Consider the following 72,089-nt stretch of genomic DNA (forward strand, 5'->3'; position numbering starts at 1 on the left):
TTGACCCTGATTCTCTTCTCACCTAGGTTAGCTTTGCTGTAGTGTCAGTTTCATTGAAGTTACCACCCAGTAGCGTAAGTGACAGGCAAATGAAACCCATGAGCTTAATGGGACTAATGGTGAGAAGGATTGGCATACGCCCCCAAATGTTGGATTAATTAGCCTGCCTATCTCTAGAAAGGAGCCATCACAGTTGAAAATTCCAGCAGCACTATATTTTTAAGGAGATTTTGTACCAACACACACACGACCAGATTTTGTTCTCATGGAAATTAATAGGGGTGCGTGGGTGTAATTGAGAGTGTAATTTGGCCCATACATCTATCAGTTATTTGTGCATTGCTTTCTCAGTTCATGTTTATTAGTGGTAGCCATAACTATACATTCACTTATTTTCTTAGAGTTGATATAGCAATTCAGCTATAAAGCCTGGGAAAATATAGTCTTTATGAAACCAAAGTGTTAAGTGAAGACATAAAGATAACTCTAATTGGACTTGTTCCTTTCTACTTGTGTTCTGTTTCTATTCTCCATTACATCACAATCTGCTTCCGCTCCAGCTACACCAAAAAGTGAGAGAGGGAGCACTCACCCCCTCACTAATAAAACAGAATGGAGACAATATAAATGACTAGAACTTGGGTTATAAAGCTCTTTGAAGAGCAGTTTCCTCTTTCTTCTGACTTTCCATTGTATCCCCTCCTCTCCTGTCTATAATGTTTGTTGGCTGTTGTTCCCTTTATAACTTAGATTGTAACACTCGCTGAAGTGAGGACCTTGGGTCCAAAACATTTTTGCTCTGTAGCCCCTTTGTCCTGGCTTTTCCTAGTCATGATAAAACCTAGTATCTACTGAGTCTCCGGAGGTAAAGTTAAGGCCCTCTGGATCCCCTTTTCTCTCTCCAGGCTCTATAGACCAGTTTGCAGAGTGGATAAAAATAGATTGTGCCCATCCTCCACAGCAGTTGCTTAAAAGAAGAAATTTCAAGTGCCTGAAATAAAAAAAACTACCTTGTTACTGCTGTGGTTATTGGACAAGAAAGTTTGGCCTTCTTTAAAAAGAGAAGTTGCTCTAATTTAACTTAAATAACTTTAAAAACGAGCTTAATTAAACTGGAGCAAACCCCTACATGGACATTCTTGTGGATCTTTATGTTTTTAATTGGCTTATACTGTACCAAGCTCCACTGTTATAAGCCAGTATTAAACCAATACAGGAGTGTCTATACAGAGATTTAAAGTGGGAAGTGTCAACACACAGTTGCCTCAGTTTAACAAAATAGGTTTAAAACTGTAGTTAACTTATAGATAAATTGGTGCAAGCAGGCATGTAAACAAATCCTTTATCTGTCCACCTATGGTATTTAAATTGTGCTATTCACCATAATATTTAGAGAGCTTATTCTGACATGAAAAGGGACCATAATACAATAGGAAAGAATGGATATGAAGCGTCTTCCATAGCACTGAAAAGTTCCCCAGTTCAGACTTTGAAGTTAACACCACACTGAGGTGAACTGGGTCAGCTACATCCCTTTGTTACTAGTGTTTGGTTGGAGATAGGTTTCTAAAAGGCAGGCAGAACCCTGTCTATTGTATAGTGTGACTGGGGTTCCAGGGGAGCCAACTGAGGTCACTCAATTAGGGTGAACTGCAAAGAATGGGGCAGGCAATCCCCAAAGCTGGTGGTTATTCCAATACTTAGATTTACCAGGCCAGCACAATACAGCTTCTATAATACCTCACTGGTTACCCAAAAGCCAACAACAGTGTTCCCTTGAAGTAACCCAGCCTTAGGCGTCCACCCAGATACCCAAGTCAACTATGATGAAGATTAGTGAAAATCTTATTCATCATGTAAAAAAGTTCTACCAATCCCAAAGGATTGGACACATTGCCTCCCAGGTTAATGAATATTCCAGATCTTGCCCAAATACACACTTATAGCCAATTCTTATGAACTAAACTTAAAATTTATTTAAAAACAAAAGATAGAGAGCGTTGGTTAAAAGATCAGTATACATACAGACAAGTACAATTCTTGAGATTCAGATTCATAGCAGAGATGGTGAGCTTTGCAGTTGGAAAGAGTTCTTTCAGAAATACTTCATAGGTTACAGTTCAATGTTTATATTCAGGGTGGTCCAGTTAGGACTGGGATCTCAGTCCTTACGTCTTAGGCTTCCCCTGCATGAAGCCTCAAGCAGATCTGAGATAAAAAAATGATTGGGACCCTTTTATACTGTTTCAGGCTCTCTTGTGACAGCTCAGAGTCCTTCAGCGAACAATAGGCACTCATGGGGACTTTGAAGTGGATCCATTTCCTACGCATAACCAGTAGTTATCCACACAGATTAACATAAGGCAATTACCTGTTTTTCTGCCATTCACAGATGATTTGCTATACATTTTAAAGAGCTATGAATTCAGCGATATCCTATGTGTACAGTTCATCTAAATGTTAAGATGTCCTTTTGATCTCTGAATTAATAGTTATAGTGACAGACAGGAACTGTTTGTTTGCATGGCTAATCATTAAACAAGATATAAGTAAATCATACAATTAGTATCACTTTTAATTTCTAACAATATAGGTTTGCATTTCAAAGTTCTAGCCTGTCTCCAAAGGTTGACTGTGGGTCAACTAGCCTACAAGCTGCTTAACCCTTTCTGGTCAGGCATCATATATGGGTTGGGACTAGCCTTTCATTGTAAAATAAGTTTTAGATACTATTTTAAGATCCAACTTCTGGGTGAACTTGTCACATTTGCTCCCCTACTAGGGGAGTATTTAAGGAAGAGGTTTGGGGGATAACTGATCAAGGTGTCTTGAGGACAAGAGGTGGCGTTGTTTTTTTTTAAAAGAATGGTATTCTACTTTTGCAAAAGTCTAACTGAAATGTGTAGATGAAGAGATTTCTCAGATTAGTTTTATTCATTTGACCTCACTGAACACCATTTCCTTCATGAATTTGGTGGGACTGTAGATGGCTTTTGAACCTATGAGAGCTCTGTTACTAGCAGATGGAGTTCAAAAACATTGTCCTCTCAACTCCAGGCAAATTTAAAAGGTGCTTGGCTTTCTGCAGGGGGTGACTTTCACACATACACAGAGGTGCCTATTATTTAATCCACCCACTTCCTGACCTGGTACAGGGAGCTCACTGCAAAATTTAAACATTATTTTGGACTGAGGATTGCAATCTGTCTTCTGACTCCTCAGTCTCCTATTGCCTGCTCTGCCATGGACTTGTCAACCAACTTCTGTGCCTTGCTTTCCTGGTCTGTACAACTGGGATAATTACTTGCTTTGTAAAGTGCTTTGAGCCCCTTGGAAGAAAGGTGCTACATAAAGGCATTATTTTCTCCATGCAGAGCCCTACACAGGAACCCCTTCACTTCCAGGTGTAGGTGTACAATATAAACCATACGAATGTTAATGGTCTCAGAAAGGCAGAAGACTCCTTAAGAGGAAGGAAGGTCTTGTGGTTAAGGCACAGGAGATTGGAATTGAATTCCTGGCTCTGCTACAACTTCCTGTGTGTTGGTCTCAGTCAAAGCCAAGCCCTCCTGCCTCAGCTGACCATCTGTAAAAAGGGGACAATGCTTCCTTTCTCCATCTGGTCTGTTTAGATTGTGAGCTCTCTCAGGTAGGAGCTGTGTCTTACTGTGTCTATACATTACCTAGCACAATGGAGGCCTAATCTTGGCTGTGGCCTTCAAGTTCTATTGTAATATAAACCATGATCACTGAGGCAAATGTATCTGAGCCCAAGTTTCAGACATTGAAACCTAACGACTTGACCTTGCAAACATTACTGAGGAGAGCGCTTACTATTGTTTTTACCATGGTGGAAAGCACTTTTCATACTGTTTGCCAGACCAGGCTCAATCAGGCTGCTAATCTTCCTTTACATGTTCCTTGGAAGTAGTTTTGAAAGCTAAGGCCTGCCAACTCTGTAGACTTTAATCTTTATTTACACACAGGTCAGGTACTGCACATAGCCATTGGCAGACTGGTACTAAAAATATGAACATCTAGGGCAATATTTTAGATAAAATTTCTGTGTTTCTTTCCAAACAAGGGACAAAGTCACCTATTGTTCAACAGAAGATTAGAATGAGACACACAGAACAAACCCTTCAACAACGAGGGACTTTTCTTAGGGGCCACTTTAAAATGGTATCTACTGGTAAGTTTGACATGGTTATTACTGTGTAAATTATTAGTAAAAACATGTATTGGTGTTTAACTGTTTAATTATGTGTTAACTTTAATGGATGAAATATTTTGTTCAGTTAGTGTGGTGTGTGATGCAAAAATTTTGTGAATGTTTCACTTAAAAAAAAAAATCATTTGGGCCTCATTCTCCACCCTTCTATTTTTGCCTTCCAGCAAACATCTAAATAACCACACTTTAATAGTAAACATTTTTTGCCAAAAACAGACTTCAAAATCATGCCTGCAACTACCTGTGGAAACAGAAATTTAAATAAACACATGCAGGTACTTATGCCAGCTGTGCTTATATTCCAGTAGCACACTCATCCACTCGTGATACAGAAACAATACTATGACCTATTTGTCATATCACAATTAAGCAACACAGGTTGAATTTTGAATAAAACTGGAGTCAGACAGTAAAACATTCGGAAAAGATATTCGTTAAATACATGTGAGGAAATCCCAATTGGGTCATGCATATTCTGTGAGCAGGAAGAAATGGCTAGCTTTACAGAAGAATCCAATGAAATGTAACAAAGATGAAGTCAATAAGGTTCTGTAGTAAATCCTCTTAAGGCTATATAATGTGACTGAATACAAAGGATATTCTTTGTTTTTCTGTTGTACAAGGACAGAAAGCAATAACAATTACAGTGGAATAAGGAAAAAACACAAAGCTAAGTTCAATAGAAAGCGTACATGGTATAAAACAGTGTGGTACATTTATGCCCTCTTTATCTGGCAAGACTACTCAGCAGAGATACATTCCTGAATTAAATATTATTGGATGGTTCAAAATAATCTATAGAAAACTTATTTTCCATTTAATTCTATAGAACTTTCCCTCAAGGTAAGTTCATCAAAAAATAATTCATAATGAATCATTTTGCTCAGTTTATGTTAATGTAGAATAGTCTGGTGAGAAAGTAATAAGACAAATGCCTTATTCAATCAGTATCCAAAACATTTATTTTTTAATAAGTGTTTGCTTTGGATACATGTCAGATTTGACCACCGCACAGCAAAGCAGTTCAATGAATCAGTCATTTTTCAGGCGGATGCCCACAATTATATATATGTTAGAACCCTTATGGTTGAGAGGACAACCTTTTACATGTGAAGGTGTAAACCAATGCAGTGCTGTCTTCCAGACTTTGCAGACAACCTGAAATAATAGCTTTGGGGGAAGTGTAAACTGACTATCTTTGCCTCAGCAACATCAACACTAACTCTACACTGCTGATCGGAGCAAGCAAGAACAAAGAAGGAAGATCATATTAGGAAAATCTGAGTGGAGTCTCACTTTGGCATTTTCAAGGGGATCAAGCCATATCTGTGCTCAAAATCTGGGAGAACACCACCACTCCCTCTCCACTCCATTCTAGCCTCTTGTTTGGAAAAGGTATTAATAATCAATAATTTCATATCTGTAAAAATCTTTTATTTGTATTCACTATTGCAAATAACGTATAACTCACAAGACATCAGTAAGTAATCTACCTCCAAATAGGATTGTTGTGTTTTCTGATATAAGAATGAAGCTGTTCTGTTTCCTGGCTTGCTTAATCAAAATATTCACCAGAACATAGAAGCAATTGCTCTCAGTGGAAAGTTGACAGTTCAAGGGGAAGAGACTTCGGGAAGCCAAGTTCTTGTATCTGTGATATATCCACTGGCTTCCCCTACCTCACCGTCAGTGGTTTGGAGTTGCTGCTGCAGAGCTGCAAACAAAAATCTGAGATTGAGTTGAGCTGAGCACAGGCTTGTGTTGAATGGCTCTGTGACTTTCTGGGGAATCTATGTGCAATTGATGAGTTCTGGTTGATATTATGAATTCTCTGTGTTTAGGCCCTTACGATTATTTTTACTGTATTCTTATTGCATACTCCTTGTGACAGGCATTAAGGACTATCAATAAGTGAAAGAGCCATGCCTGAACAGAACAATGGGGTGGCTGAAGGTAGGAAAACCAGATCTCCAGAGGAGAAGGTGTGGAATTTCCCAGAAAGGGGATATGTTTCTGGAGTGAAGGGGAACCTTTCTGACCGTCAGACCAGCCAGAACCTGAAGCACACTAACTGCAGAAGTAAGGTGGGGAGTCTCAATGTTCTGGAGGAAAAGCCATGTGCAGGAGAAAAGCTGGAGAGGAAGGACACTGTTAGAATGCTTTGACCAGCTCCCAATGAATACTTAAGTGTAGTGAAGAAACAGGCAGGCAATGATATAAAGGTGTCTCTTTGTTTTGCCTACATCTGTATCTCTCTTGTTTTGTGAAAGTGAAGAGTAATGGTGTTAGAATCCCAAAGCAAAATCAGTGTCTATTTGCTTCAACTATCACATGTTCCTGTGATACCAGAGAAATCCCCAGACTCCATTTTGTATTCCTGGCCTCCATTTTGAATAAACCAGAGTCACGCCATCACTAGATGGAAGCTGCAGGTCACATAGCACTTCAAAGTAGGGGTAAAGTCAGCTAAATTACCAAAGTAGGGGAAAGTACAGATAAGGTAATCATAACTCTGAGGTAAACAACGGCAGTGAGCATGCGTGGAATGTTGACATGCATTCAAGAATGAGGTAATGTGTGGAAAGTTGGTACTGAGCACATGCGAGCATGTGCAGTAAAGATCTGATGGTGTCATGTCTAAAAATAGAATTGAAAAAACAGTATAAAAGGCAGTGTGCCTATGGGCAGCAGAGAGAGAGAGTTCGAGGGGCAGAAGGACGAGAGAGGCTATTGGGAATGGACGGATAGCAAAGGAGGAGCAAGCAGATAGCTGACCTGACTCGGGGGAGCCAATGTGATGTTGAGCTGTGGAGCAGATCAGAGCAAAGCAGATGGTAGAAGAAAGCATGAAGAAGCAGCCGCTGCAGAAATCAGGAGACAGAATAAGCCTGTCAGTTACGATTGTAGTATGGTGCTAGGGTTAGCTTGTGTGTGGATTAATAAAGATGTGTATGCATATTATGTTAATTGTACAGGGAATCTATATATGTAACACTTAACGATTGTTACCGGTAGCTGTCAGTGACCTGTGATGATGATACTGTATCAGGGATTGTTATTTGCACCAAAAAAGGATGCTTTGTTTTGGACAGAATACTGCTTGTGTCAATTATTTATTGGAAGACTGTATCCATGTCCTCCGGAGGTAACAGATTCAAGCTGTTCTAGGGAGTTTCTAAAACAGGGAACCTCTGGCAAGCCCAAGATATTCCTTAGCTATTCTGAAGACCCATACCCAATGAGAACAGCTTGATTATAACAGGAGAACACATGGGCTGTTTTGAGGGAATCCTTGGTAAGCCCAGAAAGGGACAGTAGGTGGGCTATTCTGAGGATACTCTGAATCTGTTTTTGGGGTAACACCTGAAGGGACAAACTTTACCAGAGTACCCACAATGTTGGAGCTCTGGGAATGGTGTGCTTATGGTATTGCGGAGTCTGGGGGAGCCAGCATAGTCTCAGGGCCTATGCAGCTGGACTGTAAGGTCCCGCTCTGAGAAGGGAGGGATAGATGGAGATTTGTACACTGAGAGTCTGCCTAGAGACCTAAAACCATAGACTATGCCTTGGCTCTGCTCAGACTCTGCAAGTGAAAAGCACACAAGTCCAGTGTTGGGATCCAAACACAGCAGCCTGATGAGTGCCCAGCCCGGGAGCTTGACCAGAGCTGTGACAGAAAGAAAAGGAGTACTTGTGGCACCTTAGAGTCTAATAAATTGGTTAGTCTCTAAGGTGCCACAAGTACTCCTTTTCTTTTTGCGAATACAGACTAACACGGCTGTTACTCTGAAACCTGTCATTATGCAAGGCACTGCATTTAGCCGTATGGAGTGGAAATCTATATGCTCAAATAAATTGGTTAGTCTCTAAGGTGCCACAAGTACTCCTTTTCTTTTTGCGAATACAGACTAACACGGCTGTTACTCTGAAAGCTGTGACAGAATCCACTAACTTGATAGGCATTCAGGGGGTAGAAGATTTTCTGCAGAGATGGGCCGAGGAGATGGTGCCTGGATCTGGATCTTGATTAGGTTTAGACCAGGTTTGGGTTTGTTGACAGAATCAAGGGATTTGTGTTCAATGCTATCAAAGTCTTGCAACCTGTCCGTTGAGATTTTGGCTCTAAAATGCAGACCTTTGACTTTACTGTCCGTAAAGTTTCCACCATCTTGGAAATGGATCTGGAAAATGGGCCCTTTCCAGCTTTGGATTCAACCAAAGTCCTGGTGCTTTAATTTGGATTCAGTATTTCAAATTCACATAACCCCTTTCCTGTCCAAACCCAGGAAAATCAAAGGGATTTAGATTCAAGTTTCTAGATTAAATTTTACAGACACTTTATTGATCAGTGAAGATACCTTAACTGACATCATTCTGTCACCTCACCAGATTGCTTGGATTGTAATGAGAGCTGAAGCATTTCTGACGTGACATACTGATACATTATGAGATATTGTCAGTGATCCAGCAAATACTAAGAGGATTTCACAAAGATCAGAATGGGGGAAAAAGAATTTTAAAATTTTGTAGTGCTGCTGAATGCCTGCCCACAGGTTGATTAGTGGGCCCCTGCAGCTCAGAAGCCAATTTTCATTTTTGCCTTGCAGTTCACTTGGAAAAAGGGAAGGAACTAAACATTTTATATAATTTTCTGTGTCTAAATATATTGCCAGAAAGTCTGATTCTCTTTCATCTGCGTTCCCCTGGTAATTTGTCTGTGAAACTTTGTGTCTCTCTCTTCCCTCCCCACGCCCCCATCCCTACTTTGCTTTCCTTTTCCTTAGGATATTTTACTTTAGGCCAGAAGAAGTTTGCCAATCTTTAGGCCAGAAGAAGTTTGCCAAAGTTTGCCAATCTGAGTATTGCACTGGTTACCTACCAGGAGTCTGGGGGTGGATCCTAATTTGTATAACAGGGAGCAGGTTGCAGCTGGTCTCATAGTTAATAGGAAGTACAGCATGCAGAGACTTAACAGACTTACCTTGTTAGGCTCTGTGCTCCAGTGGGACCTTATGCTGCATTCTGAGTGATTTACAGCTTCCATTCACAGAAGCTATTGTGTTTTTTCACTTGATGCTGCTCTCACTAGCACATGATTATTTTTGAGGGAACAGGATTATTAGGAAACTTATATCTAAAAATGGAAATTCCAGAGGTTAGTCATTACTGTACAACGGGAATTATTTTTCAATGGAATGTTGATTCTTTTTGGTGCTGGAGCCTCCACAGGTGACCCTCCTCCCTCTGTCAGTACTGACAGAGTGCCTTAGCATGAAATTTGGGAGTCCTGGGTTTATGAATGTGCAGTCTGTTGCATGCGATGCACGACCAATTCTCTGACAACTTGTGGGGCATTAAATGGTCTCATAGCACCTTTTCCAATGCACACTGTGTCTTATCCATCCCCTGCACTATTGCAATGCATAGTAGTGTGGATATCTGTCTCACAGTTAACAGCATTGACCTCACCCACTGTATTGTCTCATTTTCTGTGTGTAAAATTATAAGTAGAGCTGAGCAGAAGCTTAACTAAATAGTTTTTCATTGGAAAATGCTGTTTGGTAGAAATCAAATTTTTTCCCTGAATCATATAATTTTTCACTAAACTTTCTAAAGGCCAATATATGAGTAAGAGTGAGAGAAAGAGAGACAGATCCCCAGACCCAGCTTGGAATAGCCAGTAGCCCAGTAAGTAGGGCTTTTACTTGGGATGTCAGAGACACAGTTTTAAGTCACTGCTCTTCCTGATTCAAAGGAGGGACTTGACCCTTGTTCTAACAACTAGGGTACTGAGTATTCTAGGGTGGGATCTCTCTTTGTGGATTTTTTCCCCCAAAACTGAAAGGTCCTGGTTTTGTGCTGCCTTGGGCTGGAAACAAATGATCTCTTCATTGTTGGAAATGGAATTCTTGTTTTCCTGACAGCCCTATACATAAGTGCTTGGCTCTTATGGGTAGATGATCCCGATCGTCTCTTCTGCCCTTAAAGTCTGAGTCTAAATATAATCTGGATCGTACAAATTATCCCTATAACATTTTATTCGTATGGAAAATATACTCCTAACACTTGTAAATAGAACGGTTGTGCCATTTCTAGGTACAGAAATGAAACATGCAATCGTTTATAAGCATGTACATTATTTGCTGGCTGTATCCAAAGCAGGAAAATTCAGACTTATTCCCCACCATTTAGCTCCAATGGTGACAGTAGAAGTGGTGACTGTATTTCAGAGATAACTTAAGCATTTTCATCACCCTCTTGCCTAAAACTACGCAGTGTCGAGTAATATGACACCATGATAAAGGGGTCTGAGTCTTGTCTAAACGATAACTTCCATGGGTGGAGCTGCACTAGTGATTGAATTATGGGGTTTAATGTTTCCTAAATAAGTTCACTCACAGCAAGTGCAATTGGAGAGATGCTGGTGGGGCTGACGTTAGTTTGTAACCTACATAGGCAACCTTTAAGTCACCTAATATTTAGGAGTAGCTCCTGCCCAGGTGTTCCTTTAAGCATTCCCACACCACTGGCTGACAGTGGCCTAGGGCACTAAAGTGTCTAGTGCTGCCTGGTTCTGTTTGTATGCTGTGGCAATAGGGTGTGTTGCAAGCATTGCTGATGCTCTCAATGGTAGAATTCTATGCTATGGGGAATTCTCTCTCATGTCCTAGTCAAATTCCAGTCCTGCTCATTACGTTCCAGTTACCTGAATTCCCCCTGGTTTCAGAGGGGTAGCCATGTTAGTTTGTATCAGCAAAAATAACGAGGAGTCCTTGTGGCACCTTAGACTAACAAATTTATCTGGGCATAAGCTTTCATGGGCTATAACACACTTCATCAGGTGCATGGAGTGAAAGATACAGTAGGCAGCTATAAATATACAACACATGAAAAGATGGGAGTTGCCTTCCCAAGTGTGTGTGTGTGGGGGGGGGGTCAGTGCTAACGAGACCAATTCAATCAGGGTGGATGTGGCCCATTCCCAACTATTGACAAGAAGGCGTGAGTATGAACAGAGGGAAAATTACTTTTTGTAGTGACCCAGCCACTCCCAGTCTTTATTCAGGCCTAATTTGATGGTATCAAGTTTGCAGATTAATTCCAGTTCTGCAGTTGCTCACTGAAGTCTGTTTTTGAAGTTTTTTGTTGTTGAAGATTCTCCACTTTTATTGAGTGTCCAGGAAGATTGAAGTGTTCTCCAACTAGTTTTTGAATGTCACAGTTCTTGATGTCTGATTTGTGTCCATTTATTCCTTTGTGCAGAGATTGTCTCGTTTGGCCGATGTACATGGCAGAGGGGCATTGCTGGCACATGATGGCATATATCACATTGGTGGATGTGCAGGTGAACGAGCCCTTGATGGTGTGGCTGATGTGATTAGGTCCTATGGTGGTGTCCCTTAAATGGATATGCAGACAGAGTTGGCAACAGGGTTTGTTGCAGGGATTGGTTCCTGTGTTAGTGCTTCTGTTGTGTGGTGTGTAGTTACTGGTGAGTATTTGGGAAGGCAACTCCCATCTTTTCATGTGCTGTATATTTATAGCTACCTACTGTATTTTTCACTCCATGCACCTGATGAAGTGGGTTATAGCCCATGAAAGCTTATGCCCAGATAAATTTGTTTGTCTCTAAGGTGCCACAAGGACTCTTTGTTGTTTTTGCTGAATTCCTCCTGTATCTTCAATTAGATACAGCATCTAAAACGATCGTGTAGTGTTGCTTAGCACTGTTAAACATTTACCACGCTTTTGCTCTAGCAGTGGCTGCTTTCCCCTGGTGGGTGAAGTGATTCCTTATATATATGTAATGTTTATAAAATAGTTTTGGATCAGACTGACTGAAAATCACAACAGCTGTGACAGTCCCATCATGTCTGTATCAAACTCTATAACAAATAATGGGACTTATATAACCAAGGAGAGGGAAAATGGCAAAAGCAAGGCACATGAAATCATAGCTTTTTACAAGTAATTGACAAAGACAAGTTTTGAAAAAAGAGGCTCTTTGACACAGCATTTTAAAGATTTATTAAATGGGAAGTCCTCCCTCCTCCTCATGTTACAGTCTCGCGGCAGGCACACTAGTTTACCGTTCTGAGCCTTTGCTGGAAGGCTGCTATGGTAGTAGGCAGAACTGCTGCAATCCATGATCGCTTCACTCCTTATTATCCTTTTAACAACACAATAACAGCGGAGACTGTGGGTCCTGGTTAATACCCAAGGTCACGGTGCTCCCTGCCTCTCAAAGAGAGGTAGGCGAGTGTGAGGGAGAGAGATGGGGTTTGGTGGGTTGATAGATACTCTGTGAGACCCTGCACATCCTAAACGTGCGGCCAGAGCTCTGCTCTTGCTCCAGCTGTCTGATTCCGCACTGGGAAGGGCTCCAGAGTTGCATGGGTGCTGAACGGCGGCAGCACGAGGTGCTGAAGCCTGGTACTGAGCTGGGATGGTCTCTCCCCAACATGCAGCCGTTTGGCAGCAGACGCCAACAGCTCTCTTTAAAAGGCAGCTTCCAGCCTTAAAGGGCAGGGCTGACTCGCGCTGTGACAATTACAATGAGGGAGATTTAAAAAAAAATTAAGCGAGAGTGTGATTTTTTTTTTTTTGGCCCATGCCTCTCGCATCCCAGGAGGGGCGTGCTGGGGGGAATAATACTTTCGCCCTTCCCGGGGCCGGGGGGCTGCAGCCAGGGAAGTGGCGGAGGGGAGAAGGCAGCCAGCCAGCAGAGCAGCACCTGCGAACGTGGCTGGTGGTGACTCTGCCGCACTTTGGAGCTCGTTCTCCGCTGCCTTGGGCTTATCACCCTCCTCTCCGCCCCTGCCTCTCACAGCGTCCCTCCTGCGCCCGGAGAGCCCCCCGGGGCGGCTGGCGGGGAGCAGCTCGGGCTGCGGCTGGATCGGCTCCTTCCCCAAGTCTTCTTGCCAAGTGCCGCCTGCGTTGTCAGCCCCTTGCTTGTGTGTGTGTGTGTGTGTGTGTGTGGTGGGGGGTTAACATGAACAAATCCATCTCGCGGCGCGGCGCCCGTGGCTGCTGCGGGAGGGTTTCATTCACAGAAGGCGAGCCGGTGTAGCGGGGGGCGGGGAGAAGGACTCCAGAGACGGGGGAGTGAGGGGGCAGGCAGGAGACAGAAGCGGGAGAGACGGGAAAGCGGGAGGGAAGGGGCGAGCGAGCGCCCCACTGACAACCCAGCCCCGGAACGGGTTAAGCACATGCCCGCTGGGCCGGTTGACATGTAAATACAGAGCAGCTGCTCTTCTCCGGCTCCGGCTCTTCCCAGCTTCTGATTGGCTGCCAATGACATCACCCCCTGCCCCCCTGTGTTATACCACAACGGACTCAAAGCTACGTCGGATAAACTATCCCCAAGCGGCGGGGAGCCCAGCCCCCGGCTCCTCCCACTCCCCCATCTCCAGTCATTGGCCCCCCGGCGCTCGGAGCCCGCCCGCTTGCAGGGAAGAGCCCCCATTGGGCGTGGGCGCCGTCCGTCCCCGCCCGCTCCGCCCCTTTCGAACCTTACATTTACAGTGTAGCAAAAGAGAAAGTAAGTCTGTTGCAGCGGGAGATCAATGAAGCCCAGTGAATGGGGGTTTAACGTGTAACTCCGTAGCCGCAGACGAGCGCCGGATGCTGAAGGGATCTACTTATTTATGAAGTAAGTGGAAGGCTCTGATCATAATGTTAGGGGAGGGCAGCGTTTATATAGTTACACAGAGGTACAGAACCTAAAACATACATAGTATGAGAGAAGGGCATAGTTTCATCTGTATGCAATGCTACTTTTGGAGGGGTGGTGTAGAAAGCTCGGCCAACAGTGTTGGGCTTGTACTGCCTCTGATTACTGACCTCTGCTCTTTCTAGTGAGTGTTGGTGGGATGGGAGAAGCGGCTTTTCTTGTTTGGGATTGCTGCAGTGTGGTTGGTGGGTGGGTGAGAGACTAGAGTGCTCGCAGGGCTCTCCTTGCATCTTCTCCCTTGGCTTTATCTTCCCCACCCCAGACGCACACAAGAGAGGGTGGTGGTTCGTGGTGCTAAATAGGGCTGCGTTAGCTCGGTTCCCTGACTTCGTGGTTTTGCTGGAAATATACGACCCTCTGCTGCAGAGATGCAGCTCCTCCAAAACTGCATATATATCCTTGGGAAAACAACCCTCTGTACCTGGGATCAAATCCTGTGAAGTGTTTTTGTAATCTTACTGATTTTTATGTATACTTTGAAATAAAATTAGTTGCAATTTATTTTTAATTGTGCTGCTGTTTTTTTCCTCTTTACTAGCTGGAGGAGATTGCTTTTTAGTTTTCCCTTATGTTTGACTGTCAGGCTCTTTTTTTTTTTTTTTTTTTTTTTTTTTTTAAGAGGAAAGGAGGAGGGATAGGCTAGACAATCTACTGGGGTCGTTTTGTAAAGGTTGATGATTGGTCTCTACCCTGAGATTTCATTTTCTGTCATGTTAGAGCTGATATTCATCTGTAAATGATAAATATTTTCCCCGTTGTAAAAATGTTTTCAAATTCATCTCACAAAGAGATTTTTAGAGAAAAGAAGGAAGTGGAGGGACTTGTTATCCCAAGGCAGGCCAGAGAATACAACTCATTGATATAAAAAGGGGATGTTATAAGTATTGGAGACATGGACAGTATAATGTTGGAAGCGTGAGGGGAAACTGATATTAGAAGTGCTCAGTCACTTTATTTTGTTAGATTTATTTAATTTGTTAGCTGGTTGATGGAATGAATGTATTTCAAGGAGGGGAGTACCAGATGCTCTGAAAGTTGGTGGATATCTTTTGGGTGTGTGTGTGTGTAAATAACTTTCTGGTGTCTCTTAGTAGATGAGACAATAAAGCTTGTAAAGATCATGACCTAGGGGCTGCAGAGGGACCCTTATTCCTGGAGTCTCTAAAACTGTTCTGTAGGGTGAGGGTGCTTCTGCCTCTAGGATTGCTCGAGGTGCTAGACTTTCCAGGCTGATACATTTTTATTAGAATTGTACTCGGATCTAAAAAGGGGAGATGGAATGCAGGCTTGTCCCTTTCAATTACATAATAATCTCTGGCATCTTCTTGTTATGCCTTTGTTTCTGTATGGGTTCAAGCTTTCAAATGGCTTTCTCAAGAGTTTATTCCAAAGCTAGTTTTATTCAAGCTTGTTAGAAAAGTTGCACATCTGCCTCTGATGTATTTAGCTGCTGTGCATTCCAGTGAGTTGTCAAGCCACGCCAGTAGTTCTGTCCCTTGCTGTGAGCAGAGGAAATGAGAGAACATGCCTTTTTATTATCTTTCTCAGTTGCATGCTTTGCAGCCTTAAGGCTTCAGGGTAGCTCAGCATCTGCATGTAAATGAATGTCGACTAGTTGCATGGTAGGCCAATTGCACGTTCTGCATTCTCTTTGGGTAAAGAGTTGAAGTTTTTGCTGCAGGAGTGGGAGAGGTTCCTTCATTAACTGCGCTGAGCTGATCACTCTTAGTCAGGGATGAGTATCAGAAACCGCTTTTAGAAATCTCTGACCCTGTATGTTTCATGTGATCCTTTTTCTTTTTCCCTTTGCAGACAGATCTTGAGTTCTTCTTGACTTGCCAATTCTCAGCCTCCTCATGCCTCCATCTCCTTTAGACGACAGGGTAGTAGTGGCACTTTCAAGGCCAGTAAGACCTCAGGATCTCAACCTTTGTTTAGACTCTAGCTACCTTGAATCTGCTTCTTCTGCCAGTGAGAGTCACACAAGTCTCCTTGGCACAGCTGTTGTGTCCCTAAAGGCTGCTAATCTCACGTATATGCCCTCATCCAACAGCTCGGCACGCTCTCTGAGTTGTGGATGCAGCAGCGCCAGTTGCTGCACTGTGGCAACTTACGACAAGGACAATCAGGCCCAAACTCAAGCAAGCACCAGCAGCACTACCAACGTAGGAACCTCTACCACCTGCCCTGCTAACCAAATGGTCAACAACAATGAGAACACGGGCGCATTGAGTCCATCGGGTGGAGTGGGGAGCCCGGCCTCAGGCACAACCAAGCAACTAGCTAGCATAAAAGTAATCTACCCTAATGACCTGGCTAAAAAGATGACCAAATGCAACAAGAGCCACCAACAGAACCAAGGGCCTGTCATCATTGACTGCAGGCCATTCATGGAGTACAATAAGAGTCACATTCAAGGGGCTGTTCACATTAACTGTTCTGACAAGATCAGCAGGAGAAGGCTCCAGCAGGGCAAGATCACAGTCTTGGACTTGATCTCCTGCCGGGAAGGCAAGGACTCCTTCAAGAGGATCTTTTCCAAAGAAATTATAGTTTATGATGAGAATACCAATGAGCCAAGCCGAGTAATGCCTTCCCAGCCACTCCACATAGTGCTGGAGTCACTCAAGCGAGAAGGCAAGGAACCTCTAGTTCTGAAAGGTACTTCTACCCACTACCCCCAAAATAATCTGCTGGTTTCTTGTGTCTTTTCTCCATAAATATCCAGGTTTTTTTGCTTGGTTGAAAGATGTACACTTAAAATCTATTTGGGAATCCTATATGTATAGAGTCATCAATAGCAAAAGGAACAGTCAGTGACATTACTATAACCAGGGTGCACAGCTGTTGAAGGACCATCTTCAGAGTAGTTCTCAATGGTTTGCTATCAAACTTGGTGGGGGAGGGAGGGATGTAGCTGGTGGGATCCCACAGGGGTTGTCCTGGGTCTGGTACTAGTCCAATGTTTTCATTAATGACTTGGATAATGGATCTGGAGAGCGTTCTTATAAAATTTACAGATGACATCAAGTTGGGAAGGGTTGCAAGCAGTATGGAGAACAGGATTAGAATTAAAATCAACCTTGAAAAATTGGAAAACTTGTCTGAAATCAACATTATGAAATTCAATAAAGACAATAAAGTGCAAAGTACTAGACTTAAGAAAGAAAAATTAAATGCACAGTTGCAAAAAGTGGGGAATAAGTGGCTAGGCAGTAATACTGGTGAAAAGTACCTGGAGGGTACAGTGGATCAGAAACCAAATGAGGTAACAACATGATGCAGCTGCTAAAAAGTCTAGTATCGTTCTGGGTTTTTTTAACAGGAGTATCGTATGTAAGACATGGGAGGTAATTGTCCTGCTCTACTTGGCACTGATGAGGCCTCAGCTGGAGTGCTGTCTCTAGTGTTGGACGCCACTCTTCAGAAAGATGTAGACAAACTGGAGAGAATCCAGAGGAGAGCAACAGAAATGATAAAAGGATTAGACAACCTGACCTATGAGGAAAGGCTTTAAAAAAAACTAAACAAACCTGGGCATGTTTAGTCTTGAGAGAAGAGGACTCGGGGAACCTGAACACATTTAAAGACTCTTTAAATGTGCTCTTATTGAAAGGATGGTGATCAATTGTTTTCCATGTCCACTGAAGGTAGGGCAAGAAGCCATGGGCTCAATCTGCAGCAAGGGAGATTTAGGTTAGATATTTGGAAAATATTTCTACCTATAAGGGTAGTTAAGCTCTGGAATAGGCTTCTAAAGAAGGTTGTGGAATCCCCATAAATGGAGGTTTTTAAAAACAGGTTGTTAGACATAACACCTGTCAGGGATTGTCTAGGTATACTTAGCCCCATAGGGGGCTGTAGGAGATGACCTCTGAAAGTCCCTCCAGCTCTCCATTTATTATGAGTCTATGATTAAGAGAGGGGAGGAAGATCTTAGCATGTGTCTTATATATAAAGCATGGAGCTGATAGACCTTGGTGTTTAGGTTTTTTGTTTTTTGTTTGTTTGTTTTTTAAATGAGTATTGCTGTCTGAGGGTGAAGATAAGTGGGAAGAGAGGGAGGAAACAGACTTCCTAGATTCCTAATGTCTGTGCAGAATTTTAATTTTTCCTAACTATAAGCATTTGGACTAGAAATACTTATAGTAAAGGGCAAAGACCCAAGAAGATGCAATACTCTACCCAAATATTTTAGATCAAATTGATTTTTGGGGACCTTGTATTTCTAGTAGTCTTGCTGTCTGTTATTTTAGTCTTCATAAAACTTAGCTCATAGAAGTTGGAGATGGGCAATAGGCGTTGGGTAAAAGAAGAGGAAGAGGTATTAACCTAACTAGTCTGAGTTCTCAGATTAGTCTGTGGACTACCATGGTATACTACCTGTTCTGGTGGCTGATCATTTGGATCTCAATATATTTTACACTGTCCAGGGCTGGAATGTTGAGAGGGCCCAGAAAACAATTTCTCTGCTCTGAAGTTGTCTGCAGGAAAACACTTTTTTTGAAGAACTACTATTTTAATGCTTTGTCCAGTCTAATTTTCAGTGTTTCAAGTGATGTCGTCCACCACTTTGAAAAGCTTTCCACAGTCTAATACTGTCTGAAGATATTTACCTTTTTCTTCATTTCATTCTGGTACTTCTGTTGCCATCCAAATTGTCTTCCCTTTCCTTGTTATTTAGACCCTTCAAATACTTGGTTGACAGTTTGACCCTTCCCTCTCCCTTTAGCCATGGTTTACCCAAACTGTACATATTGAACTCCCTTAATCTTCCTCAGAGGTAATTTCTTGTAGCCTTGCAATCATATCCCAAAGAATATGGCAGTTAAACTTGCTGTTCTGAGAGTTGCTAGAGGACTCTGTGGAAGTAGATGGGTCAAAGAATGGAGCTGAGTTAAAGGTTTTGTGGCAGGCTTCACAATTTTGTTTAAACCTTAAAATCATGTTTTGGCTTTCTTGTGCATTAACTGCAACTCACAGTGACACTGATTTGATTTTGATAGTTGCAACTGATTCCCAATAGACTTTCACTGAAATCATTAGGCCATCATGATTCTTATGCATGCAAAAGGAACAGAGAGACACATTGTGCAGTGAAGCTTCCTTTTAAATTCAATGCTACTATTGACCATAATTCTGTCTTAACAAAGCTTTCCTTCCCCCCTCCCTGTCTTGACGTTCATACCTTTTTCAGCAAAGAAAATGTTTATAGAAAAAAATCTTTTTCTGTATTTCTTTGTAAGAAAGATATGGGTAAATGACATCGCATTATGACAATTCCAGGATCTTGATATACTGTGTAGTAGCTATGGTTTATCTGCATAGATATTTGGTATCAGTGAGATGTTCAGCAATTGTAACAGTAGCGAGCAAGTCCACCCAGGTGTCATGCTTGAAACATGGCTTTTATACCCTCCTTTACTGATGCTAACTGCTGGGTGCTCTGCTGAGATTTCGTAAAATGCTTGCAAAATCACCCAGTACACACTACTTTGGTCCTGCTCTGAAGCAGACCATTTTAAAATTGGTGAGAAGCATTTAGTGGTTGGCTCAGAAGATTCTCTTAATAGAGTTTGGATCTCTTTCTCCCCCTCCCTCTCCACTCCCCTCGGCAATCAGATGTTCCCTCTGAACTATTTTTGCCAAGGTGGGGGGGGGGGAAGGGGGAGGATGAAACAGGTAAAGGACAAGGGAAGAAAAACCTCTGTTAACTGTGGTTTAAAGAGAATGGAACTAGCTTGGGAAAGCGCATCAAGCAGAGGAGGGCCAAGAGCTCTCCCATTTTAAACCGGTTACCTTGCATTTTTAAACCTTCTTCTTCCCCCCCACCCCCCCCCCCCGAATTTGAAATGGGGTCTGAGTAGGGGCCTCTTGGAGTTGGGATTATTATAGAGTAACTAATAAGGCTCTGCTTAGGCTTCCATGCCTGGAAAGTAGCAGTAGAAGTGCTTGTTGTTTAGTTCCAGTTGTCAGATAGGATTTTTCCATCATGCTTCAACTGCGTGTGTGTGTGTGTGTGTGTGTGTTCAGGAATTGAACTAAAATTGAAGAGAGGATATAAAGCCTCATTGCTTTTTATTTTAGAAGATTTCTCTTGCTCACCGCAATCCAGTCATAATTTATTGCTGGCCCATCTGATCCTCTGTTTTATGTTTGTAAACATTGGTTGCTAACCTTGCCGTCCAAATTTATGTCCCCCTGATCTGGTGCCATGTTCTCCATGTATGGTGCTGCCTGTCAACCAAGCAGCCTTGTTGCCGTTTTAGTGTTGCAGTGTCACATTGAGGAGAAATTGATCAGAGAACCTCCGGGCCCTTGGCCTTGGGGATTAAATTACTGCTTTAATTTACAATTCTTCTGGTTGGTGACTTCAGTCCAAGATGTATCTTGTTCTAGATGTCTGAATCTTTATTTAATTTTTTAAAGCAGTGAGGGACGTATTGTGTGCTTTCCTAAAACCAGACTGATCTATTGGTTAAAATACACTTTAAATTTCTCCATTGGCATGAACACTTAAGCAATAACATTAAAAATAAGTTATTAATTTCAACAGGACCACATGTTGTACTGGGGCTGCGACAAGAAGACACATCTGGGCAGTGTTGAATGTGATTGGGCTTGCCTTTGTTTTATGGAGGGATTTTTAATCTCTCTAATGTTCCTCCCCCTCCCACCTGCCTTGTCTGCACTATTTCTTTGCCACTTCCTCTACTTTTGGGGTACACTTTTTTTTCTTTAAAAATTAAGGTAAGATTTGCATTTGATTTAATCACTTCAAAAGCCAAGTTTGAAATGCTGCTATTCCTTTTGAATAACAAATACAAGAACTTCTATATCTACAGAAGTATATATCAGATTATATTTTTAGCATTATTGTCAAATTGTGTAAAAACTTAAACTGCTTTTTATTTTATCCTGACGAAATCCAAAGCTTTGGTTTGGTTGCATACAGTATGTCAAGTAGCTTTCTCCCCTCACTCCCTCCTCCCAACTTCCCCTTTTTTCTTCCCTTTAACAGCAGATGCTAGTGTCGAGTAGTTATCAGAAACTAAAGGCACTTTCTTTAGTGGCTGGATTTCTTTGCATATCATCATCTTTCTCTTAGTGTACCACATACGGAACTGATCGCAGTGGTGTCTTTCACCAGTTCTGCTAAATGGCAGAGGCACTTACACAATTTGCTTTGCCTTTCATTGTTCTTGGGGGGGAGGGAGTCAATTTTCCCCAAAGTCAGTGGGTGGGTAAAGTCAGTAATGTGGGCCTACTTCTGCTCTTCTGGAAGCTGATGGAAAAATAGTCACTGCATTCAGTGGAAGTAGACTTGGGAGCCCTGATGACTTGGTCCTTAGCCTCATCGACCCATGGAACAGGGTGAGAGGGAGAGACCTGGGGTGAAATCCTGGCCCCATTGAAGTTAATAGCAACACTTCCAGGACTTCACCCATGGTGTGGAGCGGCCTCAGTGCCTTATAGGGGAAATTCTTCTCCTATTAGTGACTAATCCACAGGTGAAGCAGTATTGCTAACCCTTGCAGTTTTATCACAAGTCTTGTGGTACTTGGTGTTTGCTTTTTATGTTTTTGTTTTTCCTTTTAAATCCCCAGCTCTTGGAGTCAGGTAATTACATAAATATCTCTGCTTTAATTATAAATGAAGTGGTGTTGGTTTTGTTTTCCCCCCCTCTGGGATTGAAGGGAAAAATCTGGGGCAGGAAATGAATTGTCCAGGCTCAGAAACCAGAAGATACGTTGCGGGGTGAAGGGAGATCATTTAAAACAAAACATGATTTTTCAAGCTAATCACTTTTTTGTTTTTTGATTTTTAAAGGGGACAGGTTGATTTGAGATTTTGAATGCATGGGATTGGCAGATTGTCAAGCGGGGGCTTCTTTCTAAAGAAAGTCTTGATGCTTTTCACAGTATTGTGCACAATTGGGTTATATGAACCCAAAGAAGTGTGGCTAAAGCTCAGTTAGTTCCTTGTAACTCCTTTTGTTTTCCTCTTGGTGTGAGGAGCGTATTTCTGTTCTAGTGTTCTATCTTTGCACCGTTCATCTAACGGGGGAATAAATGAAGTGAAGTGTTTTAGGTCTTGTTGTAGTGATGAGTGTAAAACCTGCCACCAAGCTGTTTGGTGTTTTATTGTCATGATCTAAGAATAATTTCCAGACTCCTAACTTACACCGGTATCAAGAAAGTTAAAATAATTCCTAAAGAATGCAGAGCTTTGTAGATTTTAAATAAATGTCCATCTAATGTCATACACTAAGCTCACTGTGAAATACACTTATCTGCTTGCTTCTCTGTACCTGATGTTAGTTTTCTTTTCAGAAATAAACATGGTTATGTTTTGTTGTAATTCTAGAGTAACTCTGTTGATGTCAGAGTTACTCTAAATTTGCAGATGTGTAATTTATGGATCAAATTCTGCTCTGAGTGACTGACCAAAACTACTGGCCAATAGAATATATGAAAACTTAGCATGTATTTCTGCCAGGGATCTCAACGCACTGAAGTCAATTAGACCAGTGGCTCTCAACCTTTCCCGACTACTGTACCTCTTTCAGGGGTCTGATTTTTCTTCCATGCCCTCCAAGTTTCACCTCACTTAAAAACTATTTTCTTAAAAAATGAGACCTAAAAATATAAAAGTGACAGAGCACACTAGTACTGAAAAATTGCTTACTTTCTCATTTTTACCATGTAATTATATTCCAATCAATTTATTTTATAAATATTGTACTTAAATTTCAGTGTATATATAGAGCAGTAAAAACAAGTCCTAGTCTATATGAAATTTTAGTTTGTATTGACTTCATGAGTGCTTTTTAGGTAGCCTGTTGTCAAAGTAGGCAAATATCTGGATGAGTTGAGGTACCCCCTGGGAGATCTCTGTGTACCCCCAATGAATAAGACCATAACTACACTTGGAAAAAGTTGTAATTTTAAATGTTAACTAACATGTGAAAATCCCAGTGTGATTCAAAATAAAACTTGCCTTGTAAAATTCTGGCCCCACTGAGATCAATGACCACTCCCCATGACTTTGCTAGGACCAAGATTTCACCCTAAGATTTTAATATATACTACCTAATGTGTTAAAACTACCCCTTTTTTTTTTTTCTGTGGTTGACAACACTAAGGCCTTGTCTACATTCTCTCTCCACTCCAGTTATGTACATGGGTTTATACAAGGTAAACTGAAGCACAAATATTATTGAAAAATTTAACATTCTCAATCCCTTAAACCGCATTAAAGGGACATTGCTGCATAAGAAACTGAAAACTACTTCCTCTTTGCAGCTACATGACATGCTGTCCTTGCCTCCAAAATAAATGGTATCTATTGTGTGGTGTCCCAGCATGCACTATGCTGCTGGTTAAGTCACACTCAGCCTTGAAGAAAGCAGGAGACTACCTCTGTGTAGGGGTAAGAAGTCCTGTTTTCCTTCCAGTGTTGCATTTTTCTCTTTCAAGGGTTTTCCTTGGGGATCCTTCCTTATACCTTGGGGATCCACAATAAGAATATTAAAAAGCAAACTATTTTAAAGAACCATCCCTGCAATATTTGGGAGGAACAATCTGGATTTACCATCCCTTTTTTGGAGGCTGGCTCCGTCTCTGTAATGCTGGGTGTGACATCACCTGTAATGTAAATGGCAGGTTTAGCACTAGATAAGAGCTGGCATTTGGTTGAAGGGGATTAGCAGTGCATAGATCTGCAAAAGACTATGGAGTTGGGTTTTGGCTACCTAAATTTACTGATACGGCCATTCATTCTCTTCACCTTGTTTGGTAAGGGACATTCAGTACCTACTACTAAAGTTCCATTGTTCTTGGTAATATTGCATATTTAAAATCTCCCTTCAGTGTAAGTTTAATGCTGTTAAGTACTGGATTGACAGCCCTGGCAGCAATCCCTGCTGAACTACAGAACCAGGTACAGCACTGGCCTTGTCTTCACTGCTAAAAAAAGGTGTGTTCTTCTTAACTTGGGGTAACTAACCTGCGTGAACTGTCCAGAGGTAAAAACACAGTGTAGTTAAAGCACTTCAATTTTACTTCAAGTACATTTACCCAGGTGAGCTTCTGGAAGGGGTATAGGGCTGTTTAGTTTTACCATGAGATAAGCAGCCCTATTCCAGTACCTTATCCTCATGTGTGGTGTTTTTTTTTTTTTTTTTAAACCTTGGGGATAGTTCATGTGTGTTTTTCCTGAGGTAAAGGAAAAAAACAAGCCTTTTTAAGCAATGCACATGAGACACCTTGCACTACTGCTGGTTGTGGCTTTGACACACTGACCCAAAAATGGACCTCAATCCTTGCTTGGAGAAACCTTCCTTAAGGCTGCAAGGCAGATCAGTCTCTTCACCTGTTGGCTCATTGGTCATCACTGAGACTTCCAGCATGAGTGTTACTGTTAGTTGTCATGTGGATGTACAAAGCTAACCTACTGTACAAACAAAACACCAAAACCACATTTATGTTCTAGGCTTGAGTGGTAACCTCGATACTGCTTAATGCAAATATGTCTGCATAATGCCTTTTAAGTTTGCGCACAGGGTGGGTTTTTTCCTTCAAAGTAGCAGCTGATGATGTTACTGTGCTTAATACTCAAAGATTCTTAAGATTACTGTGGGTTTATAATAAATCTGAAATGTGCTGTGGGGGATCAACCACCGGGCTTCAAGCTGTGACTTTTTAACATGTGTTTTTTTGATGGAATAAGTAAGAGAATGTTAAGGTTGCATATTTTAGGACTCAAAAGCCAAGAAATGCCCAAAGTAGGACCACACATGCAACTTTAACTGTGTGTGGGTGTCTGTACGTGGTTTTTATTCTCATGATCTCACACTGTTTCTCGGTAATATAGTGAAGCATTCAACTTTGCTACAATTTTTAGATACAGAAATGTAGCACTTCCTACTGCCACTCTGTGTATGCAGACAACCCCAGGCAGGTTATTTCACATAGACTTGCAGTTGACCACATGTGGGGGGGGGGAGGGGAAATGCATGGCCTTGTATTTAAGGAAGTATGCAATCATGTAGTATAAAAATTGTCATGCATATAGAATCTTAGAAATGTAGGGCTGGAAGGGATCTCAAGGGTCATCTAGTTCATCACTCCCATGCTGAGCCTGTGGTAGTATACCCAGATTATCTGACAAGTGTTCTATGTAGCCTGTTCTTAAAATCCACCAAGATTCCACAATCTTCATAGGTAACTTGTTCCAGTGCTTAACTATGGTTCTAGTGAGATTCCCTTATGCCTCCCTCCCGCCATATCTAAGTCTCCCTTTCTACAAACTAAGCCTATTACTACTTGTCCTACCCTCAGTGGACATGGAGAACAATTGATCATTGTCCTCTTTACAACAATCTTTTAGGTATATATGCACAAGAGAGCAGAGCTAAGATTGAACATACAGCTTGAACTGTGCAACTGTACCGTTCTCTTAACTTTGTTACTGATCCCCACATAGAATCTTCTAGAATGTATTCACAGGCTCCAAAACAATCCTGAGTTTTTGGCTTAAATACCATAAGGTTAAAAAAAAAACCCAACACTTGGAGTTATTTTTATTTGCTGCCTTGTTTCTGAGCCTTTAGGGTGCACTCAGTGATGTGTTCAAGCTTTTGTCTGCAACCATAAGGGCTAGAAACTTTTTTTTTTTAATTTTCATTATTTATTTATTTATTAAATGAAAGCTGATCTGCTCAGTTAGTCCCAGGGTGCCAGCACCTGGGCTCTTAAAAAAAAAAAAAAAAAAAAAGGCCAAATATTGCAAATCTCACGATTGAAATTGCAAGAGTTGGCAATACTGCTGGAGGGAATACTGAAGAAAAGTAAGAGAATAGTTCCTTCCATATCACTGAATTTCTGTTTGGGTTAATGCAATTTGTATGTCTCTTGCAGACCTGTGCCTCACTCGCTGCACACTAAAGTACTGATCCTATGAACGTGCATGCAATAGCTTTACTCATGTGGCTAGTCCCACAAAGTCCCAAAATTACTGTGGACACAATTGTCTGTGGGATCAGGCCAGTTTACCAGCCCCTCCGCTCTCACCGCCCAAATAAATACAAGTAGACCACTATGCAGTTGTACCCTGCCTCTGCTTATAACATTATTGACACATAAAAATTATGTCACGTGTACAATGCTAACTTTCAAAGTCTTGCAGCTTGGCCACTTTTGCCCATGAAACATTCCAGAAGAGTCAGTGAGGGGCACTTCTCTACCACATTGATACTTTCTCCCCAAGATGCTTCATCATTAGAGCTGCTGTATTTTGTTTTGTTAAATCTTTAGAACTGTTTTGTACTGGGGATTATTTTTGTTCAAATTAAAATGCGCCTTCCAACAACAAACCTGGAAAAATCTGTCTGGGAGGGAAAGTTTCAGCATTGATTTCCAACACCCCACCCATAAGCTCTGTTGTTCTCTAGGGAGAACATGTCTTCCTACCCTGCTGCAGATCCTGGGCCTGTAGAATGTCCTCTGTGGGATTTGGGGTGGGGGAGGGAGAGCATAGTGGAGGTAGCATCCTCTTCTGTGGAGACGATGGGAGATCTGCATGTGCAGGGTGTATCTGTGCACCCATGAACTATGCACAATCTGAGAGAATGATTATAACTGTCAAGTCACTGCAATGATAGCTTTAGCCCAGTGTGATTAAACCTACATAATGGACTTGCTGGGAGGCCTTGGGCAAGTCATTTTAATCTGTCTGGGTTTTCTTTTTAATCTCTCCCAACTCCTGATTTATAAAATAGAGCTAATACTTTTGCCTATCGTGGTTAACGTTGTATGTAATTGACCCAGAATTATCAACAATAATTTTCCTATGCTTTAGTACTATGTCATTTGCAGCCTTGCCAAACCCAAGCTTTGAAATATCATGAGTCAGTCTCCCCCCCCCCCATCATAACATTATAAATACGTGATAAACGTTGGGTTCTTATGTACTGTGATTTCTTCCCCCCCACTCCATTTTTCTTTCTGTAACAATGAAGGATATAAACTTTATTTTAAAAATGTGAAAGTTGAGCTTTCCATATAGTGGTCTGTCTTCAGGAACTGGGCCTTAAAGTGAAACGTGCAATTGTCCTGAGTTGGCAAAATGACCTCTGAGCTACCACTGTTCATTGACTGGGAGTAAATGGCAACCTCTGTCCCAGTTACTATTAGTGAGCACTTTGAAGATATAAAACACTGTGTTAGTGCTAATAATAGTAGACTGGTTGGGATCCAAGAAGGAAATAAAATTTTGAGTGATCTCAGCACATTTGTTTCAAATCTGTATTACTACAGTAAAGCTTTTGAAAATCTTTAGAATATTTGAGTTAGCCCCCTTTTGATTCACTGAAAGGGAGGAAAGATGTCTGTTATAAAAAGAAACATGTCATCCCTTGCCCTTGCAAGAATTATGCATATGAATTATTATTTGTAAAAATGCCTTGGGAAATTCATAAAACCAGAGGATTGGGCGTAACTTGCAAGCGTCTGTCACATTAGTTGAATGCGATGGTTTTGTCAGTTTACTATGTTAAAGCCTGAAACTGGCTCTTATATAAGTGACTGGCCAATAATGTTATAAAACAAAAGCTATTGTTAAGCAATTGACCTGTTCTGAGACCATGACAGCTTCTAGCTCCTCTGAAATAATAGAGTACTCTTGGCTTTGGTCTCTGCAAAGATCATGTAAGTGTTTCCTATGCTCTCTACTGAAGCTGTTAAAATTCACTGGCAGTTTTAAGACTAAATATATTTGATATTTTAATTTTCAGCTTTTCATAATCACATCAGTAGCAGAATATATACATACACATTTAAATTCCAAATGGCAATTTTAAAATAAAATGAGCTATGTAGAGTATTGCATTACTCCTCACAACACACTTGTGAGGCATTATGACCTATTTACAAACAGAGAAACTGAGAGCCAGGCTGAGTTTAGACCAAGGCTACTCAGTGAGTCAGCGGCAGATATTAGAATTTTGGGTTTCCTTGTTCTCAGTCCCATGCTCTAATCACTGAATAATGTAGACTCATTTCCTTCCAACCTTACCTGCCAAGGCTTGTGTTCAGGGTTCTGTTTCTACTGGAAGTCCATGACATTGGATGTATTTAAAGCAATGTGACGGATCATGCCTTCTCTTATTGTCTTTCTCCTATTACTTTGCATTTCTCTTTCCCATTTCTCTCCTCCCTCTCTCCTGTGTGTATATCACCTTTATGATTCAGGCCTAGGTAACCAGCTTCACAGGAAGAGTAGCATCACTTTCCCACAGAAAAGCTCTTCCTTCAGCAACAGTCATGACCAATCAAGTAGATAGAAATGATACAGTCAAACTGAAGTTTCCACAAGAGTTGTGTGGAAAACCTCTCCATACAGGAGCATGGGGCTACTTGTTCATTGTGGTTACCTGCTAGCCTCTTGGATGTCAAGTATGGGGAAGAGAAGGCTTTGCCCAGTGTTCAATCATTCTTTAGTTAATGTTTTTTTGTAGACTCCTTAAATATTAGAGGGAAGCATCTTAAAGAGACACACTCTCTCTCTCCCTCCCTCTCTGTACAAATTCTGTTTAGAGGGACTCTTGTATAAAGTTGTAAATGGAGCCAATGTTTCCCAATGTATGTGGAGATCTAAGGTCTGTTACTTAGCTACCGTTAGAATTCTTTTCCTTGTTCCTTTTTGATTACTCTAGGAGACGCAGTGCGGGAGGTGGGAATGAGTGCAGAACTCAGATTAAGTTTGTCTACAACCTTGGTCCTTTGAGATGCTCCGTGATCTAGGGTGGCCTAGTAGCTGTAGTGGCAAAGCACTCCTACTTTCCATCGGGAGCTGGTCGAAAGAACGCACCCATCCTGTCAACCACAGACCTGGCCATGGTGATTGATTGCATTTATGAGCTCCAGGGTGGATTACTGTTGTTTTTTGATGTATAGGAATGACATATACCACATGCCCTAAAAAAGTTCTGGGCAGAAAGAGTTCCAGGGGATGAGGGGAGGAAAGGTGTGACAATGTGGGTTAACACCTTTTGTGTTCTTTCAGTTCTGGGCTGGTGAGGGCCAGTGTGGCTATTGGCATAAGTTAGGCATCTCAGGGAGATGCTCTAAGTGTTGTTTTGTCTGGGTTGCCTGTGGGCAACCCAGTGCTGTGGCTCTACCCTGGGGGATTGGGTGTTGTCTTGAGACTGCGGCAGGCTGACCTATGCACTGCCTTGCACCATGGCAATTCTCCTCTGAACAACTATGGATTGTTATCGCCCTAATGGCGACAGGGAGCCCCCTTCCCTAACTGGTACAAGAGAGTAACCAATCTACTGAGTAACAAGCCAGCGCGAACCCTGTCACTGTGGTGCTCCAGTCTCTCTGCAGTGACTTCCTATCAAATGCAAATTTTGTATAGTAATTGTTCAGCATCCTCCGGGAAAGGATTGGCATGGGCTGCCTGAGGGGTCTTGCTTCCCTCCCGGAGCTCCCACAACGTTTATATCCACTGGCACAATGAAACTGCTGGTCGGTACGGGGAGGCTTGTGAGTGCTGCAGGCAGAACTCTTTGAAGGAGCTGGACCTAGGCTAGGGACATATCTCCCATAAGAGAGAAGCAACTGCTGAACTACCTGCTCTGAGAACTCCATACAAGACTCTTCTCTTTCACTTTGCTTTCCTTCATTAAGTTCTCTGTATACCTGTGCCCTGTGAAGTGAGCTGTAGCTCACGAAAGCTCATGCTCAAATAAATTGGTTAGTCTCTAAGGTGCCACAAGTACTCCTTTTCTTTTTGTGAATACAGATTAACACGGCTGTTACTCTGAAACCTGTCATAAACTAATCTAGTTTTTGTTGAGATGTAAATGGCCATCATCAGGGTCCAGCATTAAAACAATACTTGGAGGGGACAGCTCATGCCTCTGAACCATTGCTCCAGGCTGACTGCTGAATCTGTAAGATAATGCTGCACTAAATCACATTATGAAGGTTTTGTTTACTACCAAAAGTTTTTCTTTACTTCACTTGTGGGGGGTGTGGGGTTTTTTTTTTTAAGTTCTGCAGTAATGAATTGGCTACTAAGGAAGTGCCAGTATGGGTTATCAGTGTGTAATGAGTCAATCTCACACCAGCTGTATGTGGGGCTGATGGAATTGTAGTTCCCTTTGCAACAGCATTTTGGATGAGAAGTGGTCACCCTTGTCCTCTGAAGAAAAAAATTGCAGTATCTCCTATAGAGCTTATGGCAAAGTTTGTCCTTAAGAAAATGTTTCCCTTAAAAGCATAAAATGAATAAGTGGATAAACAAGTTGTGGAAACAGTAGGTTTAGAGAAAGCCACTGTTTAAGCAGAAATGTTTTAATCTTACCCTTCCAGAATGACAATGGTGACTGACTTTTTTTTTTTAAACTTCACCCCCTCCCTCTTCATATATGCTGAGCCAGTACCCTTTTGCATTGCTTTAACGTGCATGTAATCCACCACATGATCACACCAGCTGCTGATTGTGTCAATGTGAAGGCTGCCTTGAAGGGCAAATGGGCATTATTGCTTTAGAGATAAATATGGTGATGGCTAGATGTAGGAGAGAATCCGCAACAGAACCCCAAATGGAGAGGTTTTTTTCATACAACTTTTTTCCTCAGTCCTATTTCACTCACTCTCCTTTCAAGGCTGATACAGCAGGGGGTGAGGGCATAGAGTGTCAATACAAAATTGTTAGTTTTTATGTCTCTTACAACATACATGGCCAAGGATTCTCCTTGGCCATGCTGTTTTGGAATAGAATGAGCACCTTAATCAGCCTTTTCAGTTCAGATTGTTAGATGCTCAAGAAGACAAATGTAAAAGCATGCTGACAGGTAGTCTAGGTCCAAAACTTACGGTTGGGGAAAAATAGTCATAAATCAGACACTGAATATTTTATAGAGTATCATAACTCTGCATTGTACTGTATGGAGACTAAAAAGAAGATAGAATTCCTGAAGGCTTTCTAGTGAAAATTAGACAAGGGGTGGGGTATGAAAGTGTAAGATGTCACTGGGTCTTGGAGCCCATGCACACAATCCAGTGTGCCCATTACAGCTCTTGGGTCCCCTTCAAAACTAGGAGCTATAGTTGCAGGGCATGTGACTAGGATCAAGAGATACCAGGCTTCCTGATTCTTAATCAGGACCAGCAGATAGCAGACCTAAGGAGGGGGAAGCCCTCGTGTGGGAGCATAGTATCCTGGAAGATACTGTATGGGGGAGGATATGTCCTTACCCTTTCCCACTGTCCAAAGTGGGAAAGATCTCCGTTTGCCAAGTATTTTGAGTCTCTTTTGCATCTTTTGGTTTCATCAGTATGCCTGTCCTGAGGAAATGGATGTAGAACTAAACTTGAACATTTGAGCTCTCCTGGCTAGTGAATCTACCCACCAAAGTAGCTTGAATCCTTATCCCCTAAGAAGTGAATTGCATGGTCTGATGCTACCTATCCAGGGAGAGCAAAAGGAGTAGATGGTACAAGTGTGGAAGTTAATGGTGGGAAGAAGAAAGATCTGAAGGAAGGTTGGTGGGCAGAGGGGTGTAGTTTCAGGTGTAGGGAACAGTATAGGAAAAGCCATGAATGAAGAGACAAGACAGGAAGAGTGGTCGGAGAAAAGGGATTGAGGTGGAGGGTGACAAAAAAGGGAGATAAAATACAGGCAGGAGAAGAGCTGTGCAGAGTCTTAGAAGTAAGAATGAAGAGCCTGACCTCAGTGTCAAGGCATGGTGTCAGAGAAAGGACTTGAGACATGAGCGATGTCATGACGAGAGATGGGAAGTGAAGCTTGTTTCAGCAGATGAAGAAGGAAGGCTACGGGGCTTTGTCTACCAACTGTGCCACTGCTGGCAAAATAGTACAAAATCTCTCTAGTGTAGACAGGGTCAAAGAGCTTGGAGAGGAGATTATAGTGGGTCAGAAAGAGAATGTCCTGTGAACTGGAGGTCTGGCAGTGAGGAGTTGGCAGGAGTTAGAAGTGTTAAAAATAATCTAAAATGCGTGTTAATGTACGTCTGAGAATTTTACCCTAGGTCCCTCTTTAGAGACCAAAAAGGACCTCAAAGCAACTGCTGTCGCTCACGAAAGCTTATGCTCAAATAAATTTGTTGGCCTCTAAGGTGCCACAAGTCCTCCTGTTCTTCTTGTCAAGGATGTGCTTGCAAATCTTTAACTTCCTTTAGGGCCAGGGTTTGTTTATAAACTAGCCTCTCTAGGTAGTTCACATGGGGGGGGGGAGACGGACCTCACCTTACCTTACCTTACAGGTTCTCTGGAATGTGAAGAGCTTTTTGCTTTTGTCAGACTTTTTTTGGTTGGTTGATTGTTAGATTTAGGATTTCTTTTTTTAGTGTTGTGAAGCTTTCACCTGGGTAGCTTGATTAGAGGGAGTGACTCGATTAGATTGGGTGTATCAAGGTGGAAGTTTTTTGTAGCCGCCTGTTTAGTTTTACATTTTTTTTTTTTAAGCTTAATCTCTTACGGCAAGGCTGACACTTAGTGCTGTGTGTGTGGAGGGGGCAAAAAACCTGCTGTCAACTGTTTAAAGGTGCTGCAGGCAGACCCTGGCAGGTGAGAAAAGTGCCTGCAGCACTAGAGAGCAAGACTCCTCTAATCTGTTCGTAACCAACATAAGTAGAAAGGTGTAAGTCACTCCTTTTTTTTTTTTTTTTTTTTTTTTTAATTCTCCTTCAAAGACCGGATAGATTTCAGAGGCAAATGTGATCCAGCAAAGTCTACTTGTATTCTGAAACTGAGGTAAACTATTTCACTCTTGAAGAGCACTTGCTACGCAATGGATTTTCTTCTCCCTTCTTTAACAGGGTAAACAGAAATGCTAAAAATTAGCAGAAGTCTTGTTGTATCTGTGTTTCCCATCAACATGGAATATGGTGGGTTCCTCCCACCTGTACACACTGTCAGTTGTGCCCAGTTTATCTCTCTTGGGCAAAACCTGGTGTAACTCCATGGAAAGTAAAGGAGCGACTCTGATTCTCACCAGTGTAAGTGAGATCAGAACTGGTCCCTCTTTCTTTAGCTGAGGAGAATTGCTCCTTTTTCTTCTCTTGTCACGTGCTCCCCATGGCACGAGATAGTTAGTTATATTAATAGTAGTACCACTTTTGGAGACGGACTTCCTGGGGCAGTAGTTACAAGCCCTGACCTAAACTGTGACCCTCAACGACGTTTGTGGTAAGACGAAGAACTTGTATTTGATGGCAGGAAATCCTGCCCTTAATCTGAAGTGTTTTGAATCAGCCTTGTCAGTATGGGATAATTGTGGGAGGCAGAGCTACCTACTGCTTCCCCTGAAGCCTCAGGGACAGCTTTGATGTAAGCCAGAAGCACTCTGAGGAGCTGCTGTCTCATCCTTGCTACAGCTGCTCAGCACCTCCCAGAGTGGCTGCCTGCTGTATTGCCCAGGAGGGTGGAGAGAGTAGCTCTGCCTGGTGCATTGCCTGTTTACTTGCATGGCTGAGAGCCTCAGACAGAGCAGGATAGGTGTTTGCTTGGCTTTGCTGGAACCTAGTGGAGGAACTAACAAAGGATGGCTGCCTTCCCAGCATCACTCCCTAGGACAGCCCAGGAGGGGAGAAGGGAGGAGAACCTGAGGAGAACAACCAGTTTCATGTCCCTGATTCTTTGCCCCAGGGGTTCTCCTTCCCTGTTCTCAACCTACTCCTTGCACAAGGGGCTGTGGTAGGGGAGCAAGGTGGGGAGGCTGACTGCTAGCTCTATGCCTGATGGAGGAATTGAGGGCAGTTTCCACTCTTGCACCACCCAGAGGGCTGTGAAGGGAGTGGAACAGGACCGAGAATAAGCCTCCAAGTATTGATTGTTGCCCCACTGTGAAATGTTTGACCCTCTGACTGAAAAGGGTGGGGTGTCGATGACAGTAGAGCCGTGTTCCCACTATGGCTGAAACTGTGGTAGCAGCAACAATATTTAAACATGGTGGCCAACTATGAGATCAAGGATTGCCAAGTGCAGCTGGGGGGTGAGTAAATTAATGCTACTGCCAAATGCATGAGGACTTAAGGATCACAAGGGTGTAAATAAACCCTCACCACATCCCCCTTTCCAGCAACAGGGATAGGGACTGCTGTCTAGCTGTATGCCACTATAGAATCCCCTATGCTGGGGTAATTGTCTTGTGGCTGCTGATGCTGGCATTGGGTCTGCTTTTGTACCAGCAGCCCAGTGGAAAGGGGCTGCATTGCAGCTCAGGTGTTGCTAGTGTAAGGGGGCCTGTCAAAGTTCCTTCCCCACTCTGAACTCTAGGGTACAAATGTGGGGACCTGCATGAAAGACCCCCTAAGCTTATTCTTACCAGCTTAGGTTTAAAAACTTCCTCAAGGTACAAACTTTGCCTTGTCCTTGAACCCTATGCTGCTGCCACCAAGCGTGATAAACAAAGAACAGGGAAAGAGCCCACTTGGAGACGTCTTCCCCCCCCCCCCCCCGAATATCCCTCAAGCCCTACACCACCTTTCCTGGGGAAGGCTTGATTAAAAATCCTCACCAATTTGCGTAGGTGAACACAGACCCAAACCCTTGGATCTTAAGCACAATGAAAAAGGAATCAGGTTCTTAAAAGGAGAATTTTAATTAAAGAAAAAGTAAAAGAATCACCTCTGTAAAATCAGGATGGTAAATACCTTACAGGGTAATCAGATTCCAAACATAGAGAATCCCTCTAGGCAAAACCTTCAGTTACAAAAAGACACAAAAACAGGAATATAAATTCCATTCAGCACAGCTTATTTACCAGCCATTTAAACAAAAGAAAATCTATTGCATTTCTAGCTAGATTGCTTACTAACTTTTTACAGGAGTTACAGAGCATTCCTGATCTGTTCCCAGCAAAAGCATCACACAGACCGACCCTTGTGGGGAAGGAACCTTGACATGGTGGCAGTGGTGGGATCATTTTGAACCAGAAGCACAGTAGGATTTTAAAAGGACTTTTTTTCCTTTGGGCTGCTTGAAAGCAGGTTTTAAGCTGGAAGTAGTTAGAGTTCTTTTGTCTCTGCCTGGGGGCCAAAGTAGCAAGCATAACAAAGGGATTTGTCTTTTTTGAGCTGGAGTTTTCTCTACCTCAAGGCAGGGTAGTTAACCTCCTGCAGGGAAATTCACAAGTTTTTCACAGACCTGAAGAAGCGTTTTTTGGTTTTGTTTTTGTTCTGTTTTTTTTTTTTTAAGCTAGGAGCGGCTAGAGGATTTTTCTGTAGGCTGAGAATAGCTATCAGAGAACATAGGTATCACATTACAGTACAAAAATTTACAAGCCAGTTTTTTTTTTTCTTTCTAACTCTTGGGTGTAAAGTTAGTTAAAAATAGAGAGGCTAAGATGACAGAATCCAAGGCGGAAAAAGCCAAAGAGGCTGCCCATAGGAGAGCTATGGAGGTAAAAGAAAAAGAATGGAAGTATGCTGAGGAGGAAAGGGAGGCTGCCCACTGGAGGCAGCGAAAGAGGCAGAAAAAACCCAAGAGGCTGCCCACAGGAGAGCAGCTATGGAGGCAGAGAAAACCCAAGAGACTGCCCACAGGAGAGCTATGGAGGCAAGGGAAAAAGAAATGGAGGCAAAGGAAAAAGAGGAAACATGTACTGAAGATGGAGAAGGCAAAGGCTCAGCAGAGTGGGGAAGGAACCTTGACAGGGACTGTTGCCCCCTTACTAACGTTCAGTGGGGGTGTTTTAGTTGCTAGCTCCCAGTGCTCAAAGGGGAAGGGTTGATGGGGAATCAGGACAGTGAGACTGACAGTGCCCAGGAACAATGGAGAGAGGCCAATGCTCCAGGTCAGCCTGAATGACAGGGCGGGCAGGGAGTCAGGAAGCCAGGGGGGTCCCATCCTCCGTGTGAGCTGGAATTGCCTGGGTCAGACAGAGCGGGGCCAAGCTAAGGAGAAAGCAGGGGCCCAAGCTAAGCTGGGGAGCGGAGCTGTGCCAGATCCAGAGGGACCAGAAAAGCAGCCCAGAGAGAGCAGATCCTGTCCTGGGAGCAGAGCTGCAGCCCCAAAGTCAGAGGCACAGCCCAGAGAGAGTAGATTCTCCCTGGGAGGAGAGCTGCAGCAACCAGAGCCAGAGGGGCCGGAAAAGCAGCCCATGGAGCAAGTCAGTGCTGGGAGCAGAGTCACAGAAGCAGCCTGCAGAGCAGCCCTGTCCTGGGAGGAGAGCTGCAGCAACCAGAGCCGGAGGGGCCAGAGAAGCTGGAGGCAGAGCAGCAGCCATTCTGAGGTAGAGTGGAGCTGGGGCTGGAGCAGGCCGGAGCCGGGTGTCGTGAGCAACTGGGGGGAGCGAGGGGGGACCCTGGGCAGTGGGCCCAGCACAGGGAGACGCCTCAGCCAGGAGGCTCTGCAGGCCAGACTCAAAGGGGGACTGGTAACCCCGACTGGGCGGGGGCAACGCTGGGAAAAAGGGCCCTGACACCTACAGCCTGTGGCCACCACCAGAGGGAGGGGCCAACCCGCAGCATCTCTGCAGCCCAGCCAGGGCCTGAGAAGGAGGCCTGGGACTTACAAGGAACAGACTGTGAACCGCCCTGACATTCCAGAGACGCTGTTTGTGATGTTCCCTGCCACAGAGCAGGTTGATGTGTTTCCTTTAACCTTTCCCATTTCCCCTTATTCTTTTTAAAATTAATTGTTGATTAAATAACTTGCAATTGCTTCAAATTGTATGTAATAATCCGTGGGTCAGAGAAGTGCCCAGTGCAGAGAGAGTACCCTGGAGTGGGGACACCCTAGCCCCTGTCCTAGGTGACTGCAGCAGGGTTGGGGGTCGAGCCCCCCAGGAATCCTGGGCCCAGCCTTGTTGGGGTTAGGAGGACCCTGCCAGACAGGAGAGTGGAAGGAGGGCCTTCAAGGGCAGGGAGGCCTCTGGGTAAAGGAAGTGGGAACGAGGACTCAGATCCTTTCGCTAGCCCATTTTACCGGGTTAGTGCAGAAGCCAGGAAAGTTCCCCACAATAGCGGGACTATTCCCCCACTTACACTAGCATATTTGTAACCACTTCCCTGCCAGTGGTGTCAAACTCTAGCCTTGTAGGCTGGATCTGACTAGTCTCTATCATGCAAGATATGGACATATCAGATTCTGTAGAATCTAAGCTTTCGTTTTTTAAAAAAAATTCCTTTCCAATTTCTGCCCCTGGGCCTGTGAAGATTACACTTGATTCATGTGTGGAAGGTTATCTGCAGCCATGGTTTTTGTCTGTCTGCAAACAGTCTGGGGAAAAAGGCTTGGAGAGGCCTGAACTCCCACAGCCTCCATTCATCTTACTGGAGGTGTCAGTTCTTTAAATGTCAATATTAACTACTTCATTGCTGAAGGGATTGGGAGGGAAGCTCCGGACATTCGTGGTAGAGGAGGAGGAGAAGAAGAACTGAGAATTGTTACAGGGGAGGGAAAATGCAGAAAGGTGAATGGATGAGAGAGACAAAAGATTGGTCTACATGTAGGAAGAAACTGGTTCTACTCCTTTGCATAGTCAATGCAATCCTATCCTTAAATTGGTTTAAGTGGCTAAAATCAATTGAACTTGTTTTGGTTTCTTACCCAATTAAGCTGAATCAATTTTAGCTGTTCTTAAACCAATTTTAAGGATGCCCACACAAAGGAGATGAGCCAATTTAGTTAAATCAAAGCACTTCCTGCATGTGGACTATCCCAAAGAGAAAGGAATCAAGACCAGAAGGAAGAGGAACAAAGGTCAGGAATAGCAGTGGTCATAAAATGAGCATGTTTTCTCCATTGAGTGATGCTCTGTGACGCAACAGGGCACTTACTAAATTTTAGTTCCCTATTTATTATTTGTTATTACATAGAGACGTATCTTTGATATACAAATCTTAGTGGCTCTGGGGCCAATCCTTTGTGAACTCCAGTCCTAAACTTGTGCCCCAGATCATAATTAAAACAGAATTCAGCCCTCCCCACAGAATGACTCTGACTCCCCGGGCATACAGATAATTATGAAAACAGTCCTAGAACTGTCATAAATGACCTTGGAAGCCAATCTCAAGCATTATTTTGCTAGTGTGGTTCTTGGGGTGGAGGAAGGTAAAGACTTTTCCAACAGGTCTGGGACATTGTTGATGCTAGTGTAGTTTTAGATATAGTGTGGACAGACTAAAATTAAACAGTGCAATACATATCCCACTGTGTGTGTGTGTGTGTTTGTGTGTGAGAAAGTCAGATTGACTTTCTCTTGAATCATCCTGCACTTTGAATCAGCTTGACATAAAATCACCTGTTCATTAATAACACAAAAGCAGTTTAATGGTTGTATTAGTGGAAAAATACATGAGACTGTCATCAGCTGTTGCTTCTGGCTTTTCTGCAGTAATACAAATAAATGAGGTCACAGGTTTAAAGGAACAGGCTGTACTTGCACAAATCCAAAGTGTCCTTGGTGCATGTTGCAATACAGCCATATTATTGCTCCTGGTATGCCCAAAATGTTACCTGCTGAAAACTCTTATTTAATTTTAGACAGTACAGAATTTTGGTTAAAAGTCCAGATTTGGTGTGTGTTCTTAAGTGGGCTGCTTTTTTTTTTTTTTTTTTAAAAAAACCCATTAAAGTCTTTAGTGAATTACTCAGTACTACTTTATTCTGCTCTGCTGTAATCTTTCAGTTAGAGTGGAATACTTTGGCTGGAGCAAATCTGAAAAGAAGATATAGACAGAATGTGGCCTTAGCCAATATTTTCCGATAGTCTTCGCTTTTATCTAATGAAATGTTGTTGTTTTATTATAATCTAGGGTAGATATGTAAAAGGTCTGTTTGTCACTAGAGGGTCACATGTTCTGTCTAAATGAGGACATCACATCTACAGTCTGTGTGATGCATTACAAAACAGGAACGTATTTTTGACACAACAGGAACATACGATGCCTGTTAAAATTAGAACTTAAAGATATGCATCAACTGTAGGTCAGCAAAAATATTCTTTAGTTTTTCTTTAGAGAGTACAGATGTCGCATGGGGGTAGCTGCATATCCTAGCTCTTTAAGATAGACTGTTTAGTGATTTTTCATAGAATGAAGTCACTCTTAATTCTTGATCTTGCAGATGATTCTGCCAATGAAGATTTCATAGCTCCTGCTAAAAGCTGATTAGCAGATCTCTGCTATATGAGACCATTTTGTGTCTGCTGCATACAATATAATAATCACCCCCTGTGGTGATTACAGAATAGACCCACTGAATGTCTGTAACATTGTTACAATTCAAGCTAGTCTACTTTTTTTTCTTTTTTAAAAACTGCTGTGGCTCAAGTCTCCATGGAGCTACCTGTCCCTGTTTTTTCGCCAACCAGGTGATCCTCAGTGGTTTCAATAAGTTGAAACTGGTATGCAGCTGATCTCCAGAGACCACAACCTAGTGACAAGGACTTTGTTACTATTAGAATAAAGTAAGCTAGACACTTACAAACAGATCTTCCATATGCAGAACGGAACAAGTTGTCATTGGTAGCTGGAGGGTATGGTGCTGACTTAGTATGACTTGCACTGTTCAGCTTCATAAAAGTTTTGATCTCTCAGGACACGGTTTGTGGTCTGTCTCTATTTACTAGCAGGTGTGGCAGAGCAGTTCAGTGGAACTTGTCATACAGTGGGGGAAGTATTTCAGATGTAGTCATGATGGCACAAATCTCTGGCTGCTTGCATCAGTGACTACAAGAATACTCTGGCTTCTGAATTATCTTGCTTTATAGATGACAGGCCAGCCTGCCTGTCATTAAAAGTATTGCTTCCTTGATTCCAGTCTTCATTAAATAAATACCTGGGTTTTCCAGATGCCCTGCACACCCACAGAACCTACTGGCTTCAGTTAGATTTGGGTGTGCTCAGACCCTTGAAAATCTGCTCGTTGGCCACTTTAGGGTGAAAGTGCAAGCAGTTTCATCCTTATCTCTGCATAAATGCTTGCAATGTAGCATCTGACTGCAATGGGCTGAAGTTACGCTTTTCATCACAGGCAGGTAAGTGGATACAATCTGCAACATGGTGTTTGCAGCTACATAATACTCAGCCTAGGAGATCTACAGTCTTATCAAAATGGGCCATAGTTGCTCTTATAGGTGTGTGTTTTCTACCAGAATATTTCACTGACTTCAATCAGACCTCTCATGGAACAAGGTATTCTAGATCTACAGTCTCTAGATCTTTATAGCTATCTCTTCAGCGGTGCCTCAGAAATGGACTCCCATGCCAACAAACCTGTTTTGTTTTTGTTCTTATAGTTGAGGATTGCGCATCTGGACTTGTGTATGTTGTATAATACTACTATTAGCTGTTTTAAACTTTCTTTTAATGTGCAGCTTACTTTTTGTATAATGATGCATTTCCTTTTGTGATTCTTCTCAACCTTCACCTCCCTCTTCAGGGCACTTCTCATTCTTGTGCCATGACCTGGGAAGTTGGGAAGTTTGGAAGTACAGTGTAACAGAACACATTAGTGTCACCCATAGATCCTCCTACAGCTAAAAAAGTGAGCCTTTGGAATGTCCCTCCCTCCCACCATCCAAGTTTCCTTAAGGTCTTTCCCTGATAGGAGTGACATGGTGAAGTCCTTGTCACCACTAAGTTTGGAACATCCAGTCTAGACAGACCTGCTGTAGGTCAGTATTGACCTTTCCTTTTCTTGGGGTTGTGGTTGTGTGTATATATATTTTTTTCCTTCTCTCCCATGAGCATAGACTTTAAATTCTGGGATAACAGCCATCCTCTGAAGGAATACTAATCCACTAAAAGCTCTAGTGGTTATACGTACACACAGGCAGATGGGACCCCATCTTGACTCTGGACCTCAGGAAATTCATTTGTGATACATATATTTTATTATTCCAGCAAGCGAGTGGAATAAATTGCATTCTGATGTATTCACAAAGTACATGTTTAAATTATATGAGTGCCAAACAACCCACTTGGATCATGGCCTCCTTGTGCTAAGTGCTGTAGAAAAACATAGTAAGAGATTGTAAATTCATTTTATAGAAAATCTATCGAGTTACCTTTACTTTTATGAAGGGGAGCCTTCTCTTTAACTGCTTCTCCCTAAAATGCTTGTTAGGGTGCTTGTTAGGGTGTCTGATGTGGGCACTGCAAAGTTAATGTCTCTAGTAAAGAGAGCCTAACTAATCTCATATCAAATTCCCTCCTCTCTTCTCTCAATTCACCTCACTGCATGGTTCATAAGCATTTGCATTATCATCTACTGCCTCTTTGTTCCTGTCTCCAAGTGTGCATATTTTAAAAATGTCTATTAATGTGCACACTGCATTCAGTGCTGCATATGCTTGGGGAAAGTGCACTCGGAAATGTGCTTTGGATAGCTATTGTGCTTGGATAATTTCTTTAACCCCCCCCCCCCCCAAAGCCAGCCAAGGAGGAAACATGCACCTAATCAGTGAGGTGGCTACTGTCATTTTGTTTGTATGTTATGTTTCTCTTTCCCCTGCTGGAAGAGATAATAAGCTTCAGGCTTCTTGGATGCCATTGGTCTATCCAGCAGCCCTACCCCACTGCCTGGCAGCCTTGTTGGAATGTTTGTCTGGGGGTTGCCCTGCAGTTTCTGCTCCTAGCCATCAGGTGCTGCTCTTGCAGAGGAATTTCAGACATTCATATTGTCTCTCACTCTCTGCTTCCACCTGCTCCTTTCAAACTGGCAAGAAGTGCTGAGGAGGAGGGGGTGGTTGCTGCAGTTGGGTGGTTTGGTGTCTCCCTCCACCGAGGGAGGCAAGGAGCCAAGAAGGAGGGAACAGAGACTGGGCGACAGGATGGGTGAGGTGGCAGGGGCGGGAGGGGGAGGCTGCTCTGGACTCTCCAGTCCTCTTTTTTTTTTTTTTTTTTTTTTTTTTTCCCTTCTCCCCACAGGTCTCACCGGCCTGCTCTGCCATTACCCTAACCTCCTCCACCCCCACAAACATCCCTGCTTCTAAGAGACGAAGAGGCTAGGCTTCTTACTCCCACCCCTCTTCCATTGCAATTAAATGGGGGTGGGGGATAGGGAATGCCACATGCAAAGGTGTGGGGAGTCTGGCAGCGTTGTTGAGAATGCATGTTCTTTGGGGCGGGGCAGTGTTTGGAGAGTGTTAGCACATTTTGGTTGCTACTGCAACATAAAACAATATTTAGAATGTAATTACTCGTCCATCCTGTGTAAAGCAGCCTCCAAATTCGAGGCGCTGAGGTGACCAGAATTCGCATTTGGTTTTAGGCTACATTAAAGGCTGCATCAGGATGGGGTTACAGTTTGATGGAGGTGTCCTTTTGAGAGCTATCACAGGAGTAAGGCCCTACCAAATTCATGGCTGTGAAAAACATGTTGTGGACCGTGAAATTGGATCTCCCCCATAAAAGCTAGCTATTTGTAAGGGAGGGGAGGGCTGGGGGTACACCAGCAGGGGGCTCTGCTATGCACTGGGCTCAAGTTGCTAGTCCCAGCTGGTCTGGGGAGGGATGGGACTTCCTCTTCCCCTGCAGAGCTGCTCTTGGTGGTGGAGATCAGACCCATCTCCAGGAATCTCCCCTGGGTGCAGGAGGCTCTGCAGCTGCTGCCTTCAGAGCAGAAATGAGGCTGGCAATCCCATGACAACCCCCTTTTGGGGTCAGGACCCCCACAGTGACAATATTGTGAAATTTCTAGATGTAAACATCTCAAAACATGAAATTGACTATTTTAAAAATCCTATGGCTGAAATTGACCAAAATTGACTGAATTTGGTAGGGTCCTACTCATGAGACTTTACCATCTTGAGCCAAAGTAGCTCAAAAAGAGCTGTTCTCTTGTGCGGATTGAGGATTTTGGATCTTATCAGAACCAAAATCTTGGGAGTGAGTTTGGATCCAGGTATATGGAGTCAAACACTTCTCTTGCTTAACCCTCACTCCCAATCTCTTCTGAAATTGAAAGTCATTTAGAGAATGTTTCTGATATCTGGTCCATCTTTACCTTTTACTTTTAAAAATCCAAGTTCCTTTATCAGAACAGTAAAAAATGTGTTTGAGCCACAACTCCTTAAAGCTCTCTCTCTTCACTGGACAGTTTAAACCACGTTTGCATTCCCCCCCTTACCCCCCTCCCCCTTCCTTCATCCACTTCCCCTTTCAAATAACCTCCTGAGCAGAGATCTTATCTGAGGTTTGCTTTGCACATTTGTTTTGTCCTGGAACTGTTGAGAGAAGTGTTTAATACCCCTGAAGATAATGTGTGAGTTGGGGGGGGGGGGGGGGGGCTTAGGGGTAGGAGAAGTGTATTACAGCTTGCTAACTCTGTTGGGGGTCCTAGACAAAATAAGAAACTTATCAGCAAATGAAGAACAAAGCCTGTCAATATGATAGTATGTTTAGGTTTCCATATTTTTAAAATCTTCTCCTAGCAGCAAATTACCAAAGTATTTTATGTGTATTAAGCAGCCACATACTTTCTTCTTTTTAAGCTTAATAAAGTTAGCAAGGTGATAACTCTTAAGCATTTATTTTGGTCAGTGCAGCTCTTTCTGGTAAGCTTTTTATATCTTTCTCCCGATTTTTTTTTTTTTTTGGCTTAGATTTAACTACGTGCATTTGAATCCATACATTTTGACGGTTTCAAAATATTGGCTGCATGGTACTCCATATGGCCTCAGTAAAACATTAAACACATAATCTTACAAAGATATCCCTTCTGTATACATATCTCCTTTTTGTCTTCCTCCCCTCTCCCCCCTCCAGTGAGGCAAAGGCGGTCCCAAGCCACCTGTTAGCATTACATCATTGACTCCCAAGAACACAGTTGTACCAAAGGTCTTAAACAAAGTAGTTCTTCTAGTATTGTTTGCACTCAAAGAGCTAATGTCATGCCAACTGATGTCATTGTATGTCTTTGTGTAATTGCTATGGAAACCAGGCAGGTGGGGAGCCTGGAGCTGATGTCATCGTGGAATGAGGTGTAGAAAGAATTTTAAAAACGATTCTGCTTTTCATCTAGTGTTTTGTGGTGCCACCCACTTGAAAAGAAAATGCTGCTTTAAAATCCCACAGTATAATAGGATACACAGGGGAAGTGTAACTTAAACTGGTTTTCCCCTGGTCCACTTCCTCACAGTTATTAATGTCCTAAAAATAATAAATGTTGTTGCATATTTGCAGCTACTCTAGGCAGAAAAAGTGGGGCTGCTGTTTGCCACATGTTAAGTGAGCTCCTCGACTGTGATCATTTTTATGAGGAATACAATCTTTTAAAAAAACAAAACTTCGCTACTCTATTGCCTGGTATGAAGTATTAATGGATTATGTTTCCCTCCATTTGTTGACATTTTTCCTCATGAAAATGTTATGCTGTGCCGGGCTATCTCTGCTGCACAGATCAGTGAAGAACTTGAACAGATAAAGTTAAGACTTGTATATTCTAGTTCAAATGTTTAACCCTCCCACCCTACAATTTAAAGCAAAGTGATTCAACTTGTTGTACAGCTTTGTTCAGATAACTACTTTCTCTCACCCCACAAAATTAGAAGCCCCAGCCATATGGGGTGCAACTGTGTACTGATGTGTTGCATGGAAACACGTTTGACTATTAACTTCTTCCCTGATATATCTTGTCTATACTAAAAGATAAAAATAAGTCATGTTTGGGATGTATTGCAGCAGCTGTTACCAATGGTACAGCTGCAATGGTGGTAGCAAAAACATAAGCAATGGCGTTGATGGGGATCAGGCACTTTTACCACTGTGTGCTGAAAACCTGCTCTGAGGAAGCAAACCCTCAGGCATAGTGCAGAGTTGAAGAAATGTACGTATGTGAGTAGTTCTCTCATGTGAGCGGTAGATTCCTCATAAATCTCCAGCTGAAATCTCTGCCCTTACTCTCTCTCTCTCAGGTGGACTCAGCAGTTTTAAACAGAACCACGAAAACCTCTGTGATAACTCCCTCCAACTTCAGGAGTGCCCAGAAGGCGGAGGAGGTGCATCTGCGGTGCCGGCCACACTACCTCAGTCCATCCCCACCACTCCGGACATAGAGAATGCCGAGCTGACCCCCATCTTGCCGTTTCTCTTCCTTGGAAATGAGCATGATGCTCAGGACTTGGAGAAGATGCAGAGGATGAACGTAGGATACATAATCAACGTGACCACCCACCTCCCCCTCTACCATTATGAGAGAGGCTTGTTCAACTACAAGCGGCTCCCTGCCACTGACAGCAACAAGCAGAATCTGAGGCAGTACTTCGAAGAGGCTTTTGAATTCATTGGTAACTATCCTTGCCTGGCAATTAGTCTTGTTATAACCCTTGATACCTGTCTGAAAACCTTGAATGAACTTAGTGCTACTCTGACAGCTCAGAAAGCTTGTTAAGACCGGATTTGTTTTTGTGAGAAATGCAGAGACCATTGACTTGAGAATTGTGGCACCTCTTATTAAAGTCAGACTTCAAGTCCCCTTTATACATACACAGTGGCAATACTGCCAAACCCCAAGTGCTCAAAATTAATGAGCCGTGCCTCCAAAAATCAGGAGACTTTATTTTAAAAAATAAAGGTCTTTAGCGTGGTCACATTTTCCAGCTTTTCTCAATAACCAGGAGGGCTAAAGGCTTACCCCCTTTTAAAAACCTGAGAGTCTTTCTAATCCTGTAACTCCAGGAGCAGAGGCATTAAACATATCAAGACTTGTGATGATGCAGACTTAAAAGGTGGCAACATTGCAGTGCTGGTGTAAGCTTTCCAAATATACTGTCGTGCCAACCTGACTCAGTGCTGACTGGGAGGGTAGACAGAGTAGCTCCATTTTCTCTCTACTTAGTGCCCTGTCCCCTCCACTTAAAAATGATTGAAGATACTACACTTTGCAGTAGTGTTTTGGAGCCCTGCAATGATAAGTTTGTTCGTTTGAGGCCCATACGCGTTAGGAATGAATGGTATTTTTAAGCAGTTAATCACTTTAACCTAACCATAGGTACAATCTTGAAGTCGTCTGTTCAAACTAATTCACTAAGGCTTTTCTTCTATTATTTCTATTGCTGCCTAAACCATGAAAAATTAATACTCTTTTATACAGTCTTCATTCAAAGCATGCTTGCTAGGTGTAATCACTTAGGATGACCAGTCCATATTTTTTGTTTTAAAGGCAAATATTTACCACTTTTCTGCTCCGTCCCATTAAAAATCTTGCTCCTGGTCTGTTGTGTCTCCGTGATAAAAAGATGTCCCTTTCCTTTCCCTTTTTCCCTTCTTAAAAAAAGTCTCTGTCCTCAACCTCCCTATCATGGCAGACTTGCTCCAAGTGCTTTACCAATGCTCATTCAGCTTCACAGCACTTTTGTAGCCTGTGGGTAGAGGTTACAGCCCAAGTGCTGCTTTCAGGAAGGGTAAATCTGCCCATGCTGCTGTGGGTGTGCTGCTTAGCTCAGGTAGACAGAGACTTGCTAGCTCTTCTTGAGTTAGCATGCTAGAAATAACAGTGTTGCTAGCTGCTTGAGTATGTACCCAGAGGGTCTGGGCAGGTTTTTACTCCCAGCAGATAGCTCAGGCTACCACAGGCGACATTCCTATTTATACTGTACTAGCTTGAGTAGAGCTAGGTCATGTCCGTCTAATGGAGCTGAGAAGCATGCTCCCAACTGCAATGTAAATGCACCCTAAGGCCAGTAAATATACCCAAAGGCCCACCCATTTTGTGGTCAGGAAACAGGCTCAATCCCTTCAAGGCTGATAATCTTCCAGTCCCCACCCACAATTCCTTCACATGTGCCTAGGACAGCCCAATTCACCTGCAATTCACTGGTAAAGAATCCTAGAATGACTCTGCTTACTGTAGCACAAAGAGCCATGGGATATGCCTGCAGAAGCCCAGGTGTGACACAGGAGGGAGCGTAGCACCAGTGAGCATACAGTGACTGCGGTAGGGCTTTTCAGTGCGGATGCTTGCACCTGGGCTAGGCTAATCCACATGCCAGTCACCTGGGCTCAATATGCAGTGAATGAAGACATATCCTTTAGGAGCATGCAGCAGCATTGTGTTATAGTTGACGTTCCCAGTCCCACCGTTGGATCTGCTAGCTCACCCCCCTCTGCTTGTGAGTTTCAGAAGAGATGAATATCCATAGCTTCAATTGACTTGAATTGGAGTTGGGCACTCAGCACCTCTGACATCCAGGTCCCTGTTGCCTCCATTAGGACTGTGCTAGGGTTGGAACTAGTGGATCCAATTTCAGGATTGGGGTCTAATGCAGGAAACTAAGGGCTTGTCTGCATGGCCCTACAGTGCAGACTATAGGCATGTGTGTTGCATTGTAATGGTCCTGTGTAGACCCTGCTCGTGCGAACTAAAAGGTACCTAGTTTGAGTTAACGTACTGTAGAGTCCTGTTTGAAACGGGTCTACGTTAACACAAACTAGGTACCTTTTAGTTCTCACGAGCAGGGTCTACACGGGACCGTTACAACGCAACACTGTAGTGCAGGCTGCAACTCGTACCCTGTAGTGTGTGCTGCGGGGCCATGTAGACAAGCCCTTAGAATAGCACATTCTACTGAAACTATCTAATGTTGCTTTTCTTCATGGCAGTGCTAAGAGTAGTGTCAGCTTGGAGAGTGTGTGTGGAGAATGTCTCAGACTCTCTGCCCAGTCTAGCTGTATTTTTTTTTTTAATTGTGTCAATGCACCAGAGTCTCATAGAACTAGAAGGGAACTTGAGAGGTCATCTAGTCCAGTTCCCTGCACTCAGGGTAGGGCTAAGTATTGACCATCCCTAGACCATCCCTGACAGGTGTTTGGAGATTTTTAAGAGCAGGTTAGACAATGATGGAGATTCCACAACCTCCCTGGGCAATTTATTCCAGTGCTTAACCACCCTGACAGGAAGTTTTTCCTAATGTCCAACCTAAACCTCCCTTGCTTCAATTTAAGGCCATTGCTTCTTGTCCTATCCTCAGAGGTTAAAGTAATGGTTACATCATTGTGACTATTCATATAAATAAGCAGACAGAAGGTAATTATAACTGTGTTGGAATTCAGCTGGGAGACGCTAAGGTTAACATCTTGGCTCTTATTAAAAGTTTCACGAGATCTCTCACTAGAAGTGCTCAGGATTGCTGTTCTACCACATTTCACTGGTTTATTTGCCAAATGCTTCCTACAGTTGCTGCCCCACAGCCAGCTCCACCGGGGAAGCAGTAGTGTTGTGGTTTGAGGATATTGAAGTATAGCCATCTACTTGCCTGCACAGCAATAATCTGTAATTGGTCATATGTAACCAATTACGCTCCTGTATGCTCCAGTTTGTACTAAATTAGTTTCACTAAACCTGGATTACAGCAGGAGTGGAAAAGTTAAAATGGCCTCTCTGGAGAAGGTGAGGAGGTGAACACAAGGCAGGGAGGAAGTCTTCTTTTATATTGAGTAAAAAAGAGAAGCTGGGTCATGAACTCAGGCAAACCCTAAACTTCTAATTCATGAGAACAGGAAGATGCAGTCAGGCCTGGCTTACATTAAAACATTACTAAATTTTGCAACCATTCTTGAGAAGAAAAGGTTCTCTATTCAGTATTCATAAGAACTGCAGGATTAGATCCCATTGAAACCATTCATAAATAATGCATGGTCTACTACCTGATCCGAGTGCAGAGGAAACTACAAGAAGGCCTCTCACAGGCCAGGCTAGAAAATATGTGTTTCCTAAATCGGTTTTACTTTCCTTTTTAATAGCTGCAGCTTGAGGGCCTGCTTGTGTGTTTAATAAACAGCTATATCTTATCAGTTGGCTACATTTGCTGTTAAGTAACCTGTCAAAGCTTTTTTTCTTTTTCTTGCCTTGGGGGAAATTTAAATTGCATTTGAAAAGATCTGGAAACATATGCATCTGATGAAGTGAGCTGTAGCTCACGAAAGCTTATGCTCTAATAAATTGGTTAGTCTCTAAGGTGCCACAAGTACTCCTTTTCTTTTTGCGAATACAGACTAACACGGCTGTTACTCTGAAACCTATCATAAACTGTGTGTTTTTTTTAAAATAAATCAATCCATCTGGGGTTTTGAAGACTGAAGTCATAGAATGTGAAGGCAGAATCTTGCTGGAAAGAGACACCGAAAGTTCATGCAGTTACAAAACTCCAGCTTTTACTTCCTCAAATGCTAACTGGCAAAAATATCCTGGAGGAACTTAGCCAAATTTATACTGTCAGAATAGACCTGTTCTTGATCTAATGTGTTCCTTTATCCACACTTGTTAGCTGTTGTTTCCTTTTGCTCTGACCCATGTGAAGAGCATGGAACATGGTTTGTGGATTTTTGTGCAAAATACAACCTGCCTAGAGTTAGGAGCATCCTTTAAGGTTCCCTTGCTTTTGCTTTAGGGATCTGTCATTCTAAAAATGTTCATGGGTTGGAGGGGGGGGGGGGGGGAACGATTGGTGTTGTAATTTATTTTTCCAGATACTGCTGAGGTACAATTCCTGGAGATACCCTTTTCCCCAAACCCTGCCCACGTTGTTGGTGAGCTTTTATCAAGGGACACAAGTTAATGCTTAGAGTTGTGCTCAGATTGGGTATAGGATTTGTCATAACCACCTTTCTTCACACTGCTAAAGGTGATTAAAACTGGGCTGGGAGCAGAGGGGAAGTTGGAGCATACCACTCTTTCCTCTTTTCATATACAGGAAGGAAGTGGGAGTCAGAATTTCTGGGTTCTTTTCCCAACTCTGCCAGACTTGCTGAGTGCCCAGGGCACATTATTTAACTTCTCTACAGCTTTCTCTTTTGCAATATGGGTATAATACTTGCTGCTTTTGCAAAGACATTGTGAAAGAATGTCAGGCTAAAGTTCATCCAAAGTGCGGATCAGTGGAAATCATTCCAAGAGTAGAATGTTTCCAAGTATCTTACAATGAGTAGTGACTGAGCTTTATAACACCCTTATGGGAGGTGGTATTAACCTCTGGACTGAATTTCCTCCCCATTTAAATGGGGATAAATCACATGCCCAAAATTATTGTAGAATATTTATGCTTGAAAGGGAGTAGAACTCAACTCTCCTGCTTCCTAGTCCTGTGCCTTGACAAAATATCACGCTATTCCTAAACAAGTATTCCCCTGCAGTGCTTGCAACACAACCATTGCAATATTGTGCTCATGTAAGAGCAATTCAGATGAGATAAATGGATTTAACTAAATCTGAAACTGGCTACTTTCTATACTTTCTGCTGCATTTTGGCTCAAGTAAAGGATTTTTTTTTAACAGTCCAATTGATTTTCCACTTTTTTTTTAATTATCTTGCTGTGTTTGTAACCTAAGTGAGGGGGTTTTCACTGACAGTTTCCTTCCAATTAATTGGAAATTGCATTGAGATTATCTGATTTTAATTTAAAAACAAAATCCCGCCCTGCCCTTCTTTCCAGCAACAAGTGTTACCTCTGTCTTTTGTTTCTGTTTCCAGAGGAAGCTCACCAGTGTGGAAAAGGCCTCCTTATTCACTGTCAAGCCGGTGTGTCGCGCTCTGCCACCATCGTCATCGCTTACTTAATGAAGCACACGCGGATGACCATGACGGATGCCTATAAATTTGTCAAAGGCAAACGACCCATCATTTCTCCTAATCTTAACTTTATGGGGCAGTTACTGGAGTTTGAAGAAGATCTAAATAAAGGTGTTACCCCACGAATTCTCACACCAAAGCTGATTGGGGTGGAGACTGTTGTGTGACAGTGAAGCTAAGAGGTGCCATAAAATAAAGGGATTATCGTATTCTTCACTTGATATGGGGGGGAGGGGAAGGGTTGTGCTTTTTTTTTTTTTCCTCTCAAACTTGGTGACAAAAAACCTTTTTTTTGGTGAGGAAAGCTTTTTAAAACAAATCCAAGAACTTCACTACGTTTGATGAAATGCCACTGAGATTCCCTTCCTAGAAACTGACAAAGCAGGGAGGCTTCCAAACAAAATACGTAATTTTTAAAAGCAACACAACAGGGGGAAAAAACCCTGTGCTTCTTTGTTTATTTTATTATTATTATTTTTAGCCACTTGTAGAGTTTATGGCTAAGTAGTCTGTGCAGGTTCATAGACCGAAGAAAACTATGTTTAAAACAACATGCAAACAGCCAAAACAAAGCAGAAAAGATTCTTTCTGAAGCATATGGGCCTTGATTCTGCAAAGGCTTTGCTAAAGATAAAGCAAAATGCTCACTGGTGCAAAGGAAATCCGAGCAGCTTAGAACTTTTCACACTCCTGATAGAAACGAAAGAAAAAAACAACAACATTTATTTGGTGTGTTTCATGTTCTGGTTCTATTTTTCTATTTTTGGGTGTAAAGAGGTTTTAACAGCAAGGGACTTTGACCATTCTATGCCATATGCCTTCACTGGCTTCTTGTGCAATAATAATAATAATTTGGGGGTTTATTTTGAGTGTGCAAACTGATTACAGCTGACTGCCCAATAATAATAATACAAAAATAATTTTTAAAGTGTGACAGCAGCCAGCTTGATTTAGAAGGAATAAACAAAAGCAATTATATTTTCCTTTTTATTCGTTTCCTTTGATTCTGGTTACAGTGCCATAAACCTTGTTACATATGTATATCAGAATGTAAAAAATCAAGAACAAGCAAAGTTTATTTAAGATATTTTTCGCACAAAATATTGGTGTGTTTCTGTCTATGTAAAAAAAAATTTGATTATAAAAATGAAAAATTCTTTTGGAAAGCGTGTGTCTTTTATTTCTTTAGTAATTACATATTTAATTTGCTTTATATGGGCTGGGCTTTTCTTTTTTTTCTTTCTCAGCATAGAACTGCATTTGATGAAACAGGTAAACCCTATCTTCCCCCTTTTATTCCCTTCCCTCCCACACACACACTTTTTAAAAAAAAAAAAAAAGAAGAAGAAGAATTCATCAAATTGCTGGGCAGGCTAGATGAACTAGTTCAATCAGTGAGGGCTTTTTGTGGAGGAGCTGTTGTCTCTGCAGTCTGGTAGCAAAGCACTCATTTGGGAAACTGCAGAATCAAGTCTTCCCACTAATTTCTTCCCTCCCCACCCCCCCCCGTGTTTAGTTTTATTATCATCTATGTTATGCCCTTCTGTACCTTGTACTGTCCTCGGTTAAGAGAGAATGGGATCTAATTTCACAATTTAAAATCCATGTTGGGTTTACTTCCCACTTCGCTGCATTTATTCCCCACACTCCCACCGGTCCTCTCATTTTGGGGCCACGTCACAGTGTAAAAGTGTGGTGTGTATTGCAGGTTCAGTGTTTAGCACTGATTTCTTTCAACAGACAGGTTAACCCTTTTTAAAAAGTCGGGGTGTGGGGTTTTTTTCTCCCCCGTCCCCCCAGTGTAACCTGGTCTCCTTGTGGACTGTTGCCAATCCAAAGTGTATTTGTATTAATGTGAAATGATTAGAAAAACTGTCTGACTTTTTTTTTGGGTGAAAATTGAAATATCCCAGGAAGTCTGATAGCAGTGATGGTGCCTTGTGAATCAAAATCTACACGGACTGAACTAAATTAAAACAGGGCATGTCAGCAAAATTTATGTATAAACACATTACACATGTATATTTTTGTGGACTTTTTGCTTAAAAAAATGTTACTATACAAATATTTTCTTGAAACTTATCCCTTTATTAAATTATTTTTCTACTAGAATTGATTTTTTTTTTCCTTTCGCTAAACACTGTTAGTCTTCTTTCCACTTCATCCTTAATGAATGTTTTCGTGTGCAGTGAAACCCATCAACAGTGACCGCTCCTGGGACCACCAAAATGTAGTTGTTTAACAGAGAGCACTCCACTGAAAGTGAAACTGTGCATTTGCATTTGGGTGCTATTGAGGAAAGGAGATTCACTTTCAATGATGCGTTTTTTGGTTTGTTTTTTTTTATGGATGCATTTTTGAGCCCACAGTGAATCTCTGGTGCAAACAACTGCTGTCGTACTACACATTTGCAGTCACAAATCAGTTGGTGTTAAAATCTGCTTGTGCCTGCAGTTCACCCTGAGCCAGAAAATTTGAGACGTCTTGCAAAATCACAGGAGAGTTGAAAGCCAGCTCAAAATCAGCCCATGTAACAGGTGAGTGAACAGCCGAATAGATTATTCAACACATTCAGTATGTGAACATACTATACACGGTGGCCTGTATGTGTTATGGCTAATATAGTTACTCATCCTTCCCTACCTGTATGGGTAAGATTCAAAATTGCTATTTACTTCCACTGTAGCTTTCTGGCTCTGAATACTGAATAACTTAATTCAAATCTGTACAAGTAAGACAAGGGTCAGCTTGTTTGGTATAACCTTCCTCAACTTTCTATCAAGTTTCATGCTAACCAATCTTTGCTGTTTTAGACAAGATTCAAATTTATATCATGTGTGCGCTTTTCAAAAAGCCATTTAAAAAAATAAATAAATCCCTCTGCAGCCCAGAATGTTGTGTTTAGTAGAATAAATGCATTATTTTACAATGTATATTTCAGATTTTTCTGGGGATAGCTGATTGATTTTCCCCTGCCATTGTTGCACCCAGAGATGTTTAGTTTGGGCCTGGCTTGCATTTTGCTGTATGCTCTTAGTGACTGTTGCAGAAAGGAACTTTAAATGTTTTCAGCGCTGCAGTTTTTGTGGTAGAAAGCTCAGTAATGACTAGAAGGTTAAAACTTGCCTGACTTTCATGAACATCTCCACTTGGAGACGTAAGATAGGAACTGCACTAGGTCGCAAGTGAACAGAGTTTGGTGGTCTCTGCTTGGTCCTGGGTAACTGATGTCATCCAAGTCAAACTGTTCTCTGTCCCAGTATGTTCTTTCTCTGCGTAGCAGCTTGTCAACAGTGACTACCATGGGTTACTACACGCACAGATGTCTTTGGAGGCTTGGAGGGGGGAAATTGGGAGAGGAGGGCATTAAGAGTAAATACAGTGGGAAAAGGCAACTCGAGCCCTGCAGTGGGTGGAATCTTGAAGGACCAACACTGGTTCACTTGGTTGGAATCTTTTGACACTAGAGAGCATCCCCTGTGCAACTGTCTGGAAGGGAGAATAAGGAGGTCGGTCTTGGATTCCTTATTTGTTTGTATTGCTGTAGTGTCTGGGGTCCCCACCTAGCCTCCCCTACCCCCAACACACTTACTACATGCCACTGTCCTAGGTGCTGTCCCTACACCTAGTAAGAAGAAAAGGAGTACTTGTGGCACCTTAGAGACTAACCAATTTATTTGAGCATAAGCTTTCGTGAGCCTGAAGCTGTAGCTCACGAAAGCTTATGCTCAAATAAATTAGTTAGTCTCTAAGGTGCCACAAGTACTCCTTTTTCTTTTTGCGAATACAGACTAACAAGGCTGCTACTCTGAAACCTACACCTAGTAAGAGAATTCCTGACCTGATAAGTTTGCAACCTTAACTGGGAAGAAGGACATGAGATCAGGGGATACTAGGGCCCAGATTTTCAAAGCTGCTTCAGCATGCTTCTGAAAATCCCACTGGACACCTATCTGAATCTTAGGTGTCTAAATACCTGTGAAAATCTGGCCTTAAGGGACTTGTTTGAGGTCATACAGGAAGATCACAGCAGAGCTGGGAATTAAACACTGATCTCCTGTGTTCTAGTCCAATGTCTGAACGATAAGACTGACCATCCTTCTGTCCTGCTCCTATTTGTAGTTAAAAGAAAGAGGCACATGTAATAGTCTATGGTGCAAATCCCCAGAAAACTTAAACTCTTCAGCCATGTAAAAGACATTCAGTTAGTGTTTTGTGTGTTTTGAATGAAACAAAAAATCCCCTCCCCAGTCCTATTTTAGTTTCATATTTTGTATCCAAGGTGTGCTAAACTAATTAGCAGCTGGCAAAATGGTTCTCATCTGCTCAGTTACTTGAACTCCTAAGCAAATGTCTAATAACTTGTTTCTATTTTCTCTTTCTGCTTGAGGCGTCAGTTAGATCTTTAGTGTTTCGTGTTCCCGAGTGCACTCCTCTCAAGACCTGTATAGTGGAAATGGGACCTTCAAACTTTCTCTTCTTTTGACATATCAAGTTTTTAGCACTAAACGCCATTTCAAATTGCGAACTTTTCTTTTAAAAAATGAAGTCCAGTGAGACCTATTTAAATGCAGAGTATTAGTTTTAATTAGTGGATGACAAATGTGCTGGATAACTGTAGTATAATTTAAAGAACTAGATATAAATATCTGCTCATGCTGAGATGACTTAACTAATTTCAGTAGTGATCTATCCCACATTTAAACTTGGACTTTCCACGGTGAAAGACAGATGTTATCCTATAGCACTAATTAGTCCACACGTCGCTTTTTTGGCCACACCAGAAATAAAGCTAAATCTTCTGTAAATCTAGTAGATGGTTTTCAGTGGGTCTCTGACATGGCAGTGAGTGCTCACATGGCTTGTAAAAAGGAGAATTATGGTTAAAGGTTTCCTTCATATTAAAGTGACAGATACAGGCTAGAAATACTTCAGCATGAAACAGCTGCAGGAAGTGTGGTGAAGAAGACCCCTAGTGCATGACTCAAAGGTGGTTGTGCCTACAACCAGATAGACACAGGAGGGTACTGTCAAAAATACTCTCGGGTAATCCGGTCAAGCTAAGACATTTGTGGGGAGGAAGAGGGTGGGTATCAAAGAAACACTCTGTAAATGATTTGGAGTAAGTCTTACCACCTTTTGCATGATTTGCTACAAATATAAGGAAATATTCCTGGTAATTCAAGAAAAGGACTCCAGAGTCATGAGAAGTAAAAACATCCTTTTTCTTGATTATTGATCTAAGGAAGGAATCCAAGAAAGCGAGCATGAGGTAGCCATTAGCTGTTTAACAGGTAGCTTCCTTCCTGTGAGATGCCTGTCTGTGGTGCAGTTGCTGCTAACGGCGGTGTGGTTTCCACTACTTTAGGCATCCAGGGGGAAGTCGCTGATAAACAAGTTTCAAGTGTTGTGTGCCCAGCATGATACCAGTAGGTAATAATCAGAGCCCTTTCCCTTCACTGCTGAACATACTTTGCAGTACAATGCTGGCACTGATGGGAAATGGGTTCTTAACCAAGCTGCGTGGGCTGCCTCTAATGGTGGTCTGATGCTCATGTTGACTCATAATGTTTGTCCCCACTGGGTGTAATTTTGTTTTTTCAGCTAGATCAGCCACTTTTTTTTCCCTCCCTGTTTTGCCCCAACCCTCCCTAAACTGGAAAAAAACAAATGTATTGAACTTGATTTTCAATCTTTCCCCTTCCCCCTCCCCCCTTTATGTTCTGCAGGGAAATTCTTAGCAAGTCCTGCATGATATTCAAGTACAGGTAGGAGCACATTGTTCAGCTTTGGAAGCACTGTCACTGGCAAATGTCCAGAGAGGGCAGAGCCAGACTCCCTGACTGACAGGGTTGGTGCTGTCTTTTAGTTATAACTGAAGCAGGGAACATTAGTCTTATCCTCCCAGTGTATTCAAAGCAATCGATGGGCTAGCTCAGATGTCTTTCTATTATCATGCTATCTAGGGTGGGGATGCTTGTGAGATGTCAGAAAAGTAGTGTCAGGGCTTGAATGAGAGACTTCCAAGGAAAAAGCAGGGTGCTGTCAGAGGTCACATTGGTGACTCAGCAATTGACATTGTTCTCTCAGTCTTTGCAGAACCAATTCCGCTGCCTGATAGATTGCACTGAGCTGCTTGAGATACAGTGGTTTGCATGAGTAATAAACTGGGCTTCTACGTTTGGTCTTTAAAGATGCCATGATATTTTCAGCAAGAGCTGGAGTGTTCTCTCCAAGTCATGGCTAAATTCTAATTTGGATAATTGGAATCTGCTCTGCTAACTCCTCCCCCCGGCAGACTTAACTTTAGGAGAACAGAAAGAATATCACCTAAATTATTGTTTTATGTTTTTATGATGCATGTATGATTAAATAGTTGCTTTATTCTGCCCAAGCATTGGATGCATTTCATTGCTGGGAGAAATTAATCCTGTTTTAAATATGTTTAGGGACAAAAGTTTCTATATATAATGTAAGATACTGATGTGGGGAAGAGATTAAGAGATCATGAATTTATTAAGTCCTATTTGCAATGGATGAAATACTCCTTGCTGAAAAGACTATCTGCTACTCAGGAATTCAATGTGGAATTAAACTAATGCAAAATGTAAGTAGTGAATTTAAATAAACAACACCCCTTTTTAGGGGGGTTTACAGTAATAACTGTTTCTAGGACAGGCAGAGGTTTCCTTAAAATACAAGAACTTTTGAATAGGGATCTTTTCAGGTTGCAAATGTATTTGGAAAGAAGTTTAAAATACAGTCAGTGTAGTTGGAAAAAATGCTTGAATGAAAAGCAATTGTGCTAAGTTCTCAACCGGACAGCTGTTTGTTTGGTGTTCTCCAAGGTAGCTCTGAAAGCTTGAAGTTGCACTTAGTCATCTAATATCCCTGTTCAAGAATTAGAATAGGCTATTGTATCCTGTGTCTGTCCCACCTCATTTCTCTCCCAACTGGGAGATCTCCCACTCTTGGAGATCAAATTGTTCACCCTCTTGTTTTTCTAGCCTTTAGTTTCTGGTGGTGGATGATGAGGTGGGGTTGAATAGTATGACTGGATTTCCTAGTTTTTGCTCCCAGTCATCCCAACTCTTCTGTCTTTTACGCAGTAGAATTCTTTTGCTACCTGGAGCTCCAATCACAATGGCCAGAGCAGCCCATGGGAATCATGCTGCTCTAACTCAAGTTTAATTGATAAGCCTGTGAGAGTGTGACCTATAAACCCCTTTGGGCTTCACTTTTGTGATTTAGTCCTTTCCCCGCCACTTGACATTGTTTGACATGGGAAATTACACACACTAGGTATCCTACAGCAGTCGATTAGGGTCAAATTCTCAAGTGGAATACCAAACACAACACATCACCTGAAAGATTGAAATGGCAGGGCTTAATATACCATGAAAAAAAAAAGGAGTACTTGTGGCAGCTTAGAGACTAACAAATTTATTTGAGCATTTTAGTCTCTAAGGTGCCACAAGTACTCCTTTTCTTTTTGCAAATACAGACTAACACGGCTGCTACTCTGAAACCTGTTAATATACCATGCTGTCTTACGTAGGCACCTTTATAAAACCCACTAGATTTGCTTTAAGATAGAGCTAGGTTTCTTTAAGAGTAATAATACTTTGCATTTATATGCCAACTTTCATCTAAGTATCTTTAAGTACTTTATAAATAAAACCTCATGTCATCTTTGTAAGGTATATAAGTTGTATTCTCCCCATTTTACAGAGCAGTAAACTGAGTGACTCAGACAATGTCACACCACAAATCAATGGCAGAGCGAGGGAAAGAACCCAGCAGTCCTCACTCCCAGTTCTTTAATCGTTACATTAGACCTCCAGCTTTTTCCTGCAGCTGGTTGCTGACTAATATATTGATGGTCTAATAAAGACCCATAAAGTGAGCCCTTCAGCTTGATGGCCATGGTGAATTAAGGCCTGAATTGCATCCTGCTGCCCTCTATGCAGCTAAAATGCCAGAGCAATTTTCGCTTCAATTAAGTGACAACAAAATCCTGTTAGTACCTCTCACTAATCCCCTTTTTACTGCTGTACAAATGTTACCAAGTAGTCCTTTGCATCTTTAGCTCTAAAACAGGCGCAGCACATATGATGTTGCCACTGGTTTCTCATCCTATATTTAACATAACCTTGATTACACAGAGATCTACAAGTGGGTAGGGTCTGATAAGCAGTTCAAGTTCTCTGCATAGAAATAGCACCAAAATAGTTTGTGTTGTTTCTAATTACAACGGATGAGCAGCCTGGCTTATTAATCCTCCCCTATCAGCAGTACATAACTTGTCTACACCAGAATAGCCCTGATCTCAGCAATCCTGCATTCAGCTTTGGGGTTGTGTTTTTGACGTATTTGGAAAAGGCAAGTTCCTATAGCAGGCCCAAAGGGATTTCCACTCCACTGAGCTGGCTTTATATGGCTGAGACAACACAGAACCCAGAGGTTTGTGTCCCTTCATAAAAATACACCAGTGCAGCAGAGTGCATAATTCTGGTGAACTTTACACTGCATTAGCAAGCAACAGCAGTGTGTGCTCTTTGGCACAGTGTCACAGAACGGGCATGGTAGTGGCTGCAGTAAGGCTAGCTGGCTGTCACGCTGCCTCACCTCTAGGAGTGAGTGAATAGTTCAGTCTCTCTAATCATTCAGTCTTTGGCCAGTCAGGTTGTGGCGATGTGGACATCTGTCCACTAGGAACTAGACTGAGTCCCTCAGTGCTATTTTGTGAAACTATGCAAAATGATAGGGGGGCAAATTCTGAGAAATAATTATTTTGTTGGCTTGAGATGCCCCTGGGAATGGGTGGGGGGCGGTGGGGTGGGGTGGGGTGTGCTGCTCAAAACTTTTGTGAAGTAACAGCTTATATGAAGGGAATAATTTAGTACAGTTAATGGGTGAAACTCTCAACCCTTCCCCCCCCACAGTGACTTAGGAACCTAAGTCCTGTTTATCAAAGAGACTAAGGCCTGGATACACAAAAGGGATGAGGCCTGGATACACAAACGTTCCTGTTTGGGGACCACTGTGATCCACAAAACTCCTGCTGAACCCTGCGGGCACGTAAACTCACTCGGTGCTGAAGGTTTTCTTTTGCAGTCAAAGCTCTTTATGTGCCCAAGTTCCTGCTTCTAAGCAAGTGCGCTGCAGCCTCACTCTAGGCCCCTGGACGCCTGTCTCCTGCCTGAGGAGTGTGACTCATGAACCGGAGGAAGGTAAGCATTGGGCTGCCTAAGTCGTGTGTTGGACCTGATCTGGTAGGTATGCTCAGAGGGCACCTACCACAGCAGGCTCCTCATGCAAGTTCACACAGACGAGCAGGGCAGGACCCCTTAATAACTTTTAGCCCTCAAGGTAGGATACTTACTGGGAGAGACACCCTTCCCTCCCCACTCCCCCACACACACAGACAAGGGGAAGAAGGGATTTGAACAGGGATCTGCCACCTCAGGTGCCTGAGAATATCCCATAGTCTCTCCTGTTGTACTCTGGATAAATAATTAGTCATTTAAGCAGGGGGACTGGGTGAGAGAGAGCAAGCCCACAAGCCTGGGAATGACTCTATTACAGGGTGGGTAGGGCACTCCCCTGAGAGATGGTGGGTACCTGTTCAAATCCCTTCTCTCCCTCAGGCAGATGGGGGACTTGAATTGGGGTCTCCCACATCCTAGGTGAGTGACCTAATCCCAGGGAGAGAAGTTATGAGAGAAGTCTGCTGCCACTACTGGCAGCCCTCCTTGTGGGCTTCTGTTAAAATGGTGTAGGCACCTAATGCAAAGAGAGGGTTTGCAGCTGAGAATCCCCAGGCCTTTCCTTGAATCCCAGACTTAGGCCCCTGCGTCTGAGACAGGGGCAGGGTTCACCAGGCACACCTCTGGCCAGTAACTCCCATTGGCTAGCCTAGGCAGCTTTCTGTCTAGCATGCTGGTTTTTGTGAATCACTGTGTAAGGCTCCTCTCCCCAGGCTCAGTCTCCTAACTCGGGCTTTGTGAATCAGTGATTTTTCTAGGCACCTAAAAGTTAGGCCTTGTGATGCTCACCACCTGACCTTAATCAATAGGACTTCATCAACTAAGTCAGGCCTGTTTTGAAAACATTACCCAATATGATAAGAATCCTTTAGTGCTTAGGGCTTTTTGCACTGAGATCTTGAAGCAATTAAAAAAGTAGAAGATATTAGCCCCCTAGTAAAGATGAGGAAACTGAGGCACAGAGCCCAAATGATGTGCCCCAAGTCCATATAGTGCTATTATAAATCCCCAGAGGATATATAATGTTACTGTATATTCTGAGTTAGTTGAAAGAGGATAGTTAATCAAATATAAGGATAACTCTGGCAGGAAAAGAATAGATAACTGATAACACTATCCTGACTTCTGAATGGCTAAATAAGAGTTTGGATACAATAACATCCATTGACTGTGGCCTGGAGTGGGTTAATTCCTCCTGAGGACTTGGAATATTTTTTCCTTCTCTATTTTCTTCATATTATGTACACTGCTCCTGTTCACCTCAAAATCAGAAGGGTCAGACAGCAAAAGCCATAGCATGGCTTCTATACACCCATAGCACGGCTAAACAGCTGTGCATCCTCAGCCAGCCCCAGCAGTTTTGTGTGCTCTGGGCCCAATTTATCACAGTCCTTTGCCCCAGCTAGGGTTCCTCCCCTCCCTGGCTTACCCCCAACCCCATTTTGTGAAAAGAGCCACTTTTGTTTAACATAAAAAGATTTAATTCTCTGCCCCTGCAAACATGTAAGTACCCCATCCTGAGCTGAATGCCCTTCACAGGGCTGGCTATGGCTGCAATATCTAGCCCAGATCCTCAATCACATAAATCACTGGAATAAAATATCAGCTTCCTTTTCTTACCATCTTTGTCTTTATGTGATGAAAATCATAAATTTTATACAAGGAAATCCAGGAATCATTACTGCAATGTAGCACTGAAAAGGTCTAGTGTGGGAAAATCCGATTAAGGGACCTCTGGAACCTCATCAAATCGAGACATGAATATTTGTAAAGCGTTTTCCTCTTCTTAGCCACTCGTATGCCACTTCAAGGCTACTGAACACTTTCAGCAGAACTCGAGGCATACGGCCCACTGATTACATTCTACCTACTTAAAATTCCTCTTGCTCTTTCAGTTGGATATGGTATTCTCCTTCACTTCCTATCTTATACAATGATTGTGTTTGGTATGCGTTGTTAAACAGCTGCTATGTTCTACTCCAGAGGTGGTTGAATTGCTTCCTATATATTAGGGCTGTCAAGTGATTTAAAAAATTAATTGCAATTAATTGCACTGTTAAGCAATAATAGAATACCATTTATTTAAATATTTTGGATGTTTTCTACATTTTCAAATATATTGATTTCAATTACAACACAGAATACAAAGTGTACAGTGCTCACTTTATATTTATTTTTTATGACAAGTGTTTTCACTGTAAAAAAAAACAAAAGAAATAGTATTTTTCAATTCACCTAATACAAGTACCATAATGCAATCTTTTTATCATGAAAGTTGAACTTACAAATATAGAATTATGTACAAAAATACTGCAATCAAAAATAAAACAATCTAAAATTTTTTAGATCTTGAAAGTCCACTCAGTCCTACTTCTTGTTCAGCCAGTTGCTCAGACAAACAAGTTTTTCTACATTTGCTGCCCACTTCTTGTTTACAGTGTCACCTGAAAGTGAGTTAATCGCATGAGTTAACTGCGATTAATCAACAGCCCTACTACATATACTTTTCATGAAGTACTTTGGCAAGAAAGGTGCTATATAAAGGTAAGATACTATAAAGGCTTTGTGCAACTGGTGTTTAATGGCCATTGGAATTTCTGAGCCTAGTGCCAGAAGTGGCCATCTTGCTGAAAAATGATAGTCAGTGTATCTCTCTTGCCAGTTTGTGGGCTTCAAAGAAGGCCCTCTCACAGAGAGCAACACAAAGTGGAACTGCAACTGAGACTGCCTGCAAACCTGTGCTTGAACAAGAGAGACAGCCTGTGGGGTCTGGATGAGGAACCTGACTGGCATACCTGGGTGACACACACCAGGCCCTCAAGAGCTGGTATGTGGCTGGGCCACATGCACTGAGTCTGGCAGGGACTGTGGAAACACAGAGAAAGCTGGCTGCAGGCCGTCAAGTTAGAGAAGCCAGAGGAGAAACAACCTCCAAGATTGTTCTCTGCAGCAGCAGAAGGCAGCAAATTTGTCTTTTCCTGTCAGAAGGCCTGAGACTGACCAAGCACCAGCGCCTCCACTATGGACAGACCAAGCCCTAATATTATGCTGCACTCATGAGGACTGAAAGCTAGCTGAGCCTGGTAGGCCTTCCCTGAGCAGAAGCCAGAAGATGAACAGGGTTTGAAGCCACCACAGACTCCATGCAGCCAAAAGCAGGAGCGGTCCGCCTCCCAGCAAAGGATACTGGCTCTTCACATCAAGCTAAAGTGAGGAAACTGAGGACTTTCTCATTATTATAGGTGGGGCTGGTAGTGCTGCCTGCTATTAAGGCTGCCTGACATTTCCCTATTTTCAGTTGCTTATAACTTTGCCTAATTGTAACTATTTGGCAGGACAGCTTGCGTGCTCTAATGATCCCCAGAGTCTGTGTCAGCGAGGGCTTTTTGTTCCTGGTAGGTTCAACCATGCCAGATTGGCCTGTTAGGGAGAAGCCAGACAAAACAGACACCCTGGTCCTCCAGGTTGGGGGTTTGGCACACGGCTAACAACGCTGTCCCGTAAAAAACAAAATCTTATGGAAACAGCGACGGAAAAATCTACCATTACTGTGGGTGATGGCCTTCAGGAGTTAATGACCCGTATGGCTGCCAGAGGTGAAAGCCAAAATGAAGCCACTGGCATGAAGACTGACATGCTCAACACCAAGACAAAAAACAAACTTGGGTTTTGGAATGTACGGACAATGTACGAAGCAGGGAAGCTAGCTCAGGTCACAGCAGAGAGGAGCCGCTACAGCTTACACATCCTGGGTGTCAGCGAGAGCAGATGGACGGGATCAGGAAGATTAACAACAGCCTCAGGAGAAACTTTGCTCTTTTCTGGACGGGGTGATGGACAACACCATGAGTGTGTTACCATCCTTTTGAAGAAGGGAGTGGAGCATTCACTGCTTGAATGGAAATCCATCAGCACCAGACTTATGAGAGCCAGACTGAAAGGGAAACAAAATATCATCCTGATTCAGTGTTATGCTCCAACAAATGACAGTGATGAAAAAATAAAGGACAAATTCTACCTTGCACTACAGGCAGAGTTAGAGAAAGTGACCTAACTATCATCATTGGAGACCTGAATGCCAACGTCAGTAACGCAACACAAACAATGACAGAGCAATGGAAATACATGGGTGTGGCACTATGAATGAAAACGGAGAAAGGCTTGTTGATTTCTGTAATATGACTGACCTAGTCATGGGCAGAACCCTATTTGAACATTGTGAAATTCACAAGCTGAAATGGTGTTCTCCAAATGGCAGAGATAAGAACTAGATTGACCATATCATGATCAATGGCAAATGGCAACGGTCACTGACAGATGTGAAAGTGAGGAGTGCAGATGTTAGCAGCGACCACCACCTTGTGATAGCCTCCCTGAAGCTAAAATTGAGAAGTGTGGGTCCACCAAACAAGGGACATAGACGTTATGATATTGACAAGCTAAAGTCCCTTGAAATACAGAGAGCCTTCATTCTGCAGTTAAATAACAGGTTTCAAGCACTTGCAGATCTTGATGAAGAGGAGGGGAATGCAGACGAGGAGATCAACAAGAAGTGGGACAAAGTAACAGCAATTTATAAACAGAGCAGTGACGCCTGTCTAGGCTACAGGCAGAAGAGAAGGAAGGAGTGGATTATACCCAGCACATGGAACGCCATAGAAACCAGATGAGCCCTGAAGAAAAGTTTGACACAAAATCCCAGAATCTAAAGGACAAATACTGCTCGTGATATAGCAAGGCAAGGTCAAACGTCTTGTGAGAGTGGACAAATGGCATTATACTGATAACCTGGCAACATAAGCAGAGGATGCAGCTGCTTATGGTGAGCAAGGAATCTACAAAATGACGCCGCTTATCAGTGGTAAACGGCAGGCACCAACAAACACTCTCATCAGGAACAAACAAGGACACCTACTAACACTAAAAAAGAAATGCACTGGACAGAGCATTTCAAAGAATTGCTGAACAGGGAGCCACCTAAAGAGGAAGCAAACATCCAGGAGGCAGAAGAAGATCTTGATATCAACACAGACACCCCAACTAAGGAAGAGATCATTTAAGCCATCAAATCCTTAAAAAAATGGGAAAGCTCCTGGCAAGGATAACTTGAATGCAGAATTGTTGAAGGTAAATCCTAAATTAGCAGCATCTATCCTGGCCCCTCTATTACATCAGTCCGGAAAAGGGAAAAAGTGTCAATGGGTGGACCAATGGGGTTATAGTAAAGATTCCAAAGAAAGGAACTCTGTGATTTGTAATAACTGGTGTGGTATCACACTTTTATCTGTGCCAAGCAAAATACTGTGTAAGATCATAGTCCAGCATATATCAGAGACAGTTCATAGCATTCTCAGAAAAGAGCAAGCTGGTTTTCGGAAAGGGCATGGATGCACAGACCAGATCTTCACTCTACAAAACATAATAGAACGGTGCTTAGAATGGCAATGACTACTCTACATAAATTTCATAGACTTTTGAGAAGGCTTTTGATAGCATTCACAGGACCAACCTATGGCGCACTCAGAAGGTATGTGGAATTTCTTTCCTTATAATCGACATCATCAAAAGCTTCTATTTCAACTTTATATGCAGTGTTAATTACAGTGAGCTCAGTTTTGAAGTCAAAACAGGAGTACATCAGGGGTGTGTCATGTCTGCAATCCTCTTCAACATTGCCATCGACCGGGTAATGCAGCGTACAACAGAAGACATGCCAAGAGGCATTAAATGGACACTCTTCTCATCCCTTGAAGACCTGGACTTTGCAGATGATGTCGCTCTCCTATCACATATCCGCAAAAAGAAAAGGAGGGCTTGTGGCACCTTAGAGCTGTAGCTCACGAAAGCTCATGCTCAAATAAATGTTACTCTAAGGTGCCACAAGTCCTCCTTTTCTTTTTGCAGATACAGACTAACACTGCTGCTACTCTGAAACCTATCACATATCCAACACCATATACAAGAAAAAACAACTCTACTCAATCCATTCACAACAAATTGGACTGAAAATCAACCGCAATAAGACAGATATCATGACCTTTAATATTTCCTCACCATCACCAGTATGGATAGAGGATTATGTTCTCACCAATGTAGAAACATTCACATACTTGGGTAGCACCATCAGCCAGGATGGTGGAACAAGCCAGGATATCCAGAACAAAGTCAGGAAAGCCAGGAACACCTTCAGGAACTTAAATACAGTCTGGAAATCATCAAAATACAATACCAAAACCAAACTCAAGATTTATCAGAGCTGTGTACTTTCAAAACTACTTTATAGTGCAGAATGCTGGGGAATGAGAAAGTATGACATGTCCAAACTGTCTTCATTCCATACAGCCTGCCGCAGAAAAATCCTCCATATCTTTTGGCCCAGAACAATCTCAAACCAAGATCTATTCACACAGTGCAGCCAAGAGGATCTGAGCACCATCATTGCCAGGAGGCGTTGGAGATGGATCGGTCATGTGCTTCAGATAGAAACTGATTCCGTCACCAGAGTAGCAATTAGATGGATACCTAAAGGCAAGCGAAAACCAGGCTGCCCAAAAACAACATGGCGAAGAGCTGTGGAAGCCGAGCTGAAAAACCTGGGGCATAGCTGGGGAACCATTGAAAGACTTGCCAGAAACAGACAGGAGTGGAGGAGCTTCATCACTGCCCTAAATGCCAGAGGCGTAATAGGAACATGATGATGATTGATGATGACTAGCACCTCCTGCCGTTTTGTGTATCTAGCCCTTTGTTTCCTTTTACTCTATTTTAAAAAGGGTTAAAATGTCTGGAAATAAAATATTTCATCTTGGGTCAAACAAAATGAAATTTTGTTGACTTTTTCAATTTTGCTGTAAAAGACGTGGTTTGTCAAGTTGAACTGTTCCCCCATGCCCAGCCCCTGAACTGCCAGCGAACCGAAAAATGAGTTATTTGCCCATCTCTCTGTGTGGAATTTAGAAGGGCTGTGTGACCTCATTGAGGTTTTTGTGTGACATCCCCCCCCCCCACCCCATCATGTGATAAGCACAGAGCTGGAGTGAATCTGGCATCCTTGTTTAATCTATTGATGGTACAGGGAAGGCATGTGGTAACACGTTTTGGTACTGGCAAGTAACGGAGGAATCAAAAAAGTGTCCCTGCTGGGACTCCCCAGGGATGAGAAGTCGTACATTAAACATGTTAGAGGTACGACTATCAGCCACATCAAATATTCAAGAGCAGGAGCCTTTTGTATTTGGGGGATACATTAATAATTTAATGTACTGCTGAGAGTTATGAAAGGAATTTATTGTCACTAATAAATAAAACAGAGCCCCTGTGAACTGGAGGGTGGCTGACGCTCCTCCAAGTGAATCGGTAAATTCATTCCCTTCAGAAATTATACAGGAAAACAGGCTCCAGCGTAAGGTGGTCTTATACCAACACCACTGTGTGGAAGTGCGGAGAAGATAGTGTGTGTGTTTTTTTTTTTTAAGGGTCTAATTTTAGAAGTAGTCTTTAATTGTGTGGGTACAAGTGATAAATGCAGATGTTTAGTGACCTCATTCCACCTGCAACTCTGACTGTTACATGCCTAATAAATATCCCTTGTGTCCATGTATATTTGTGCCATTAAAATTGTGGGAGCACAAAAGGAATCTAGGTTGAGATGTTCTCAAAATCAGACCCTAAGATTATAACACTAGATTAGGTTCTGTTTGTTGACAATACTCTGATGTATTTATTTTATGGATGAAGGGCCTGTGACGTTGCACCCCATAATGCTTTATGGAACTATGCTTATGAGTGTAATTATGACATAACTGGAATAGGTTATATGGCATATCTAGCATAAAACATATCTTTGCAAAGGTTATGATCCATTGAATATATTCATCCTATTTGTATGCATGTATCATTTTTATATCTGAAGTTATGCTTGTATTTAAAATGTTTGCTGTAGGAAGCACATAAGGCAAATTTGGTCAATCTAGTGTGAAGGGGTTATTCAGGTAATTGGGAGTACTTAACTAGCAATGGACTTTGGGAGACGTCAATCCACATTTGAGCTTTCCTGGGAACGTTTAAACTAACATGTAAACAAAGGTGTTGGCCTGCAAAAAGCTGAATCATTCATAGACATGTGACTTGCCCAGATGGCTACAGACTCCATCTTGTTGCTGTAATTTTGCACAGGAGAACAAAGGGGTTTATGCCCACAAGAGAGCGGACATAAAAGGCCCTGGAAACCTCTCCATTTTGTCTTCAGCTGACTCAGAAAATAGCTTCTCCACCCGAAAGAAACTGAAACAAAGGACAGTAACTATGGGGGTGTGATTGCTGGACCCAGACTAGGAAGGTGTCTAGTCTGTGAAAGAAGCTTATTGGAATATCTCTGAGGGTGAGATTTACCTGCATTTAGTTTCCTACTGTATTAGGCTTAGACTTGTGTGTTTTTGTTTTATTTTGCTTGATAATTATTTTGTTCTGTCTGTTATTACTTGGAACCACTTAAATCCTACTTTTTATACTTATTGCTCATTAATTAACCCAGAGCAAATAATTAATACCTGGGTGAGCAAACAGCTGTGCATATCTCTCTGCCAGCAATATAGAGGGCAAAGAATTTATGAGTTTATGCTGTATAAGCATTATACAGAGTAAAATGGATTTATTTGGAGTTTGGATCCCATTGGGAACTGGGTATCTGGGTGCTAGAGACAGGAGAACTTTTTGAGCCGTTTTCTGTTAAGTCTGCTGCTTTTGGCGGATGTGGTTCAGATCTTGGTCTGTGTTTGTAGCAGGCTAGCGTGTCTGGCTCAACAAGGCAGGGTACTGAAGTCCCACCAGGCCAGGGAAAATGGGCTCAGAGGTAGTCTCAGCACATCAGGTGGCAATCCCAAGGGGGTCTCTGTGACCCAACCCATCACAGGGCCTTCCAGAGTATTGACTTAGATAAGCACCCTGAAGTTTATCCAAAGTACTCACTGACTCTCTTGAGTCTGCAGAGATGGGATGGAAGTCTATAGAACCACCTTTCTAGGGAGATCTTCTAACAAAATACTCTATCCTATGAGTACAATCTCTTGCTCTCTATATCCGCACTTACTTTTTGGATCCCTGCTGGGACTATGGCGTGCAGAGGCATCCAAACTGAAAGAATAATGGAAACATTTCCAAACATCACAAACATTCTGTTGAGATTTGCTTCTAGAGCTGAGAGAAGGCTTGACAGGCAATGCAGTCTAATGGCTTAATTTTTGCAAGTCCGAGAAAGAGGATTTCTAAATCCTAATCCTGCCTTTGAGTGAATCCTAATATGTCCTTGAGCAAGTCATTTAGTGTTGGATTGAAACCTTGCAATCCAGCCCAGGTAAACAGTGCATAGCTGACCGGTCCCAGGAGCAGGGCTGGGACAAAACTGATCCTCGGAGCACTACTCTGTGGCAGCACAGGTACATATTCCCTCCCCTGGGGAAGTAAACTGATCCAGCCCTTTTCCTGGTGCAGGCTAGTTTCCCTTTTGTGCCAGCTCACTTTTGCTGCCCAGTGTATTGTGGGAACCGACCCAAAGCTCTACCTATCTGTACAGGAGGAAGAATAGCAGTCCTGCAGTGGCTGCTGCCCCATGCAGGGTCTGGCATTGCAGAAAGCCTGTATAAGGGGGCTCCTTGTGTCTCTAGGCTTCCCTTCATAGGCATGCAGCCAGGCTCACAACTGAGGCCTTAACCTCTTTGCCTTAATTTCCCCATCTTTTAAATCAGGGTAGGAAGCTACCCTACTACCCGAGGTCTCCGTGTGCTCAACGTATTAACACTGGTAAAGTGTGCTGAGATCCTCGCATGGGAGGCAAAACATAAGGAGAAAATGCTCTTATTGTACTGCTTATACTGTAAACTCTTTGGGACAGGGACTGCATCTTACTGCAATGGGTGTGAGCAGCACCTAACACTGAGTGTGCTAGCAGAATACACAAATAATAATTTATATTTGAGAGCTAATGAATGGTTGCAATGCACTTGGACTATGGACCTTGCTGGATACAATCTGCAAACAAATGAATGTTTGCATACTTCACAATGCAATGTCAAAGTGCATTAATTGTTGAGTGTTATCACTGGATTAGAGGAATGGGGATGTTTGCTCCAAAATTGATGCCATGATCTGACCCATTATTATTTTATTAAGTTTGCATTGGCTCGTCTTTTAACTGAGCAAGCCCATTAATCCATAACTGTACTAAGAACAACATCCCAGAAATGCACCATTGATCCAGAGCTTTCTAAGAAAGACTATTTGTGCTGCTAACAAACACTTGTCCAAAACTCAGAGTACCTCATGCCTTTTATCGTTTACAACACTTAAAAAGCACATCTTTTTCAGGATAAGTTCACAAGAATAGGACTCTGTGACCCTGATGTCTTTGTTGCATATAAATTACTGGATTTATTTGGGGTAAGTCGAATATCAAAGCACAGCAGAGAGATGGTCAAGGCATTCGCCAGAGATGGTGATGAGTGGCTTAATGAAAGGAAGCCTGATGTTTAAAAGGAAAGTATAGTCAAGAATATTATGAAAGGAAGGAGGAGGTGAGTGAAGGTTGGAATGTGTGTGGTGAAAGAGTGCAAACCATAAGTGCTGGTGCAGATCTGCAATATCATTTCTGAAAATTAGCTGGTGGTGTATTACAAACAGAAAACTGGTCCATAGATGTGATGAAACTGAGCCTATAGAGAAGCTTGCCATATGTGGATAGCTGACCAAGGAGCAAGCAAAGTCTGCCATAAGAGATTTTTAGTATCCTTATAACTCAGACACACCTTTATTTGCTAATTCACCATTTTTCTATCTCTGATCTTCTACTCCACCTCGAGGGGAGAAAGAGACTGTTCATGCTCCTTCAATAAATCCTTGGAAGAGATTATTAACATTTTATGTGCTACCCTGTGCAGTCAGGGAATCAAGCGTAGTGTCAGGATCTAGTATAATCCTTGTTGACAGAAAGACCCTGTATCTTTTTATTGGCTTGCTTGTTCCCAAGCTAACTAAAACAGCCTATAATACATAGCATCACCAAACAGGATCTCCTTATGTCCTGGCCTGGAAAAAGCAATCGGAATGAATTACTGATTACACTACTCAGTCTTTGATAGATGGGTACTTGCCTTTCTTCTTTCCTGGAACTAATTTAGCCTGGGCATAAACTGATGCCATTCCCCTGGCAATCAGTGGAAGTGGTGTCCTATATGCAAAGACTCTGTCCACAGGTCTGCATGCATTTAAATATTTATAGTATATATGAGATGAATGAACAAAGGTTCAGTGACTATTGTTCATTTGAAAGAAGTCATTCATATATGTATGAGAAACACACATTAATGAATTACTTCTTTCAAATGAACAGCAGTCATTGAACTTTCATTCATCTATCTCATTCTTACTCTCATTGGAAAGCTAGTAGCATTCATATAGCACTGTCACCTGGCTAAATTTGATTTTAAAATAACCTACCGTCTAATCCTTCCTTTTTAATGGGAACATTTTAAATTGAAGCTGATCAACATTTAATGGGCTTGTATGTGTGCTTGTGATAACTTATAACAAAAACTCATCATTCCTGGATCGATTCTACCCTAGAATATATTCAAACTGGCTTTAAGATTGTATTGGCGAAAGGACAGCTGAATGAAGCTAGCTCACAGGAATGCAGGGAGCTACCTGTCTCGGGAAAAGAACTTTGTTTGCACAGTGCTTAGTGTAAAATGAGACTGTAGACCTGGTTTTCTAATACTTAAATCCCTCAATTCTTGACAGAAAACACCACCACAAAGGAGGCCATATAATCCTGTTCAGAGGAATCCGTAGAAGTGTGGTCATGGATTGTGGCAGAAGCCAAACTACAGGGGAATGAGGAGGGAGTTACTGGGAAGGCAAAACAGTGGAAGTAGGCAGCACAATACCCGATACTCAGGAGATTTCTTCTCCTATCTGTATTGTATTTCTATCCTGCCTAGCTCTCTGCTCCATTTTTCACAATATTTTTATATTCGATTGCTCTGTCTTCTTTTATTCCTAAATTATTATTACTTATTTGATGACAGTAGTACGTAGACACTCCACTGAGACAGGGGCCCTATTGTGCTAGGAACTGTACAAAAACACAGTAAGAGAAAATTCCCAGCCTGAAGAGTTATTAGTCTAAATACACATGGCAGACAATGGGTAGAAAAAAAAGAAAGGATTAGCTCTGCTTTACAGAAGGGGAACTGGAAGGCACCAGTTCTGTGAACACTTGTGCACAGGCTTAATTTTACTACCACGAGAA

At 42.4% G+C, this 72,089-nt stretch overlaps 1 protein-coding gene across 1 annotated transcript; it reads left to right on the top strand.

The window, feature by feature from the left end:
- The first annotated feature begins 13,765 nt into the window (after positions 1–13,765).
- Positions 13,766–50,760, top strand: DUSP10 (dual specificity phosphatase 10). The gene is made up of 4 exons (XM_084623375.1): positions 13,766–13,883; positions 15,777–16,625; positions 44,865–45,236; positions 50,418–50,760. Exons 2-4 carry the CDS (start codon positions 15,821–15,823, stop codon positions 50,681–50,683), a joined length of 1,443 nt encoding a protein of 480 aa, XP_084479501.1. The 5' UTR covers positions 13,766–13,883; positions 15,777–15,820; the 3' UTR covers positions 50,684–50,760.
- Positions 50,761–72,089: the final 21,329 nt, after the last annotated feature.

The sequence above is a fragment of the Lepidochelys olivacea genome (assembly GCF_965140295.1).
Source record: "Lepidochelys olivacea isolate rLepOli2 genome assembly, chromosome: 3".
Taxonomy (NCBI): domain Eukaryota; kingdom Metazoa; phylum Chordata; order Testudines; family Cheloniidae; genus Lepidochelys; species Lepidochelys olivacea.

Coding starts and splice junctions, on each gene's coding strand:
- DUSP10 (XM_084623375.1), top strand. CDS start 15,821: ATGCCTCCATCTCCTTTAGACGACAGGGTAGTAGTGGCACTTTCAAGG. Junction 16,626..44,864: donor GGAACCTCTAGTTCTGAAAG/GTACTTCTACCC, acceptor TCTCTCTCTCAG/GTGGACTCAGCAGTTTTAAA. Junction 45,237..50,417: donor AGAGGCTTTTGAATTCATTG/GTAACTATCCTT, acceptor TTCTGTTTCCAG/AGGAAGCTCACCAGTGTGGA.